This window comes from Pseudophryne corroboree, chromosome 3 (genome assembly GCF_028390025.1).
Source record: "Pseudophryne corroboree isolate aPseCor3 chromosome 3, aPseCor3.hap2, whole genome shotgun sequence".
Taxonomy (NCBI): Eukaryota; Metazoa; Chordata; class Amphibia; order Anura; family Myobatrachidae; genus Pseudophryne; species Pseudophryne corroboree.
The window spans coordinates 215,575,314-215,647,402 of NC_086446.1; positions in this window are offsets into that span (position 1 = coordinate 215,575,314).

The following is a 72,089-nucleotide window of genomic DNA, read 5'->3' on the forward strand; positions in this document are numbered from 1 at the left end:
ATTCTCAGCTACCCCCCTCACATATTGTAGCTGCCAGCGCGCTGCGGCAGGGTCACAACATACAATAGGGGTTAGGCCACACCTGTAGTTTGCAGCCAGTGAAGTTGATTGCTAGCCTTGGAAATGAACCCGAGGTTACAGTTGATGTAGCTGGTAGATCACTACCTTTGATTGTAGATACAAGGGCGGCCAGGTCAGTGTTAAATTCAACGGTAGGTATTAAAACAACGGGTAAAACAATTTCAGCAATGGGGGTAACAGGAGTAGTGCAACACTACCCTTTAAGTAGACCAGCGGAGATTACGATAGGGCCTTTGCAGACCAAGCACTCCTTTTTGCTAGCTGCATCGGCTCCGACTAATCTACTTGGGAGAGATTTATTGTGTAAAATGAGGTGTGTCATATATTGTACTCCTGAGGGTGTCTTCTTAGATATACCCGAGAATCACGTTCAGGAAGTGCAGGATATGTTAGACACCCCACAAAGGTTGATGTCACACTCTGCTGTTATAGACAGGTGTCCATCCAAGGTAGAGGAAATGATCTACCAGATACCGGAATCCCTCTGGACCAAAGATGGACAAGACACTGGATTGATGGCAAATGTAGCTCCTGTAGTAGTGCAAGTAAAAGATGGTAGGATAGCTCCAAAAATCCCACAGTATCCTCTGAAGCCAGAGGTGGAATTAGGAGTGTACCCAGTCATAGAGCACTTGCTACAACTGGGCATCCTAGTTAGGACGTCCAGCACTGCCAATAGTCCCATCTTCCCTGTGAAAAAGAGTGGGGGGAGGGGTTTCATGCTAGTGCAGGATCTAAGGCGGATAAACAAGATAGTTGAGAGCCAATTCCCCGTAGTGCCAAATCCAGCTGTCATCCTCATGCAAATTCCCCCTACTGCGAAATTTTTCACTGTCATTGACCTCTGTTTTGCTTTCTTCTCTGTCTCTCTGCACCCTGACAGCCAATATTTGTTTGCATTTACATACAGGGGAGTACAGTACACCTGGACTCGCTACCCCAAGGTTTCATTGACAGCCCAAGTATTTTCTCCCAGGCTTTGCATGACTGTTTACAATCCTTTCAACCTGAGAGCGGATCAGTATTAATACAGTATGTAGATGACTTACTGCTGTGTTCAGATTCACTCGAAGCATCCTTGAAAGACACGAAACAGCTTCTGTTTCACCTTTCTAATACGGGACACAAGGTTTCAAAGGATAAGTTACAGTTGTGCCAGACCAAGGTAAAATATTTGGGACATTGCTTGACACAAGGACTGAGACACCTCACCGCTGATAGAATACAGGCGATTCGTGACATGACTCTGCCACAAACCCAGCAGCAGATCCGCACTTTCCTTGGAATGTGTGGGTACTGCCGAAACTGGATCCCAGGGTTCCCCATACTGGCTTTACCTTTGCAGGAAATGGTCTCCTCGAACAAACCAGATCGGATCTCTCACACAGATGAGTCCGAACTGGCATTTGAGAGACTTAAACAATGCCTATCACAGGCACCTGCATTAGGCATGCCAGATTATGGGAAACCTTTTGAGTTGTACGGTACGGAAAGTGCTGGGTGTGCGGCAGGTGTCCTAACCCAGAGACATGGTGATGCCAGCAGGCCGGTAGCTTACTACAGTGCACAGTTGGACACCGTAGCACGGTCTCTCCCCACATGCTTGCAAAGAGTTGCAGCGATAGCTTTGCTATTGAGTAAAAGTGAAGATGTAGTGTTGGGACACAACACTGAACCTGACCATCCATACACCTCATGCAGTATCAGCCTTGCTGAACTCTGCCCAAACCAGACATGTCTCATCAGCACGGTTTACACGGTGGGAATTAGCACTAATGGCACCTGTAAACATCACCATAAAGAGATGCAGTGCACTAAATCCTGCAACTTATCTCCCAGGTGTGCCTGGACAGGCACAAAGGGTGGAGGATGAGAGTGATGGTGAAGGAGGATTTAGTACAGACACTGACACACATGATTGTATGGAATATCTGAACCAAACTTTCACTGCAATACCCGACATTAGTGACAACCCACTGGAAGGCGTAGATTTTACTTTTTACACTGACGGTAGTTGCCACAGACAGACGGACCCGGGAGACTTGTGTACTGGATACACAGTCGTAGATAACAAAGGTATCATAGAAGCTGAACCCCTGGGCCCACCGCACTCAGCACAAGTTGCTGAGCTGGTCGCCATAACCAGAGCGTGTGAATTGGCTAAGGGTAAGTCAGCCAATACATACACAGATTCTAGGTATGCCTTTGGAGTAGTGCATGATTTTGGGGCCCTATGGCGCCTCAGAAATTTCATGATGGCAGTTGGCACACCTGTAGCGCATGCATCCCATATAAAAAGGCTTCTAACAGCAATACAGGAACCTGACAGAGTAGCTGTTATCAAGTGCAAAGCCCACACTTACAGTCAAGACCAAGTGTCACTTGGTAACAGCCGGGCAGACGAAGCTGCTAAATCAGCAGCCAGCACCTCCATACAGACAGATATCACACAACTGATGGTATTCAATACCGTCAACACACAAAAATTAAGTGAAATGCAAAATTTGTGTTCTCCACAGGAAAAGGCAGTCTGAAGGTCAAAAGGATATGGCCAGGAGTCCTCAGGACTCTGGACAGATGGACAAGGTAAGCCAGTAGCCCCCAGAGCATATCTTCCAAGCTTAGCTGAGGCGGCACACGGTCTGACTCATCTGGGCAAAGAAGGTATGTGTAAGCTGAAGAGAGCCTACTGGTGTGCGCCAGGATTCTCTTCTCATGCGGGTAAGAGAGCAATGACATGTCTTATCTGCTTGAGGAAGAATATTGGAAAGTCAATACCAACAGAACCATCCCATATCCCGCCAACAGATGGCCCTTTTCAGGTAATACAAATTGATTTCATACAGTTGCCACCCTGCAGAAATTTAAAATATGTGTTAGTTTGTATTGACGTGTTTTCAAATTGGGTAGAAGCGTTCCCCGCTGCCACAAATACTGCTACGTTCACTGCAAAGAAAATTGTGCAGGAATTTGTGTGCAGATATGGTATCCCTAGGATAATTGAAAGCGATAGGAGTACCCATTTTACAGGTGAAGTCTTTCAGGTTATGTGCAAACTGATGGGAATTAACAGTAAGCTGCATACTCCGTACCGCCCACAGGCGAGTGCGAAAGTGGAAAGAGTAAACAGCACTATTAAGAACAAGCTGAGCAAAGTGATGGCTGAAACTGGATTGTTATGGCCAGAAGCTTTGCCACTTGTATTGTACAGCATCAGAACCACTCCCAGGTCCCCCTTAACCTATCACCCTTTGAGATTCTTTTTGGTCGACAACCCCATGTAATGATTGACCCCCAGGATGATTTGAAATGCAATAATGAGGTGACTGTAAAATATATGGTTAAGATGAGCCAGCAGCTGAGGAATCAAAACAGAAATCTAAAGCTGGTGATTCCTGACCTACCAAACAGTAATTGTCATGACATTGAACCTGGGGATTATGTAATGATTCAAAATTTTCTACACTCAGGTTGCCTTATTGACCAGTGGGAAGGGCCGTACCAAGTCTTACTAACCAGCACGACAGCATTAAAGGTTGCCGAGAGAGAGAGACTTGGGTCCACTCGTCCCACTGTAAGAAGGTCGCTGACCCAGAGAGAGCCCGTGACAAAGAGCAGAGTGTAGAGGAAATCGTATCACTGTTCCGGGAAGGTTGAGAGGCAGGACTGTTGTCACGGCACCTGAGCAAGGAGAATAACAAGACCAGAGGCGGCTGTCGTACCTAATTTCTTTTTCCTTTTTATTATTTTATCCATCTCCCATTACCCTCCTTTCCCCCCTTCCTTGCTCCTTTTTCTCTCCCCTTAACAAGATGGACTTACCCCAAGAGACTGCATTCCGGGTTTTCCTGTTGACCCTGTTGTTGACCAGAGCAGTCTATTTCGGTGAGAGTACCAGAGAGGTCGAGAAAGGATCTGGAATGGGTTCTGATGACAAGGACGGATTTGTAGAATTCCAAGAGCAACACATCCACCGAGCAAAGGCGAGTATCAGAAAACGATCTGGTAGTCAAGAAACTAGAAGGCACTGTGAAGGGTTATTGGCTGAGGAAAATTGTATTTGTAGAAACTGTGAAAACATAGTTTAGGACGGGTGCATCCAGAGATGTCAGTCCAGCCTTAATATCAACATGGATCGTCATCCATTGAGTGATTATCACTCATTAGTGGGTAAGGTTTTAAACCAAACAGAATGCTGGGTGTGCTCACAAGTACCTCAAGGTCAGAGCAAGTCAGGACTAGTACCGTATCCTTTAACAATAGATGAGGTACTTGAATTAAGGGGTGGGAGACCGGTGGACAAGAAATTTTATATTTCTAGGCCCCCTAGTTTGAAGCTCCACTAATATCATGTGGATAGATCCTTAGTATGTTTCAACATTTCCAATTCCCGAAAGCCGGGAAATTGGGAAGTGACATGGAATAACCAAACCATGGCATTTTCACACAGAGCTGACAGAATGCCCGTAGACCCTGAACTTATACGCCAAATAGCCGACGATGGAAGGTATTTTCGGTACAGGTATACTCTAGGAAGAAGGACCATGCGGGTTGGAGAAGTATCACCAGGGTACTGTGCGCATATCATACAGCCTGATACGTGTACTGAACAGATGAGAGAGTTAGGGATAGGATTTTTCACTTGGAAGGTTTGCAATATGGTAATGTCATATTCTGTCCCATATGTTCTCCCCGATGATGCATATTTCATATGCGGGAGGAAGGCGTATAAGTGGCTTGCCCCAAACTCAGAGGGATTGTGTTACATTGGAAGAGTGTTGCCAGAAGTAAAGACCATAACCCCTGATAAGATGAAATACGTTCACCGCAATGCTCAAGCTCCTTACACTCACACTCACTATGAACACATCGTTAAGAGACACCTTATAGATAGGACAGAGCACGCAGCCTCTGATTTAATTCACGAATCCACTGGGATTCAATTTCTACTCGCGTTAGATATCACCCGTACCGCCAGAGGATTATAAATTATAGGTATATTCATGCGCTAGCGAACCTGATAGATAATATCACTGAGAGGTATGATGACACCTTCAGGTCTACAGGGAGGAAGTTGCAAGCTTACAAAACGGAACTGATCCAGCACAGGATGGTTCTAAATTATATCACAGCAGTGACAGGCGGGTACTGTGTCACTTTGGCAACTCAGTATGGTGTGAAGTGTTGCACGTACATCACAAATAGCACTGATGACCCAACCGAGGTCATAGATCAAAAGATGGACGATATCTTGCAATTGAAGTGGGAGTTCCGGAGGAGACACAACCTTACCCTTACTGCTGTGAGTAATGAACTGACCGGCTGGGTCTCATGGTTGAACCCACGTAATCGGTTCTCAGGTTTAGGAGAATGGGCTCAAGATGTTATCGTGAGTGTAGGAAAGTTTCTCCTTTGTATCCTGGGAGTTGTCATAATGATTGGTTTGATATTTAGATGTGTTCGAATTTTAACGCGGCGCAAGCACGGTACCAAAGTGATGAGTTTGAGGAGCGGGGGCATTGTTACAACAACTGATTTAATTTATGACCCATCAATAGAGACAATGTTGTGATAAGACGTGATTCCACGGTCCGTTTCTTTCACCCGATTCTCCTTTGTTTTCCCTCAAACAAAAATACATCCATTCGGAAAAGACTTTGATGAACAATACATCCATTCGGAAAAGACTTTGATGAACAATACATCCATTCGGAAAAGACTTTTGATGAACAATACATCCAGAAAAGACTTTGATTAACACTTTCAGCAAAGATACACCCATTCGGACAAGACTTCAACCAAAACCCAAGAACGATTGCACAAATGTTATGTGAATGTATTTGTGATACATGTCTTATCTTCATCTCTACAACCTTCAAGTAGTGTCACACATAGTCGATAGGTAATACCCATATATTAGCATTCACATATGTTCCCCCCCTCCATGTATCATCAACTAAATGTGCACCCCATTTGTTGGAACGAGAAGCCGAAAAGAGCTCGGTAGTGTTTGTTGGCCCACTTACAGACCCTTAATACGGGATAAGAAGGATTTAATGTATACTTCGCAATACTTCGAAGCTTATCTAGAACATATATGGCACAATGATACATGCCCCTCAGACATGGATTTCATACATACATGCTTTTACTATCCCACTAGGTCATCTATTTCCCGCCTACACCTCTCCTCCTACCAGCCAACCATCTGAAGATATTGTATGGTATATTTTTCTGTTTAATGTTTAGATAGTGGCAGTTATTGTTGACTGCAAAAGGGTGGACTGTTAAAGTCGAAAAATATTGTAATGCATATGCCTTGTACTAACCCCATGCACATGCCCATTGCTCATGCACTCAGTCCTCCGTGCGTGCACATATCCGCAATTTGCGTAGGATCGCTCCGGCGATCATGCGCGTGATATGGGTATTTACGGCGGAGTTTGTGAGCACGTAGAGGGTTATTAGAACATTACATATTTAACCCAAATAGTGTACATTTTAGATATAACTCCCCCACACCACATCAGCGAGTATCAATAGTTTAAACAGTTCCTGGACTAAGAGATTCGCCTTTGCATGATAGGAAGGGTCAGATTAAGGTTGGAAGATGATGTCTAGTATCCAGCTGTAGGGTATTTTGAGGGTAACATTCCGGTGTTGGTTAGAGAAAGATCACATGTTCCTGCGTATAGTTATGTGCAAAAGTAGAATATGAACATTAACTGTATTTACTGTATTTTATGTATGCGGAGGGAATCCAGAGGATACCACCCACAAGAGCAGTTGGGGAAAGACATTGCCCACCTATTCAAATCCACCTATGACCTCTTCTGTAATGTAAAGACACATCCCTGTGTCCAATGGACAATGAGATTACAGTGACCATTGTATTGTGTATGCATGTTGTGTATAAAAAGCACATTGTTGCCTGGCCGGTCAGAAGACTCTGAACGCTTTCTATCTGACTAGCGGAGTACCGGGCGGGTTGCGCTTGCGAACATTCTCACGTATGTACATTCTCTGTAGCCATTATTCTGTTTAGATTTATCTTGTTAGCCTGTAGTGTATGATTTGTACTGTTTTACCTTTTGGAATTAATCCACTGTGGCCTTAGAACCCTGTGGTTGCAACTACAAATCAGTGTTGTGTCTTCACTTTCCTGCAAGGGTTTTAGAGTGTATTTATCTGTATAAGGTGTATAAGTATTGATAAGGTGTACGCACTGCGGGTACTTTGTACCGTCAGGGCTACTTAAGATTTAAGGTATAACATCGTTGCAGTACTTTGCTGCTAAGGGTTTAAAGAGTAATCATATCATTGCATTGTATCATTAGCAAGGTTTAAAGGTTATCAATTGTGTGTGCGCACGCTGTGTGTACTCTGTACACTCAGCGCGGCGTGTGTACGCTAAGTACATACCATGTGCGGGACTCTGTACGCAAATAGCGTACAAAGTGCGTAGCACGTGTATTCAGTCTAGCGGCCATAGCGGCTCCACGGTAAAAGTGTATTAAGAGGTATAGCTTTACGGTCTAAGATAATATCAACATTATCACTCCCTACCACCAGTATGATGACCAAGGACCCCAGGTGGGCAATCATGCCCCACACAGTAGCCCACACAATCAGATGCCAGCAGTAGGAGTCTCAGGGCAAATACAACACCGGCCAATACTAGCTGATAGTAAAATACAGATAGGTCTATTGAATGATACACATGCTGTCTTGTGAGCATCCAACGTACCAGCAAACTTGCTGGGCCATGACCTACTATGCAAACTCAAAGGCACCATTTACTGCACAGCGGATGGCATTTATTTAGATATTCCAAAATCACTAGAAAGCAATGCACAAGTGCTGTTAGACATACCTGTCACAGTTATCACCCAATAGACACACACTTCTACTTCTAAATCACATAGCCTTACCACAGAGCAAACAGTTTCTACAGTAGGTTGCAATATGGAATAAAAGAACTTATATCAATGACATCAACTACATATAGGAAACCCAACATAACCCTAGATGAACAACAGATCATATTACTTATAGACATCTTCCCTTCAGTTATTGACTGGAAGCTATATAACTCCTTAAACATATACTTTAAAACCTTATTTCATAAATATATTTGTCATAACTTTATATGCAAGTTAAATGTTTTGTTTTTTGGCGCAGTGTTTACACTAAAGTACAAAGTATTAACTCGTCGTAAGATTATTTTTTCCTATGTGTATGTATGTGTATGTATGTGTATGTGTATGCATGTGTATATACGGTATATGTGAATGTATTTATGGATAAAACATTTGTGTTTCTTGTTACTATGAATTTTAAAGAATGATATTAACATTACTATTTATTTCCACAGTGTTTAAGCGCATATAGTTTGGACGATGATGACATATTTATATTTTTTTTTCCACCCACACATTCAACCCTGGGTGTATTTTTATTACCAAATACATGTGGTGAATTTTTTAAACTTGTTCCTTTCTTTTGGCTACTGCCCGCTTAATTGAGTCACCTGTTATTTCAGACATCCCCTTCTAAATAACGCCAAGGACATACCACACAGAAGTAACGTATCTACCGACATAATTTAATTTTTTTCTCTACATCATTTCCTTCATATTGCTGTTTTTTTCTCTAAATATTATATTTTCAAACTTTAATGGTCATAACCCTTAATTTAATTTACCTGTAGTTACCCTAGGTTTATTGTTATAATCTATTTCTATGGTATAAGCTTGCCATGTTTTTTACATTCCCAGATCATCAGATTTCTGCATGTTTCTTTGTGTTCACCTTCAGCTGCAATATAATGAGGAGGTTTGTTTTTTCTGTGTGTATAGCTGAACAGGTGCATTAAGTCTCCTCATCAGAGGGCCTAGTCTCCCTGGCTGCTCTGATTGGGTATTATCTCCTGTATATGTGTTTCCCTACTCTCATTCCATGCTGGTCATATTTCCTAGTTTCTGCAGGAGCCTTACTCTGTTCCAATCTCAGGCTTTAGAATTCTCACCTGTCTCTCAGCATACATTGACAGTGTCAGCTCTAGTGTCCAGCTTTTGCTCCTACCAGCCTTCTATAAAATTACATTGCTGTATTATGTATCTTTATTTTTTTCTTTAGTATTAGTTAAGCACTAGATGCTACATATAGTTCTATGCCTCCCAGCAAGGAGGTTATCTCAGTTAAGCTCTCCTCAGTATTAACCTCTCCCCGAGAGTCCCTCATCCCCTCAATACTTTAGTTTTAGTTATTATGCAAGGCAATTGTTTGCCTTCCCTTCTCCCCACTGATCCTCACTGCCCATGTAGTTCTCTTAGGGTTCAGTTCCTACCGGCTTTGATCCAGGTCACCTAGGGGTTGAGCTCACACTACCGCCAGCGGCGTAAGTCCTGGTGGGCATCCCAGTACCGGTAGACATATAGAGTCTTATGGGAAAAGCGGCTCTTATAGTCAAGAAGTCCTGCTGAGTGTGTTCTATGAGTCTCAATCCAGGTGTACAGGGTTCACTGCTTGAAGACCAAAGCACCACTGAATTCCAAAGGCAGATCTCCATTCCGATGTAACAGTTATTTGACCATATAACAACACAAGAGTTTTATTATTGTAATGTGGAAATCAACAAAGTGGTACAAGCATTATAAAACAACACAGGTTTGGGTTTGAGACAAGGTTGTCCCAAAGGGGGGAGAGTAGAACATATTTGGTATAGACAAAGATATTGTTACTATCAATAGCTGTATGGCGCATATTTCAGTAAGTTTTATATTAGAAAAGATATAAAAGTGAAAAAAGGAAAAGTATGTAGTATAATAGATGGAGCAATATGAATATGAATGTTGCATGAAAGTTTGAAGACTAGAAGAAGGGCCCATTTTCAGAAGGACAAAAGAAAGAGACTATTGTAGTAAGCAAGATGAGATACCACCTAGTCACCCCACACATGCAATGTCAAAGGAAACTGTACATGAAATGTTAAACCTATGAAAAATTCCTTCCTTATGGAAGGGAAAATGGATGTGAACCAGATAATAACGGTATCTGTAGAGATCTGTACAGATAACAAATAACAGTTTAGTTTTCTTTTCCCATTAATGTAATGCAATGGGAGAGAATACCCCGCTCTACACAAGGACCTTTCCCAGGCGATATAGAATAACTCTATCCACCTTATAAGAAATCTGTTTTAGTATATTGTAAAGGGTTTAGTGGGCAGCCAGAATCACTGGTTGGCCACATTTTGATAGACAAATATGTACATTTGATCATAAGAGTCTAATCCACAAGCACACTGCCCTATAGACAATGAAAATGTGGGTGTGTTCCACTGCGCTTACCATATAGCTTTACAAGTGGCAACTGTTAGTGAAAAACTATATTCCAATATATACAAAATCAAGAGGAAGCATGTAAATATACAAAAATGTTTCTTAATAATAAGATAAAAGATTATAATAACCTAATACTGGTATACTATACAGGTAGGACAAAACATATAGACAAACACAAAAACACCCTTTGCTGGGATCTAAATCCGTTTCTTATGTCTGGACATAAGAAACGGATTAACATCCCAGCAAAGGGTGTTTTATAGAAACATTCAGGCACTTATACTCGTGCCTCATTCTCCAGTTAATCCATTTAGACTTTTATTATGGGGGACGAGTAAAACGCAATTCTGTGTATCTACCCCAAAAAATACCATCCTTTTTTATGTTTTGTGTTTTTGTGTTTGTCTATATGTTTTGTCCTACCTGTATAGTATACCGGTATTAGGTTGTTATAATCTTTTATCTTATTATTAATAAACATTTTTGTATTTTTACATGCTTCCTCTTGATTTTGTATATATTGGAATACAGTTTTTAACTAAAATTTGCCACTTGTAAAGCTATATGGTTAGCGCAGTGTAACACACCCACATTTTCATTGTCTATATCGGAAGGGAGTGTGGATCCCCTCCATTTGCTTGCACAGCTGCTGCCTAAATATAGCTGGTGATTAAACACAGCCCTCACCTCTACCCACACTGCCCTATAGGTCTTTGGCCTCAGAGAGTCCCACCATGGTAATAATTTTGTTGTCAACAGTCACAGGGAAAACAGTGTGGAGTTGGCGTAGTCTTGCATACACACCAGTTGATGTCTATTGCTCCACTAACCCTGTTCCCAAGAACCTGTTTCCATATTAGATTTTCATTGGCACATGCTCATATTATAGGGTAAACCCGAAAGAAGATCATGCTGAATTAGATAACAGCACCAAAATTATATCCATGCCTTAAAGAAAACAGATACACCAGAGCGCAGTCTCCTAACAGACAAACAGCAGTGCTGGGACCAGCTGGCATGATATGAAGCCTGGTGAGTTTATGAATGGTCCGCAATTCTCTTTTCAGGTCTCCTTATACAGTAGATCACTGGGGAAGGACCAGGTCAAGGACTACCTCCACCTAGGAAAGTTGCTGAGAGAAACCCACCTGGAGAAGCTAAAGGCACCAACGAGGGGGGCTGATCTCACCCTAAGTTTGGAGAAACTGTTCAAAGGACAGTAAATAGTTTAATGCCTTGTTTGGTATGGATGGTAAAATGGAAGAATGTGGGACTGATGAGAATGTCCAGCCCTGAACCTGATAAATAAAAGGAATCAGAAATCCCTATAAGGTGTATTAAGTTTAGGAATAGACCTGTCCATGATAGATTGGATGGCATATATATATATATATATATATATATATTTCATACAAGATCGAACGAGGGGGGAAAAAAGGATGTGGAGCGGAACCAGGCTCCTGGTGATGTGGCAAGTAAGGTAACAATTCACTTGTGGGTTCTATGTGACTGACAACATTTTTCCCTACATCATGGTCCATAATGGTTTAAGGAAAATAACATACCGTATGTTCCCCACACTGACCATGGCATATAAAAATATAATGAACAACGCTAGAAATATGTACTAAATGATGTAAAAATAAGATACTGATCAATATAATCACCCATCAATTGAGACACGCTTATCAAAAGTATTTATATCCCGTGTTTATAGACCTAAAATAAAAATATTTACAATTAAACTACTATAAAATCATACCCGTACTGATATGCCTTTTGGCTTGTTATATAGACTTGCGATAGACCTAGGAAGTTTAACTTTTATAGACTAGCTACAACTATCAATGCACCAAGTACAGCTATAGCTCTGATAAATGAAGAACTCAGAAAAGTAAGAGATGGTATGATACTAAATAGAGTAGCCATTGATTACCTGTTACTTAAAGCAGAAAGTGGTTGTGAACAATTCAAAGGAATGTGCTGTTTTAACATCTCAGATAATTATAATCCCATTGAACAAAAGGTTAAGTTGTTGCAGGATATACAAGAACATATGGCCCAATCGGATGATTGGGACCCCTTCGGATGGATGGGAGCCAGAATTTCAAAATAGCTTTACCACATACTACACTATGTTATGATAATAATACTTATAATTTTTATAATTTATGTAACCATCAAATACCTGCCTATTCTTGGACGATCGTGTGGGAAAGTACTCACATGGCCTGAAAGGAAGCCAAGAACAAAGCTTATGGTAATCAGAATCAGAATCAGAATCAGCTTTATTGGCCAGGTGTACTCACGTACACTAGGAATTCTTTGTGGTACAATGCATCGCCAAGCAGCAACATGAAGGGGGAATACATAGCATACGAAGGGGGAAAAACATAGCATACATTACACACATTACACGTATGAGTTGATACTGCACATTGCACCTGTACAATAGACTCAACATATTAGACATATTATATACGTAGGAATAAACACAAAGGCTGCTTGGCAGAGCGGCACCGAGGCAGCCATCCGCGGCGCCAACTAGAACTCAAACAATGCACATAATACAGAAGATTTAAGTATTACATCAAAAGATAAACCACACAGACAATAAAGACAGAAAGCATAATGCAGGGTTGGTGTAAGCATTTTGGGTAATAACCTCCAGGGGTTGTGTATTCCACCCTCACAAGGTACCAGGTGCGTCAGCCATCTTAGGCACTCTGCGTAGGATTACCCAGGGTGGAATAGTCCACCCCTAGAAGAGAACACAAAACGGAGAGATTGCAGAGTCCTTAGGTTCAGAGTAGGGTTCCAATAAAACCATCAGGTCCATGTATTTTTCATCCCATCCACAAGTTTACCAGATAAGGCAGCCATGTTGGGCGCACTACGAAGGTTACACAGTGGGAGATGAGCCATACAAGGGCCAAATGCATTCACAGGAAAACTGACACGAGTGTAGGAGTATGCTATACCCTGCATGGAAAGATCCAAATGAAGCACACCCTGCCCATGGAGGAACCATCCGAGGCAGCCATGTGAGGAGCACTGTGTAGGTTTCTGCTGGCAGGGTGTGCAACCAATGGAGGTACACATTACAGGAATAGCACACAGTGGGGGGAAAGTACCCTGTAAGAAGAAAGAAGAGAAAGACACATTTGCAGGAAAACATTAATTTGTGAAAATGATAAATGTCCTGGTCTCATGAGAGCAGTGAGGGTGGGTGTAAGAATGTGGAGTGCACACTAATGTCCAATGGAACTGACCCAGCAAAATCTGGTCCTGATGCGCACGCCCCTCAGTTCCCTGCTCAGCTTGAGTGGTAGTCTTGGGGGCAGTCAGGATGTTCTTGGACAGAGAAGTAGTAGGCATTGGTCCTGGTGTTCTCAAGGCAGAGGTGAGGAGAGGCCACATGATGGTCCTGAGTTGCAGTGTTTGGGGAAATTGTTTTATTCGAGATTTTAGCGTAGTCCAAATCCAGTTCAAACTCCGGTTCTAACTCCATTCTTAAATCACATTCTTAACAAATGCATTCTTCACAATTGCAAGCAGGCCAAGTCCTGACTGCATGCCTTGATAATATTGCTCTTAAATGCTCCAACTATATCAGCTGGCAAAGGGGGAGGTATGCAATCAGAAGTTCAGCTAATTAACAGAGGTTATTTTGCATTGAAGAAGGATCACAGACATTTGCAGACAAACTTCCTTGGGGTGTGAAAAGTGTAGCCAGAGAGAGATGAGAGACTCAGATATACAAGCATGAAGATGGTGTTTATACCTGTGAAGAGAGGAGAAATGGTTTTCAGTTCCGGTTCTAACTCCATTCTTAAATCACATTCTTAACAAATGCATTCTTCACAATTGCAAGCAGGCCAAGTCTGACTGCAGGCCTTGATAATATTACTCTTCGTTAATGACTCCCGTTACCTACACTGCACTAGCCCACACATAGTGAATCAGTAGTATTATTACACATAGTCAGATTATCAGAAGTATACCCTAATAGGTGCTTACATGCTCATGCATCATATATATACACTTAGTAAGAAGGAACCTCAACCTGTAGCCAGGTTGAAGAAGACAAGAATACATCCTGTCGCTACCCCTTTCATTTCTCTTATCTATCCAAGTTTTCTGGAGGGTTGAGACTTTTCGCATCGATACTCAATGGACTCGTGCCAGCGATTGCATCCAGAGAATGGGTTTTCCTTATACTATCTCACATCACACTCATTTGAAAAAAATAATAATTTGAATATGATTTATATTTGATTTACTATATGTTGTGTTTAGAGATTAAACAAAAGATAGGAATGATGGAGGAAAAATCAAATATACTGTACATCTGTATTGCCACAGAAATTGTGCTTTGAAACTTATAGTTAGATATCTGTAACTGGCTCTTTAATTCCAATAATTGTCAGTCTTTCTTACAGTGGAATTTTCTGTCAACCTTTGTCCCAGCTTGTGACTAAGAGCATACGTGCTTAGAAAAAGACCCTCGTATTTAGATAACCATAACTTAATGATATTTTATGGGTTTTGATAAGTAAATATCAGATGAACCTTCGGCTTTGAAAAGAGCACCATGACACATGAACAGGAATAACCTCTTTGCTGACGAAGCTTATTAAGAGACTCTATTAACATGAATGGGAGATCCAAGACTCATAGAACTAGTCTGCCATCTTCAGGAGAAGATCAGCCATTTCATCTAGCCCAGCAGACCATATTTGGAATTTTCTGTTGGTGACCATCAGCCAATCAATGATCCCCTTGTTATCTGAATACACGCCCCAATGATTAATCAATTATGAATTATTGTATAATTATGTACTATATATGTAAGCCTGAAATCCCCTGAAGGGACGGGCATCATTGATGAAGTCTGTCTTGGGTCACGTCTCTCTGCGCAGATAAATGGACGTGGCCTCTTCTTTGATAATAAATTCTATATGCTGAATATCATCACAATGGAGACTCCCCAAATCTTTTAAAATAATTAGGCTTTAACAGTTATATATCAGAGGGTATTGTTATTACACCTGGTTTTTCTTATTACATGCTAAATGATGTTTACATGTCTATGTTTTTATTAATAAATATTTTTAATTGAGACCGGTGTAGATTTAATCTAATTGGTTCTATAGCACGACCCCCCACAAATTTATTGTAATCTGTTTCCTTTTTGAAGCCAATACAGATAGGCTTCTGGGGTTAGATGAAATAGAACCTTCTATAAACTAGAAGATCTGCTTAAAGGATAGACCCACCATTGGTGGGACATGCTAACATTACAAAAATATATTGAAACTAAGAAAATACCCTGTGGTTTGAGAATTTTCAAAGCACTTTCATTCATTAATGATGTTTTATTAAAGGAAAATGAGGAGAAATTGTTAGACAAGTGCTCCTTCTCACTCATGGAATTGTTGATTTCTTATAGGAATGAAAAAATTTATGTGATTGGGAAAGAAATAGAGGACACACAACTGCTTTAGATGAATTTTCCAACCATCCATTATTTAAACAGAAGGATGTAGCGTTAAATAAAAAAAAATAGTTATGTGAAAAGGAGATTATTGAAGAGAAAAACAGGAAATTCAATAGAGATTTGGATGATTATCAACATGACAAAGTAAGAACATATCATAAAAGAAATCCGAGGAGTAGATCATGGAATAGACCAAACATGAGTGCATCAAGGAATCAAGCAGGCAGACATAGAGGGCATAGAGACACTGCAACAGGTTATAGTAACATCAATTCCCCTAGATAAAATTATACAAAGGTGAATGATAGGAGAATAAATAGAAGGGAGGAAATGAGAGAAGGGAGGAAGGAGATAAGTAAGGAAGCTGATGATATAGAACAAAGGGATGTTAGACCAAAAATTTGGCCACAACAACCAAAAGTAGCCAGACCGAGACGATGATCCCCTTTTTTTTAGAGAAGGATCAATATCAGCCACACCCTTATCAAAACCAGAGAAACAGATACGAGACCATTCGGATTCAAACCCCCAAAAGAAGAAGGGAACAAAGCATAGAGGCTGTAGAGGAGGCTATAAGATTCAGAAAAAAAATCCTCAATAAAAAAGTGAAGGGGAAAAACATATACAATCTATCCTCCAGAATTTTGAGTCAAAGTGAAATTGATTTATTGGATAAGGGATTGAAGTTTTCCCCCTCACAGCCACCGGACTTTTTCAATTTATTTGTAGAACTGAACAGATTCACCAGAAGTCTGGTTAGAAAACGTTATTTTGCCTCTAAATCTCTTAAAAAGAATAACAAGGTAGGTCAAGTCATTGTACTTGATGATTATGATCGACAAGGAATAGAAATGCTGGAATATTTGGCCATGGAAAGTACAGTAACAAAATGAACTGTCCAGTTGTACAATGTTGAAAGGTCTAATGAAAATAGACGCCTTTTTAAGAATAAATCCAATTTTTTCCCCACTGCATCTATAGTGCACCGATAGATATCTTCTTTAAAAAAACACTGGAACAATTTAGAGGCATGTGTATAAAAGAAAAGAAGAAAGCTAAATATAGAAATAATCTATCCACACAGGAGAAAAAAGCCTTGAAAATGCTGGCCAATGATCCTTTGGTGACCATTAAGCCAGCAGACAAGGGGGGAGGGATCGTCTTACAAAATACAGAGGATTATTTAAAAGAGGCATACTGCCAGTTAAGGGATGAAAAAGTTCACTGCCAACTGGTGTCTAATCCCACAGTGTCTTATACACAACAGCTAAAAACCCTTATGGAAGGGGCACTTGAGGAGAAGATTATCTCTAAAGAGGAATTTGGATATCTTTTACCAGTACATCTCATCACTCCCACATACTATCACCTCACCAAAATTCATAAATCACTCACTGCACCTCCTGGGAGACCAATTATTTTGGGTATAGGGTCCTTCACTGCCAATCTTTCTCACTTTGTTGATTTCTTTTTGCAACCCTGCGCAGTTTCTCAGTTCTCCCATATTAAGGACACTACCACATTTTTAAGTCAAAATGCTAAAATTAAGTGGAAGGAAACCTATTGGTTTGTCAACTGTGATGTCCTGGTGCTCTACTATAATATTCCCCATGATAAAGGGGTGCAAGCGGTGGAGAGAAGCCTGGGTAGCTCAGGGAGCATACCTGAGAACCTGCGTAGGTTTATTATTGATTCCATCACCTTTATTTTAACACACAATAATGTTTTATTTAATCACATTTATTATTTGCAGACACTGGGGACGGCCATGGGGATGAGGTTCACGCCCAGTTTTGCCAACATATATATGGGCGCATTCGAGGATGAGCACATATGGGGGCAGTACTTGGGCGTGGACCTCATCTACTATGGCCGATATATAGATGATTTGTTTTTTATTTTTGATGGTGTAGGGGATGTTTCTTTTCTTTCTGAGTTCACAGCACATATGAATAATAATTAATTTAATTTACACTTCACCTGTAATATGGAGAAGAAATCCATTTATTTTCTGGACATATCCCTTTTAGTGGAGGAAGATAAGATTGTCACACAGACATATAGGAAAGAGGTGTACCATTTTAATTTTCTACATTACAATAGTTCCCATTATAGACCATGGGTTAAAAATATCCCCAGAGGACAATTAAGATGCATTCGGAGAAATTGTACTCTTATAGAAACCTTTGAAAGACAGGTAGAAGAGCTAATGACAGCTTTTGAGAACAAAGGATATCCTAGTGATATACTTACCTCAGCATACATTGAAATTAAGAATTTAGAAAGAGAGGATCTTCTTATATATAAGGAGAAAAAATATATTAATATTCAGGATGACACACTTTTATTTGTGTCAAAATTGAATCAATCATCAAAACAGATTAAAAATATTTTTAAGAATTATTTTTCTATTTTACAAACTGATACGCTTCTAAATACATGTATGTCCACGAGTCCAAAGGTGGTTTTCAAGAAGTCAGAAAACCTCAAACACTGGCTTGCACCAAGTTTTTTCAATGATAGAAGACCAAAGGATGGCCCCATAAGTGGACCATCTGTAGTCGAACCTCTCTCTAATTGGTTACCATCTAAGATCAAGGAATGTTTCAAATGTGGTTCAAGATCGTGCATTACCTGTTCTTTTATAAATAATAAAACTAAATTCTTCAGCTCATCTAATACTGAAGAACAATTTGAAATTAAAACCTATATAAACTGCAACACTACTTTTGTACTTTATATTTTGCAGTGCAGTTGTGACCTTGTGTATGTTGGCAGAACCACAAGGTGTTTAAAAACACAGTTCTTGGAACACAGGAGAAACATCTTGAAAGGAAAGTGCGTTAATGGAATTTAATTTCGAAACATTTTGTGGAACAACATGAAGATAATCCAAAGAGCCTGGTTTTGACAAGGATAGAATGGGTTAAACCCACTCAATGAGTATATTGAGATAGATCTATAATCCACTTTAATCTATTATGTGTAGTATGCTTCAGTATGTTTTAATATAAATTCTTGAATATTACCCTTCAATATTCAATACCCTGACATCTGATAGACTGGCATCTTGGAGGTTTACATGCCTAGCCACTTAGTAAATATGTAGAGATAATTATATGACCATTTATAGTAATATTTTTTGTATATTATTAATGCTTCCAAAGAATAACTTGTTCTCTGTTTTGTTTGATCAGATTCTAGTATAATAGCGAAGGACAGGTCAACAATGTATTTTATCAATGTTACCAAAGAATACCCTGTTTTCTGTTCTGTTTTGTTTTATCAGATTCCAGTTTAATAGCTAAGGACAGTTCAACAATGGTTCTAATTGTATTGAGTACAAGCCACATTTTCTGTGGTTATATATAGTTGTGGAGACCATATGAAACAATAAAATTAACCTTTGTTATAATAGAACAAAAATAAAAAGAGTACCATCAATTATGTGACTACTCCTGGAATAAAATAATTAGTAAAGCTATTATACATTTTTCTGTGTGTTTTTAGATTTATTTTTATTATATTATAGATGTATTTTGCGTATAATTTTATTACAGAATATATATGGGAATATGTTTATCCTTTGTCATGTCACTGATATTGTGGATTGATTGTAAAATGTGATAGTTATACACAGCCTGCTCTCTGAATTATTTGAGTATATGATGAACATGGTGGTTAATTAGGAGTATTATCCCTGAATTAGGACAGGTGTGTAAAAATCAGCATATAAAAGAACCTTCTGTGAGTAAAGGGAGCATTGCTTATGGAAGAAGTAAAAGGAAGTTACGAAACGCATCTAGGACTCCCTATCTAATACCATTTGAAAAGAGGTGATCCCTGTTTAGCTCATTCAAAGCATCCAGCTTCTCAAATCGCTGGCCATGCAGGCAAAGTTGCTATTGTGCCAGTGCCGTGGTGGAGAGACACTCCGGCTGGTTGGAGCAGCACACTGCCTGGCTTTGTGGATGGGAGCCACAGGGGAGACAATCCAGCTATTGAAGTCGCCTGCCGCATAGACGGAAGCTTCACATTACCTGGCCGCACAGATGGTATCTGTCAGCCGCACTTAGGATACCGCTCCGGCCCTCAGGTAACGAGCAACATCTTCCTAAGCAGTATGTACCCGGGGACGTTCGGGTTACATAGAAACTCCTCATACTTGCCAACAGGTCCCCCATTTTAGCACACACGGGACAGCCATTCGTGGCCGGCCGAGATTGATAAATGCGGCTATTAGGATATCATACCAGTGACTTTTATAACTTTTAGCCAGGCAACATCAGGTTCATGGGAACCCCAGCTTTCTTATAAAATTTCTGGATCAACCTCTGTCAATTGGGATGATTCTAATTAAGTACATGTAATTACATGCAGCAAAGTGAGTTACTGAAACATATTGAAAATAGATCCATTGTTTCACTTTTTAATTCATCAACTTTGTTTCTAAATCAATTGGCTATATATCAGAGGGTGTTGTTATTACACCTGGTTTTTCTTATTACATGCTAAATGATATGTTTATATGTCTATGTTTTTATTAATAAATATTTTTAATTGATTTCATCTAATTGGTTTTATAGCGCGACCCCCCACAAATTTATTGTAATCTGTTTTCTTTTTGAAGCCAATACAGATAGGCTTCTGGGGTTAGATGAAATAGAACCTTTTATAAGATTTAGATAAAGTTCTATATATATCAACCTGCTCCATCAGGCATTTTCTCTTTGTGTATAGTCTTGCTGGACTAGACTGACTCAAATCCAAAGAGCAAAGGCTTGGTTTTCTTAAATTGAAGTATATGACTGTCTTCAGCTCACCGTCAGACAGCTTTACTACCATGTAACTGCCTCTGTGTAACTTCTGCGACAAAAGTATCTGTCCTTAGGCGACAGTTTACCTGTATAGCTGTGAACAGTGACGTCTATAAATTGCCGGTCTTTAGAGAGCCAAGTACTGTGTCACTATGCTCACTGCAATGCTGATGCTCCTTTAAGTGTAGATTAACAACTGTAGTAGTCAATTAATGGTGTCCTTTGATAATAGGAGATGCTGATTGCAATTGCATTTATAAAGTACTTATGCAGCTTTATGTCCCAAAACTATGCTTGCCTGTAGCATTCGATCTAAGATACCATGTAAGAAGTTAAACTGACTTTTGTCCCTGAGGAAGCATGTCATGTGTGGTTAGCAGTGCAGCAGTGTTACTGACCTGTGTTACAAAGGATAGATTGGCCTCAATTAACCACTGTGAGCTGACCTCTGTTTTCAGCTGCAGCAAGACACTGTCTCTACTCCTTTCAATGTCTGTTACTACAAAGCAGGGCCATCTCCAGGGCTGTCTTCAAAAGGGAGGGCAGGCTGCGTGGCCTAGTTTCCAGCCACACAGTCAGTAGAGCCCATCACTGTTCTGCTCTGTCAGATGCCTGTCAGTGAGCACCACCGGAAGCAGTGGGATCACCACAGGAGGCTGGTATTACCAATTGGCTCCTACAATGCTGATCTCCGGTCACTAGGAATAGAGGGTGGCTCTCCATAAGCTATGCAGCACTCCTGTCACACACCACCAGCTGCCTCTGCTCTAAGTTTTTGCTCTCTGTCCTTCTAAGATGGCCGCTGCCCATCCACCAACTGACCCTGAAGGCAGCTGTAACTGCCACAGCACAAGCTGTCTCTCTTTCTCTGGGATCAATACACCTGTTTCTTACTGGCCAGTGTCCCTGTGTCAGACACAGCACTCAGGGTACAGGTACCCCTATCCCTGCTGTAACTTTAATAGTGTCTATTAAGGGATACATTCGGCAGGGGAAGGGGCATCAAAGTCATACTATAGTTAATGGCAGCAGTAATGGGGTGCCACAAACCTGGTCATTTGAATTTTTCAACCGACAAAACAAGTGAAGCTGGCACCTAGAAAGAAGATAGATACCCACCAGAACCATCACAAACTAATTTGTAACTTTGAACGCATACTGTATGCAGCCTTTATGCAATAATAAACAACATCAACTGCTAGGGTAGTCATATGGCAACGCAGACAAGCCACGTCAGTAGTGATGCTGGCACCATGTTTCTCTACATACATGATTGCAGCTGGCATCAGATACAGGACCCAAAAAAAGGCGCTGACATGCCTGCATTTTTCCTGCCACTCCCCATTACCACTTCCAAATGTTCACTTCCTGTTAATCCTTCAATGAAATCCTCACTGCAAACAGCATTGCAGAGGTATCTTGGCATGTGCGCACTGTGATTGTGGTGCATGCACAGTCTGCCTATAAGCGCTAAGCTGCATTTTTATTCATGCATTGTAAAATACCATTACTTAAAATATAATTTATGTTAAAAAGAAATCACAGCTTAACTTTATTATACAGTATGATTCTAAATAATTTGATTGCAAAGACTGCAAAATGTGGCTCAATTTATGAAGATCAAATATAAAATATTATGTGAGTGGCAGTACTGTAAATGCTAGTGTCAAGTTTTAGAAGTGTTATCCACACTAATAGAAAGGTTACTATTTATCAATTAAAAGGATACTCTTTATCACTATGGAACAGTTCATTTTTTTTAAGTACAGTATCATTGGTACAGCATATATGTAAGAAAGATCTTTGGATTTTGCATTCGATTTATTTAAAAAGATTGCTCTCAGGATTGATGTTACATTAGCAATTCACAATCAGTGCTTACAAATGTCCTTCTGATTCACACAATTAATGATGAGTTAATGCTTAAAAATTTGATTTGTGACATTTATTGCACATTTTCTAAAGGAAGTCTGTTTCAGCTTGTGAACAGTGTTTATGTATTTATCAATACCTTTTATTAACATTTGCTGTTTAAACTTAAAATTTTGACTTCTTTTGTTTTTTGACTTCTCAAATTCTACTTATTGCTTACTGGACTGTGGAGTTAGTAAGCCAAATACTTTGACTAATGGGATTGTCAGAGGCTAAGCTATGGTTTGGCTTACCATTTCCACAACCCTGATGATTTACCTAGATTATATGTCACATTATATTGAGTTTATGAATTATTTTAAAATAAATTCAACTTCACCTATTGAGATAATTAGTTGAAAAAGATGCATTTATAAGTCACAAAATTGTCGGGCATAGTTGGCATAAAATATTTAAAAATAATTTGAGCAGGTACTGTGATATTTGATTAAAAATATTTTTTTTCTACTAGGCTTGACACACAGTATTTATATTGTAATTATAAGTGCATTAAAAAAACTGTTGTGATACTTGAATGAATATTAAGAGCCTATGAGACAATTTTCTTTCGCAAGCAGAAAAATAATGTTCAAACCTGGGAAATCTCAAAGACAAAATACAATAGTCACATTGACATCTATTGTTCACAGTTGAACTGGATTCTTTGAATACACAGAGTTAAAGAAAGCAGACAAGACAGTATATGCATTCAAATACGCTTGATAGAAATAACAATAATAATAATAAGCAGTTACATGGAATTATACTTAACAAAAGAGTTGATGATAAATCATGTAGATATATTTAAATGCAGCAATCACATCAGCACATACAGTCCTGGAGCCTTTCTTCTATCAGTTAGAAGCTGGACAGGTCATTGGCACCTCTGCAGTTGGTGTTGTTTCACCCAGGAAAGAATGCTGCTCACTTCCTTCTTCTAGCTTATACAGCAAGAGCTAGACAAAGCATGGATATGAGTTGCCAAATAAAGCTATAACCGAAAATGAAACCTTGATTGGTCTTTCTATATATGGTTTAGTGTAATCAGGTGCAGTAGCAGCTAAACCATCACCCCAGGATGTGGTGACATGTATTAAACATTCTGGTACTTTCCAGTAGTATATTGCGAGACAGAGATGAGAGCAGTAAATAACAGAAATGGATGACAGCTGCCATCTTGATATTTTGTTCCTCCTATTACATCTGTCCAACATAGTTGGTATTTTTTTAATGTGTGAATACCTGTCTTGCCTTGGAGATGGTTGCAGATCATCTCCACAACAAATGAAAGAGACAGAGTAACCAGTGAATTAATAGTGCATATTGCTTTATTACTTGATATCCTGATATATTTTACATACATTATAAATGTATAGGTCATTTTATTTTGTCTGATTGTGTGAAGTGTACAGTATATGGTTTCTTTAATTAGGTCCTTATCCAATATGTGTGTTATGTGCAATAGTTAGATTAGATTATGATTTGTAAAGTTGCAACTAAATATTGGTAGATAAGAAAGAATGATATATTCTACAGATGTATTCAATTGCATCTTTGGCACCGCTACAGCACACCACAGCATGCATGCCACAAGAAAGTGCACACAGATGGTGCATGCATTGCATTTACAACTACAATCACATAAGATTGCATAGTGCAAACGGTGCCACAGCATATCATATGGTGTCACCCGCTGTCACCCGCAATTCACATGCTGCAGTGCCCAGGCACGTTTATCATGCTGCCAGCAAAGATGCAAGTGGACACATCTGTATATGGCATGTGGATGGAATACAGCTATTTGAATGTTCAGATGTCATGTACGATATGAAACACTGAACGTTGTAAAGGATAAAAGATAACATTAATCAATTTTAAATACTAATGTGTTTTTGGTATCAATAATTGAATCTTGGCTTGCTGGGGAATCTGTTTTAATGTAGTTAAATGGAAAGCGGAACAGTCATTAAAACTAATAAATGGTATCATTTTTTCAGGTGGATTAGAAGAAAATATCTCTAGAAAATGGCTTAAATATTTCAAAACATAGGGTCAAGTGAGTGTGCACTCCAATCTGACCTTCTATATTTATTATAGAATTCTTTATAATAATGTGCTGTTAAATTTTCATGCAAATAATTGCTTTATTATTCAGCTATAGCCAAGCTTTTTTATGTATTTACTTAAGTTCAAAAGCCATTTTTGAATTATGTTTGCAATAAAGCTAACATTTGCATATATATTTGACTTATTATTAATAATAATAATAATAATAATAATAATTATTATTATTAATTAATTATTATTATTATTATCACCACCATTATATTACACCTGTTAATCCAATCAAAAGAATTCAGATTTCATCTTTTCATAATTAACATCTTATAAAGACATCTCAGTGGAGATGTTCTAGCTTTAAGTTTAAGCATGTGTTTTAAATACTCTTTTAGTTACACTTCCACCAATGTAATGAAACCTTTCAAGTACACAAGTTACATACAGTATTTCTCCAAATCAATGCAAGCAGTAAACTAGTCTAAACCGAGAAGTATTTTAGGGGTATATGCATTGCGGTCGAATTGCCGAAAATGTCAAAAAACGGGTCATTTTCGACACAAAAAAACCTGTCAAATTTGATTCGACTATGCAATACAGTACTTTTCGACAAAAAAACTGCCATTTCATTTTCGACTTTTGGCAATTTGACTTTTTTTCAATTCGACATGTCTGCAATGTTAAAATGCGGCTTTTCGACAAAAGTATATTCAATTGAAGAATGTCGATTCTACAACAGTGCTTTTCGACATTCATTTCGTCAATTTCATTCCGCCTCATTTTCCTGTCGTGATCTAATACATTTTTTAAAAACTTGATTTTTTTTGTGCTTTTTTTATTGCTAATAGCATATCTATTTATATTAGAAGGGACTATCTACTTGGTTTGTTCTTAGGAGCCACAAGTATTATTTAATCGATTTTTTAAAAGAATATATTTTTTTACTAACTACAATAATATAGAGATATCAGTGCATGTTTGAAGGTTGGAAGGGGTGTGAAAGTGTTAAAATTCCTGAAAAAAAATGCGTGGGGTCCCCCCTCCTAAGCATAACCAGCCTTGGGCTCTTTGAGCCAGTCCTTGTTGTAAAAATACGGGCTCTGCATCAGGTCCTGATGCAAAAAATACGGTGGACAAAAGACGTAGGGGTCCCCTGTATTTTTCACACCAGCACCGGGCTCCACTAGCCAGAGAGATAATGCCACAGCTGGGGGACACTTTTATATAGGTCCCTGCGGCCATGGCATTAAATACCCAACTAGTCACCCCTGGCCGGGGTACCCTGGAGGAGTGGGGACCCCTTAAATCAAGGGGTCCCCCCCTCCAGCCACCCAAGGGCCGGGGGTGAAGCCTGAGGCTGTCCTCCCATCCAAGGGTGGCAGATGGGGGGCTGATAGCCATGTGTAAAAAAAAAGAATATTGTTTTTTGTAGCAGAACTACAAGTCCCAGCAAGCCTCCACCGCAAGCTGGTACTTGGAGAACCACAAGTACCAGCATGCAGGGGGGGAAATGGGCCCACTGGTACCTGTAGTTCTACTACAAAAAAATACCCAAATAAAAACAGTACACACACACCATGACAGTATAACTTTATTACATACATGCACACCTACATACATACATACTTACCTATGTTGACACGAAGAGTCGGTACCCTTCTCCACGTAGAATCCATGGGGTACCTGTAAATAAAATTATACTCACAACAATCCAGTGTAGATAGGTCTTCTTCTTGTTTGTAATCCACGTACTTGGCAAATAAAAAAAAACGAAGAACCAGAACCACGCACTGAAAGTGGTCCCATGTTTACACATGGGACCCCTTTCGCCGACTGGCGGGACCCCTCGTGACTGCTGTAAAAGAGGGTCCCTTCAGCCAATCAGGGAGCGCTATGTCATGGCACTCTTCTGATTGGCTGTGCGCAACTGAGCTGTCAATCAGGTGGCGCACTCGAAATACACTGTAGCACATAGGCGCTCCATTGTATCCAATGGTGGGAATTCTGCGGTCAGCGGTAGACCATGAGGTTATGTGGGGTCACTCTTGTGGTCTACCACTGACAGGTACCAGTGGGCCCGTTTCCCCCCCGCATGCTGGTACTTGTGGTTCTCCAAGTACCAGCTTGTGGGGGAGGCTTGCTGGGACTTGTAGTTCTGCTACAAAAAAAAAACATTCTTTCATTTTACACTCTGGCTGTCAGCCCCCCATCCGCCTCCCTTGGATGGGCAGATAGCCTCGGGCTTCACCCCTGGCCCTTGGGTGGCTGGAGGGGGGACCCCTTGATTTAAGGGGTCCCAACTCCTCCAGGGTACCCCGGCCAGGGGTGACTAGTTTGGGATTTAATGCCACGGCCGCAGGGACCAATATAAAAGTGTCCCCCAGCTGTGGAATTATCTCTTTGGCTAGTGGAGCCCGGTGCTGGTGTGAAAAATACGGAGGACCCCTACGTCTTTTGTCCCCCGCATTTTTTGCCCCAGGACCGGAGCCCTGTCATTTCCCCCCCCGTATTTTTACAACCAAGACCGGCTCAAAGAGCCCGAGGCTGGTTATGCTTAGGAGGGGGGACCCCACGCAATTGTTTTCACAATTTTTTGAACACTTTTGTGCCATCCATGAAGTCGAATCGAGGCCGCCCACTATTCATCAATTGGTCCATTTTTTGACAGCGGGACTGTCAAATCCGTTATTTATTGAATATGTCGAATTCGGGTCCTGGCAGGAGGGTTTTGACTGTCGAATTGTGTCGAATTCAAAAACGGTCGAATTCCGCAATTGCATATACCCCTTAGAATAGAAAAAGTGAACTTTCTAGCAAAGCTTTATGGATTCTTCTGAGAAAGTCTGTGATTACGAAAAGGTGGAGAAAAACATTAAGCAGTTTGTTTCTCTCACATGAACTAGGTACTGACCACTACTGGTTCCTAACAGGCACAGAAAAAAATACAAACACAGCAGTCACAAGAAGAATCTGTATTCTTCCTGTGTTCTAGTGAGCCCCAGCAGCCAGGAAGTTACAGTCAATACCTGCTTGTATACTTATCCTGGAATATGAACCCTGTTGCCACAACTAAGAGTTATAAAAAAAAATAGACTGAGCATTTTAATGTACAGTATATGGATGTCCTAACATGCTTGCTACTAAATATATGCATTGAGTCAGTGGAATCTTTACCTGGATGCAAATTAATATTTACTAGTATGCAAGATATTTATTTACATGTGCCAAAATTACAAATTACCTGCCTACTAACTTACAGTATGCATGGAACATCTTGCTTTACAGTTTTGAGACTGTTATAAGCTCTCTAATATATGTTTTACTATTATTACCATGCTAAGAATTGCACTTAATTTCTTAGAAGACCATTTATTCAGAATTCCTAATATTTTAAGGAGAGAATTCAATTAGTTATAGTATGCAGCCTGCACACTGCAGTTAAATCGGGAAAAGATATCCCTGATACCTAGCATGTTAACTGGTGTTAAATAGGGTCTCAGATGAAAAAGGGACTTGAATTGAACAGCCACTTGCATTAGGCCTAAGGCTACCTCCCTTTTTCACCCTTTTTTTAAGTTAATGGGGCTAATTGAATCTGGATCTAAGCCTTTTTTTAAGTTATTGCCCGGGATGTAATTGGAGACACGTTTGAGTCGAGTTTGTAAAATTTAAAATTTTGCTCCATAAGTCAGACATTTTGCAATCTCAGCCAATGTTATAGTGTCCAAGTTAAAGAAAAGTCAGATGGTTTCTAAACAGAACAAGATCACCCGGTAAAAATTCAGATCCAGATGTTTTCCCCATATTAAACATACAACCCGGCCGATGTAATGGAGTCCAAGTTTGAAAATCTTGCACAAAACAGCTCTACAAAGTCGTACAAAAATAGAGCTGTTTTTTGGGTGAGTAATATTTGTCAATGTTGAAAATTAATGGGACATTTACAGCACAGTTACAACAAATAAACATTTAAAAATGTTTCTAACCTTAAAATCAAACAAAAATTCTTTGTTCTCTCAAAATAGTCCATGTACTGTACATGTCATTTTTGCACATTATTCCCCAGAAAATACATCTTATTCACCATGGGATGCAATAGGACGCACAAATAAATCCTGCTGATTAAAATGATATGCGGTGTGTCTATATTCTGTGTATAAATATGGCTGTGTCTGCATATGAAATGTTATGCTACAGTGTTTTCCTGCCAAACACTGTAACATATTTTGGTATGCTGATACAACCACAATCACATACAGAATATAGCCATGCCACATATTATTTTAATCAGGACTATGGTTTATATAGGGTGTAACTTTCTCGCAGACTGTGCAACTGTTATACTAAAAGACGCTTTCCAATTGGTCTGAAAAGTAAAAAAATTCAGCGAGACGTTGGATCTGATTTGCATTGTGATTGTAAAAGAAGCACACCATTACACACACACCTCAGGAGCCCAGTGAGATGCTAACAGCATCTCTTGGCTGCGATTGCCTCTGTCTGATTGACAAGCAGAGGCGGTCGTGGGGCGGGAGGGGGCGTGCCAAAGGTGTTAGAATGCCATTAGCAGGGGGCATGCAGACAACACAGGTGTGTCCGGACCATTGGGAGGGGCAGGCTGCATGATGTCACATGCAGCCGCTGCAACCCGGGATGCGGGGGGAGTTACTCACCAGGTGCAAAAGCATCACCACCGTGCGATGCTTTTACACCTGTGCAGGGGGTGGTAGTGCCTGACATGTGGGGGGAATAGCCCTGTGCTGGGCGTCCCCCCTCATATCAGAGTAAATGATCGTAGATGTGCTAAATTTAGCACATCTACGATTAGATATGAATTACCCCCTTAGCTACCCACGATACAATTTCACAGTTAAAAAATTGCTGTCATTTTCCATGGCTATAAAGGTGTAAATGAGCAGTAATGGTATAGCGGGCCTTGCAAAATAGGGTCAGTTAGTGAGAAGCCATTTCTACACTGCACTGGTACCATAACAATGGGCGGCTTTGGGCAGCATTCCCAGGCAACATCCAGCCTCCAATCAATGTCTCCAAAAAGGAGTTATAAACATAGTGTTGTTTTACTAACCATACTTTTTTACAGGGGCCCCTCATACTATTAGTACTTATATACACCCTTTTGTTTACAACCACTATTGAGCTGCTTTACATATTCTAGCAGTGCAGATATACATCATTGTGCCTTATAAGTTTACTACGGCTAACTGAATTTGTCCCCTTAATGTAACACACTTAATAGTTAAACAGAAATGTAGGTACAGTATAATATAAACATACAAACACGTACATTGTCATTGGAAATCATTGCAGTAATCATTGAGTGCTGATATTCCAGAAACTGTATATGTGGTTAAAATGTACTGTATCCGGGGCATGACTTAGCAGTTAACAGGAGCAGATGTGTTCCTGGAGGCTCCTGCTACTGCTTTAAATACACCCATTTCTGGAGTTTGCATGCTCCTGCCCGGCTTCTGGGGTTTAGGACAAGCTATGGTAACTCCCGGCCGCTCCTATGTCCCCTGATTGAGGCCTAGCCGACCATCTGATGCCGTGGCCTTTCCCAGCCATGGACATCGAGGTGCTGTGACTTTAGGTGGAGTGGGGCCCCTACCTGCTGGAGATTGCGGTCCTGCTGAAACACCAGCCACAGTGGGCTGTGGATACACTATTCTCCTTCTGAAGACTGGTGTAAGTGTAGGTGGCCATTTTGGAAGCCCTGTAGCTATGATATGGGCTGTATTGTTAATTGATTTGTGTCCTCTTTTGCTGGCTGTGACCCTTTTTTTGCTAGCCAATGACCCTGGGACACCTTGCTAACCTTGCCTGATTATCTCTACCTCAGCTGGGCTGGATCTCACCCAGCTGCTTGCTGTTGCTACTAGACTCTCCTCTCCAGAAATGCAATGTGCTGTCACTGGAGTGGAGCACTAATGGTATGAGATGACTCTCGTGCATCAGATAATCCCTACTACTTTGAGGTACTCTTATTGCACCAGTGGCTCTAGGGTGCATGTACGGACCACTTGCTTTTGACGTAGGACTAATGCTCTAGATTTTTCCTTATTTCATTGTCCATGTGATCACCTAACCCTCTTTCCAGGGATGTTCACCGGAAGGATGAATTCCTTAAAGAATGGTCATAAAAATATTTAGCAGTATTATTATTATTAGAGATTAGCTGGTCCAATTCTCTGAGAACCAGACCCATCCAAACTTAACAATTCGGTACCGCTCAGGTTTTCCCGCCTGACTTTTATCCCAAAATGAGGCAATAATCATCCTCCTGCTGTCGAATTCTCACGGATTTTGGATTCTTTAAAGGTGGAGCATGTATAGTGCAGACATGTCTATGCTGTGTTGTCATTCTTGGGGTGCTACTGTGTTGTCCATCAATTATCACCCTTATCATCAACCTTCTCATTAGTAATCATAGGTTGTCCTTACAAAACTTGTTTTGCGGGGCCCAAACAAAGCAAGCACTTCAGCCACAAAAGTATCATTCCGTCTCACTGAAGTGCTTATTTTGTTAAACTGAGCATGTCCTTTTCAATATCCAATGGTAGAAGGGAGGGCCCAAGGACAATTCTACCTTGCACCACTTTTCATTTCTGCACTGCTCTGTGGCAATTTTTCCATTGATGTGCTATTAACTTCCGTGTATTTGTGCCACTACTATGCCGGTTAGTAACCAGCCGGCTCGCTGCAGCCTTTGGCCTAAAATGGATGAAAACAATATTGTAAATTGTGAGGTGGTCAAAATTGACTGAACATGACTAGAAAAGAATGCTATTGAGGTCATTAATACTGTATGAACAAAAACAATCCCAAATTAAGTGATTTTAGCTGCTTTTATTACTTTTGACAAAAATACAGATCCAAAACCAAAACACACAAGGGCAGTTTTGGCAAAACCAAATACAGATCCAAAACATGAGTGAGATATAGATTCAACACCAAAACCAAAACACGGGGTTCAGCTCACATCTCTAATTATTATTAAGGTGGAAGAAAACGCTGAAATGACTGTGAGTTTCTGAAAACATGTTTTGCTTAATAAGTTCATCTCTAAAAATGTTCACACATTTTTAGATATTATGTGTGCGATTTAGGTATTCAAGCTAATTAGCATGTCATGCCAAAGGTTATTGTTTTTATTGGAACACCGTTAACACCTAGTACATTATTTCTTTATCACAACCTTTTATTACTTAGTAAGAAATAATTACTGCAGCATGTGTTTTTGTTACCAGCTTGTTTTTAATAAGATATATTTTAAATAGATTTTCACACATTTAGAAAATATTATTGTATTAATTAATTATTTTGTACTTGTTTATTACAGTTGCATAATATAAATGTTAATCACAGCTTCACTGAGATGGTCACACATAAAAAAAAAACAAATGACAAAAATATATTAATTATCAAGCCACACTACAATTGTACAAGAGTTATGTCAGTTATCTAGTCATGGACTTTTGATATAGCATTTTCCTTTATCATAGAGCTTAATTTCTACTGTGTACCAACTATAGTTGCTGACCAAAACTGGCGACTAAAAACCAAGGATAGAAATCCTGGTAGAATAGTACAAAGCAATACATAAATAGCAGATAAAAAAAAATCATGACAGGCACTGGGGGTCAGTGCGACCTTTGAGTCAGCCAATTGAGATGTGCTACTACGCATGTGCAGCTTATCTGCTAGGCTTCCAGTTCCATCCAAGGTGATCTAAATGACAGGGGAACAGGTGGGCTATTTGCACGTTGCAAAGGAATGCATGCTCCTAAAAAAGTGGGTTTGTTCTCACAAGGGGCATGGCCTCAAAGAAAATGCCATTGAGAAAATGCCATGAGCCACACCCTGTTTTCATCATGCTTCCTCAACCACTTCCCTTATGCCAGCCTCCTCATTCACTACCAAGCTCATGCCAACCTTTGACTCCTCAATCCTCATCCACTTCCCTCAGCAACCACAGCCAGACTTCTCTTCCCAGGATCTGGGCTCCATGTGACAGTGCTCTTTTCTTCCTCCTAGCCCTTCTTCCCACAAACAGCACTGCCCAGCTCCTCACCTCAATCTCTTACTGTTTTTTGTAAGACATTAAAACCCAGTGGATGATGCCAGTGAATTTGTGTTGGAGGGGGCAGTAGGTGACACCAGGGAGAGATAGTGGTAGACCGAGAGACAGTGGGTGACAGGAAAGGGTGATGTGGAGAGTCAGTTAGTGACAGGAAGAAGGTGATGGGGAGAGGTAGTAAGTGACAGGGAGAGTGTAATGACTTGGAGAGGCAGAGGGAGACAGGATGGAAAGGGTGATGGAAAAATAGTGATGTTGGGGAGAGGCAGAGAGAGAGGCAGTGGGTGACTGGAAAAGATAGTGGGAGAGAGGCACTCTGTCATGTGCAGTTTATTGTATAACATGATGATACTCAATACATAGTACATAGTAACATAGTAACATAGTATCTGAGGTTGAAAAAAGACAATTGTCCATCGAGTTCAACCTATTTGTGGTGTCCTCTGCATGATGATTTGACTAAATAGTAACTATAATGCATGACTATGCACCATACCCCTGGATATCCTTATCCAATAGGAATTTATCTAACCCATTCTTAAAGGTGTTGACAGATTCCGCCATTACAACTCCCTCGGGCAGGGAATTCCAAACACGTATTGTCCTTACCGTGAAAAAGCCTTTACGACGTATTGTGCGGAATCTCCTCTCCTCTAACCTGAGCGAGTGTCCACGAGTCCTCTGTGTTGATCTAACCAAAAACAGGTCCCGCGCAAGCTCTGTGTATTGTCCCCTTATATATTTGTAGATGTTGATCATATCCCCTCTTAGTCTCCGCTTTTCCAATGTAAACATGCCTAGTCTTTCAAGCCTTTCCTTGTATTCCATCGTCTCCATGCCCTTAATTAGTTTGGTCGCCCTCCTTTGTACCTTTTCAAGCTCCAGGATATCCTTTTTGTAGTACGGTGCCCAGAACTGTACACAGTATTCAAGGTGTGGCCTCACTAGTGATTTATATAATGGGAGTATAATACTCTCGTCCCTAGCATCAATACCCCGTTTTATGCATGCTAATATCTTATTAGCCTTCTTTGCTGCAGTCCTACTTTGGGTACTACTGCTTAGCTTGCTATCTATGAGGACACCTAAGTCCTTTTCCAGTACAGAATCCCCTAGTTTTACCCCATTTAGTAGGTAGGTGTAATTTTTGTTCTTGTTACCACAGTGCATTACCTTACACTTGTCTGTGTTGAAGCGCATTCTCCATTTGGCTGCCCATGCTTCTAATTTAACTAAGTCGTTCTGAAGAGACTTGGCATCCTCCTCTGTATTTATAGCCTTACACAATTTGGTATCATCTGCAAAAATTGACACCATGCTCTCTAGACCTTCTGTTAGGTCGTTAATGAAAATATTGAACAATAGCGGTCCTAATACTGAGCCTTGCGGCACACCACTTAGCACTTCAGTCCAAGTTGAAAAATATCCATTAACCACAACGCGCTGCTTCCTATTATCTAACCAGTTTTTGACCCAAGTGCATATTGTGCTTCCTAGCCCTGATTCTTGTAGCTTGTATATAAGTCTCATGTGTGGTACAGTATCAAACGCTTTGGCAAAGTCTAAAAAGATTACATCCACGTCTTTACCCTGATCTAGGTTTGTGCTTACTGTTTCATAAAAGCCAAGTAAGTTGGTTTGACAGGATCTGTCCTTCATAAACCCATGTTGATTCCTTTTAATGACCTTATTGGTTTCAAGGAACTTCTGAATACTATCTCTTAGAATACCTTCCAATACTTTCCCCACTATAGATGTAAGACTAACTGGTCTATAATTACCTGGTTCAGCTTTACTTCCCTTTTTGAATATAGGCACTACTTCCGCTATACGCCAGTCTTTGGGAACCATACCTGATATAACTGAATCCTCAAAGATCAGAGATAGCGGTTTTGCCAGTTCAGAGTGAAGCTCCATTAGAACCCTTGGATGAATACCATCGGGCCCTGGTGATTTATTAATCTTTAAATGTTTTAATCAGTGACAGACTACTTCCTCGCTTAAATAAGTACCTATCAGTGTGATATTGTCCTTATTGAGATTGTGTGTCAGTCCCTGAATTGGGTCCTCTCTAGTGAATACTGTTGAAAAAAACTCATTTAGTGTATCCGCTATGTCATTATCATTTTTGCTTAAGACTCCCAACGTGTCCTTCAAAGGGCCTATACTCTCCTTTTTTAATACCTATTAGCAAATTATGGTATACAGTGCCCTCCACCATAATACCCCTCCAGTACACACAGCACCCCCATATTACCTCTAAGTGTACAAATAATCACCCCATATTACCCATAATACACACAGCATCCCCATATTGCCCCTTAGTACACACAGTCCACCAAATTGCCTACAATGCACACAGCCTTCCCCATATTGCCCCTCAGTGCACACAGCCTTCCCATATTGCCCATCTTTACACAGGGCCTCCCCTTATTACCACTTAGTACACACACCCTCTCCCACATTGCCCAAGTCTGCAGTCCTCTTTTATTACCCCTCCATACACACAGCATCTTCTGTATTGCTCTCTGGGTACACACAGCCTCCCTCCCTTCATGGTACCTGTAAAATTAGCAGGAATCCAGAACCTGGTACAGTGTGGTTAGAGGAGGTGGCAAAGCACAGCAGTAACTGAGGAGCAGGTAGTTGAGCTACAGTTATAAATTGGGCAGGAGGAAGGGGTGGTGGTGGTGGTTGTGGAAGAAGCAAGGGGCCAACCCAAGTGGGAAATTGTTCCAATCCACCACTGTCCATAAACAAGGAACTTACTATAGAGGAGGTAGCCTGGAGCTCCCAGTGGCCATGAAGCACCCAGAAAATTCCTAGCACCAATGGCAGTAAAGCAGACTCCTAATACTCTGGGTCCTAGTGCTTCAGTTCCTCCAAGTGCCCGGCAGTAAACAGAGGTGCTCCTATAAAACAAAATTAAAAATAAAATCTCCAAGATGACAGGGGAAGATTGTGCCTTGGTGCATCCCTCAATGTGCTTATGTAAACATATACTGTAAGTGGGCCATCAACATTTATGACCAGTGGTGCTGAGAGGAAGGGTATACCTGGGCCTGTTGGAGGGGTCCAGGGGGGTCCCCTCCCTCTTCCCTATTGCAAAGCCAGGCAAGGAGAGAGCAGCCTCTCTCCCTAGCCCAGCACATGCAGTCAAATCCTCTCTCTCCCCTTTTGGGGAAGTGAGCAACCACACCCAAACCCACACCCCACCCCCAGCTAAATTTAACACTGGTTCACCCTGTGTGCTGAGCATGCCCTCTTCACTCCCGCATGGAGTACATCTTTTTTTCTTCTTAAAGGAGGGGTCTTGCCACGCCTCTTCTTTGTACTAGGTTCTACCAGACCTGTTATCTTGACTAAGGTTTTGAAAATGAAAGGCTGTATTGGAAAATGCAAAACTTATGGTCATGATTTTGTTTCTATGAATTGTCGCTTGCGGTGTCAGTTTTGCAGTATTTCATTGTTACATTGTTAACTTGATTAAAGGCTCTTGTTTCTAGCAGAACTTCAAGTCTAACTACTATTAACTGCAAGCAGATTACATTGTGACTGCCAGGAACTGACATTGGTAAAAAACAGACTTGAATTATATGTCCCTATAGCCACAAATCAGTTCTGTTCTTAAATGAAACAGATAATCAATTAAAGATAAACAAGAGCCTGATTATCAACATAGCACAAGTAGTGAAAAACAAAACAAAAGAATTACTTTCTTCTGATTTAATTTGTAATTGCAGAGTTCCAAACTCCACAGAGTATACCATTTCATATGAAAAGACAAATAGCAAATGCAGAACTTTCATTCTCAAAAACAATATAAACAAAAACAATGTCATGAATGCAATACCTTGTAATGGAGAAAAGCGAACATAAAATACAATCTACTGTAGTTTTCAATATTATAGATCCTTAGTCAGGTAGTTCATGATTTAAATAATGTTATTCCACTATATATTGCATTTGCATTTACTTCTAATCATAGACTACACAGTAGTGGGCAGCATAGATGGTCTTATGGTTAGCATTACTGCCTCACAGCACAGAGGTCATTGGGTTAATTCCCACCACGGACCTAACTGTGTGGAATTTGTATTTTGTCTGGGTACTCTGGTTTGCTCCCACAAAACAAAAATATAGGTATATTTTAGGTATAATAACTTAAGTGTGTGTATGTACTGTACATGAGCAGACTAAATGGGTTAAGTGGTTCTTATCTGCTGACAATTTCTATGTTTCTATGTTACAATACATTTATGGAGGCCAAATATTAATTACAACAATACAATTGCATGTAGAATCAATGTGATGGAAAACACAAATATGTGACTAGATTGGATAAAATTAACAATGTCGCCTGGGGACTTCTGATTCCAGCCATGATGGAGTAGGTTGAGATCAACCACATGCCAGCTTTCAGCCTGGCAGCACCGAACCACTCAGCCCTCTGTGACTCAGAGACTAGTAAGATCAGAACTCAGAATACAGTACAGCACATGGCCTAGCTGATGCTTATTATACGCCTGCTTCCCACTGACTGCCCGGCACATATCAGCAGGCTGGCATACAGCCAGCTACACAGCACAACTCATCAGAAGTAAAAGAAAGAGTTTTTGGTAGTCTACTGTATCTCTGACAATAAAGTTTTTGCTTACTTTGTCTATTGATTAAACTATAAGATATTCCTAGGCAACACTGATTTCACCTCAGAGGTAAAAGAGAACACTTGAATCATTCACATAAATTATCAACAAGTATACTGTAGTTTTATTATCATGAATACATTTCTACGACCTACACAAAATACATTATACAGCAACACCTCAGATCAGAAATACATAGGGGTTTATTTTTCTTTTAATGAATAATCAAAAGCCATTAGTACAATTGAAATGGTTGGTTACTCTTTTCAGCTATTCTAATGCAGTAGAGTGACTATTTCATGAGCTACAAATCCCCTCAATATTCATTGTGATCTAAAATTCTATTACAGACTTTTCCCCATGCTTTTATGGTATTGTTTCGGGAGTTCTGTTTTCCTCCCACATACAAAAGTATAGTATGTTAATGTAAAACTAGCAAAAAAAGATAGCTTTAGGGTGCTGTACTGAATATAGCTCTTGATTAATGTATATCAGCAGCCGATTGGGAAGAAGAGGTATGCCAGCCTCTTAAAGCAGAACCGAAAACAAATACTCCCAATTGTTGCTTAATAATACATGCATACAACTAATGATAGAATAAAAACACAATTTATTCACATGTAATAATAAAAGATAACCTCCCAGGTGTTTATAATTACAGTTGATACAATAATGAATTCAAAATAAGATAATACACAATTTGAAATAACACCAGTAAACTGTGAATTCAGTAAATCATGTAACAGGTTAACTGGTGTTAATTCATATACTCACATAAACTTGCACTCTAGTGCAACTGCATAAAAAGAATAATAGGTTAAAAATGATGTTATATTACCAGCTGGGTATTGTCCAAGCAGCAGAGACTGTCAGTACTTTGTGAAGCCTGTCTCAACGCTGATGGGGTGTCTCTGTAAGTTGATGGCAAACAAGGGACCCCACACTGATGGCCCATTGTGCTCTTGCACACTTTATATTGCCACCAAAAGCATGAAAGACCCTGTGCTCAGTGATGTACTTTCCTATATTAGGAGATGTCCAGACCACCGGGATCCGAACACGGCTGTGAAATTGTAGCCGCGGCTTACCGGTGAATGCTGAGAGCGCTCTGAAGTATGAGCAGGAACGTAGGCAGCCGTATATTCAGTGCTGCATGTGGAAGTGTCAAAACTACCGGGATCCGCACATGGCAAAGAGCTGTACCACGGCTTACCGGTGAAGATGGTGGAAACCATGATGTAGAAGGGAGCCACACGTCACAATAAGTTGGTCAAGAGCGGCTCACGGCTGTGGTTGTGGATGAACTTCCAGTGATGACAGTGATCCGATCCGTGACCTGAGAGCCGACGGCACTGGAGCCCTTACCGGTTATGTTTGTTCGATAGAGAGTTTCCATTGTTAACTCCTTAATGACAAACACAAATGCGAATTAAACATTTTCATTAAAGCACATTGTAAAATGTTTGCACTATTTAAATAAAGATAATACAGTAATAACAAAATTAAGAAAATCCTAAAATAAATATAAAGTTTTAAACAAACACAGGATTGACCAATGCCAGTTTCCAAGTTATCACTAATTAGTTGACTACACATGATTAATTGGAACTGCCACCACTTATTGGATTGTCGGAAATAAAGATGAAGACTGAAAGTTTATCTTTGATCTTACCAGTTTGTTGCTTAGACTATGACATATCAAATTAAGATAAATTGGACATGGATAACATAGCTTTGAAGATACAGGCTCTCTGATCACTCAGGTAAACAGTTTAGTCTAATGGGAAATGCACTTTGTTGTAAATAAACAAACACGATACACTATGGGGGTTATTTAATTAGGTCAGTTTTTTTTAGCCTAGGTGAAAAAACAGGACTTTTCGCTATTTTTAGGGTGTATGGTGATTCACCCTATTTCTTACTTGTGCCGGAAAAAATGCAGGCCGGTTTTTGTCAATTTTAAAGCATTTGTCACTAATGCCTTTTCTCTAAAAAAAAAAAAAAAAAAGTGAAAAGGCATTGGTGAAAATGCCTTAAAAATGGTCAAAACAGCCCCCAAGTGAATATACAAGAGGGCAAATTCAACAGCTCAAAAATTACTGGAGCTAATTAAATACCCCCATACTTTTGGCAATTACAAGCCAGAATGGTATCTCACTCACTAGTTCACCACAGTAGTGTATGATTACAGATGCCTATGGTCTCTTGCTGTTACATGTATATCATGGCCTGGGATACCAGCTCACACAGTGCCCTTCACCACAAATTTGTTTAACTGCTAGCACCGCAATACAGTGTGCCTGAACTCTAGTAGTTAAGCTACCTCTCTCTAAACCTTCTTTGCAGATATTCCCTTACCAGTCAAAAAAAAGCCACTTTTTCAAAGTCTCACATTCCCACAGGGGTAGACCTGAATTTCAGGGATGTCCAAAGGGTGATGCTCAATGGAGCTGCAGAAATATGGGTTGGAGATTGGAGGGATAAAGGCCCAGTACAGAGCAGGTAAAAACCTGATACCCTGCCATATGTCTACTTATGTCTAGAAGGGAACAATACATGCTAATGAAGGTAACCATTCTCCAAATCTCAGGTAGTGTCCAGTCACTATCAGAGTTAATTACTGACATGCCTTTGAGACATACAAGGCATTTAAGCTGCTATAACAGATACATTATTAATATACAATTTAATATTAATAACACAATCCAATACAATGTTGCCCAGCATATAACTAATAATATATTATCAGTTAGTGGAGTCCATGGGTAGGACTAGGGCTAGGAAAGTACCTGCATGTCTGTAAATATGGTGTAAAATAAGCTGCAGGCTGAGCAAAGTGAAAGTCCTACTCACGTTTTCACAATGGCAATGGTTAATGCACAGTATGTATACAAAGCAAAAAGTTAAGTTGCCAGGAAGCAAATATTATACAGGTTAAGTATTCCATATCCAAATATTCCGAAATACGGAATATTCCAAAATACTGACTTTTTTGAGTGAGAGTGAGATAGTGAAACCTTTGTTTTTTGGGGCTCAATGTACACAAACTTTGTTTAATACACAAAGTTATTAAAAATATTGTATTAAGTGACCCTCAGGCTGTGTGTATAAGGTGTAAATGAAACATAAATGAATTGTGTGAATGCAGATACACTTTGTTCAATGCACAAAGTTACAAAAAATATTGGCTAAAATTACCTTCCGGCTGTGTGTATAAGGGCCCTCATTCCGAGTTGATCGGTCGCAAGGCGATTTTAGCAGAGTTACACACGCTAAGCCGCCGCCTACTGGGAGTGAATCTTAGCTTCTTAAAATTGCGAACGATGTATTCGCAATATTGCGATTACAAACTTCTTAGCAGTTTCAGAGTAGCTTCACACTTACTCGGCATCTGCGATCAGTTCAGTGCTTGTCGTTCCTGGTTTGACGTCACAAACACTCCCAGCGTTCGCCCAGACACTCCCCCGTTTCTCCAGCCACTCCTGCGTTTTTCCCAGAAACTGTAGCGTTTTTTCCCACACGCCCTTAAAAAGGCCTGTTTCCGCCCAGTAACACCCATTTCCTGTCAATCACACTACGATCGCCGGTGCGAAGAAAAAGCCGTGAGTAAAAATACTATCTTCATTGTAAATTTACTTGGCGCAGTCGCAGTGCGAACATTACGCATGCGCACTAAGTGGAAAATCACTGCGATGCGATGAAATTTACCGAGCGAACGACTCGGAATGAGGGCCAAGGTGTATATGTAACATAAATGTATTCTGTGCTTAGACTAGAGTCCCATCGCCATGATATCTCATTATGGTATGCAATTATTCCAAAATACGGAAAAATCCGATATCCAAAATACCTCTGGTCCCAAGCATTTTGGATAAGGGATATTCAACCTGTAATATTAGCCCTAATCAACCTACAAAAAGCATAATCATAAATAGAAACATGCAAAACCTGGCAGTTTATAAACATGTTTATTGTACACCTAGCTTGGTTGCCCTTACCCCTATTGATAGCTAAAGTGGAGATAATGATGTACATGTAGATCATGTGGGCCTGAAGCAAATGACACAAGTGAAGTGAAACCTGTCAATTCCATTGCATAATATCTCCTGCTGAAAATACTACCTTTCCAAAAAAAAAGACCTTCTTAGGTATTTGCTTACCTTAGCCGCGTACCATGGCTCAGAATAGCTAACATGGATGATTTTTATAATCAAAACTTAAGTATTATTGTATTCTTAACTGTTGAACAGAGAATACAGTAGCACTAATAGGTTACGTTTATAGAAAAAAAAATATTTTCATTGTTGTCTAAATGATTTTAACTATTGGTAATTTACAATCACAAAAGCAGTCATTACATTAAAATTCTGACATTTCAGTATAGCAAGGTTTTATTGGACAATATATAAGTAGTAGGCACATGACCTGGATTTTAGGTGTAAAGCATATATACTGTATGAGAATGATGATGCGTAGATACTGCCAGGGGACTAAATGTTGCACTTATTTTGATGTTTATCTACTGCATCCATTTACAATAGAATACCGAAGAGAAATTTTATTTTTACAAATACATGAATAAAATGATGATGTAATAATAAAAATAATAATAATAATAATAATAATAATAATAATAATAAGTATTAGGTTTGTGCCCAAATTCTCAAGAATAGGCACAAGTATCTATCTATCTATCTATCTATCTATCTATCTATCTATCTATCTATCTATCTAGACAGATAGATACTGTATGTATGTATATATATATATATTAGAGAGGGAGAGATCCACAGTATGCTGGCACTCTAATTCAATAACAATTCAACATGCTCTGGTGCCTATCCATAGCATAATACAGACATCCAAGAATAATGGCACTCAGAGACAGCAAAGGTACAAAATCCATGTAATAAATTCAAATGTTTTCAGGGCCGTAGCACCATCATCAGGACAATAGGCGGTGTAATGTCCTGATGATGGGGCTACGGACCTGAAAACATTTAAATACAGTATATTACACATGATTTTGTACCTTTGCTGTCTCCAAGTTCCATAATTTCTTATATATATATATATATACACATATATATATATATATATATATATATGTGTTATATGAAAATTTATTTTAGTGTGAAGCAATAAAACATTGCATAAAATATCTAGAAAACCTAGAACAGGTTATGTCTATATTATTTATTTTTCATCACATATTAAAATGTGATATTTCTGAAAAGTAAAAATTTGTATGTTAATAGTTTCTCATAAGACAAAAAATATTTGCCCTTTTTATTACTGTTTTTTTTTTGTACACATGGTTTAGGATAGTCATGGTAAATTTTTGTACTAATGAGTCAATCATTAGCAATTTTCAGATGTGAGACAAAGTAATTTCCCGGCAATGAACATTTTAAACTGCCTTATTGAATGGTTCTTATGTTTTGTTGATAGTTATTAATACCAATTGTAATGGCCATGTTGTGCCATTCCAGAAAAATGCCCTGCTGCTACTAAATGGAAAGTATATCTTACTAATCATCTCTTTACGAACAAATAAAAATGAATGTCGATGAAAAGTATCAACTCTGCAAGAACGATAATTATTAAGGCTTAAATAACACAAAACATCTAATATGCTAAAATATATAGTAGCATTACTTTTACTTTGAGAAAAGCATTACTTTCAAATAAAGATTTTCAAAATGCTTCCAGTGGATAGCCAAGATTATTTTAAATGTCTCTAAACTTAATATCTATGCTAAATGTATACAGTGGTTACCATAAAAACCATCCTCTCTACTGCTTTGGAAAAAAAGGACAAAGAGACAGACTACTCACACCATCACAGGCTTCTATTCTCCAATCCCTTGGCATTTTAAAAAGAAAAAACAGGCGCATTCGTGGGAAGCGAGCAGGCAGGAAACTTATTTCCCCCGGTAACCATCTACGTCCTTTGCCCACCTGCTCACCCCCATACACAAAGAACAATCAAATAGAAGTAATACCCAAAAGACGGCCCTATGTTTGGAAGGACAGAACTGTCAACTCTCGCTTTGTGACCCCCATACCCAGAGCTCCTGCAATTAACATAAAGAAAACGGAAGGCCCTCTGGTATGCCCAATCAGGTCAGTCCTTTGTAATGCCAGATCTATAAGAAACAAGACTGCAACAATTGCTGACCTTATTGAATCTGCAGATCTAGCCTGTATTACAGAGACCTGGCTAGATGAAAATGCAGCACCTATATTAGAGGCTGCGGTACCAACAAACTACTCTGTCATCCACAACCCAAGACTGGACCGCAGGGGTGGCGGGGTGGCTATCTGCTTCAAAAATGAACTTAAACTTAGGGTCCACCCTATTGAAACTACTCGCTCATTTGAGTGCATTGCTGCCCAGAGTTCGACAGGATTAGGTTTCAGAGTACTTCTCATCTACCGGCCACCTGGAGATGGAAAGATATTTCTACAAGAAATTGCAGACACTGTTGCTGGCCTGGTTCTGGAACATCAAAGATGGCTCATCCTCGGGGATTTCAATGCATGGGTGGATGATGAGCTCTCACGCCTTGGCCAAGACCTCCTGTGCACAATGAATGGTCTGGGCTTCACACAGATAATTCCCTCTGCCACACATAAAAGTGGTCACACTCTTGATCTTGTCTTTCAGATTGGATTAGAAGTCACTGACCTAAAAATAAACCCAGTCATCTGGTCAGACCACTACTCCCTCTGGTTCTCAGTTGCAACCCCTCAAATAAGATCTCTGCCCGTGGAGTTGACCAGATACCGTCCAAGGAGGGGTATGACTCCCCAGGCTCTTGCAGCAAATATGGATCTCTCTGCTATACTGGGTGCCTGTGAAGATCCCTGTTCCCTAGTCCGTTATAATAATAGGGATGTTAAGGCTGCAATTGATATTATCGCCCCTGTGCGTATAAGACCTCGTAAACCACATCGTCAAGCTCCATGGTACGACAACAGTGTTAGTGAGCTCAAGAAAAGGGGGCGTAGACTGGAAAGACGATGGAGGAAGACTAACCTAGTGGATGACAAAATAAAACTAATAAAGCATAACGAAGAATATCAATCGACAATCACTCGCAAGAAATCACAGTTCCTGTCAAATGAGATCACAGCAGCAAACAATAGGCCAGCTCAACTTTTCCGCACAGTGGAGATGCTGTGCAAGCCAGCATGCCTGCAGACTGATGAGACCCTTTCCCAAGCAAGATGCAACGAGTTTGCAAACTTCTTTGCAGATAAAATATCCACCATCCGGGCTGGAATATCCACAGTGCCATCAAAGGAGAGCCAAACTACAAAGCCTGCCAATATAAGCTACCTGCCTTCATGGACCAGCTTTGACCCAGTGGATGTAAAGGACACTGCTGAAATTGCTCGGATTTTGCGTCCCACCACCTGTGGTCTGGACCCAGCCTCAACCAAGCTTCTAATAGGTTGTACGGATATAATCGGTCCTGTCTTTGCAAAAATTGTTCAATGCTCTTTGCAGACAGGCATTTTTCCTGGACCCCTAAAGGAAGCAATTGTTAGACCACTTCTTAAAAAACCTAATTTAGATCCCGACTGCATGTCCAACTACAGACCGGTATCAAACCTTCCTTTCCTAGGAAAGGTTATTGAGAAAGTGGTTGCAAATCAACTGGAAACTCGCTTGACAACCCATGATATTTATGATCCATTTCAATCAGGATTCAGGAGAAGACATAGCACTGAAACAGCCCTGGTGTGTGTGTTAAATGATCTTCTGATGGCAAAAGACAGAGGTGACTGTTCAATATTAATCCTTCTGGATCTCTCGGCAGCATTTGATACCGTGGACCACGGGCTTCTGATTGAGCGACTGATACACTTCTGTGGTCTGGATGGCACAGTCCTAAACTGGTTCAAATCATTTCTCACAGGCAGGTCACAGAGAGTATCATCTGGATTATACTCATCACCACCAGTGCCATTGCCATGTGGTGTCCCACAAGGTTCTATACTATCCCCCATGCTTTTTGCAGTATACATGCTCCCATTGGGCGAAATAATCAGGCGCCATGGCCTGGTCTACCACTGCTATGCAGATGATACACAACTGTACTTGTCCTTTGCTCCGGGCACTGATAACCCAGTAGCAACCCTGAATGGCTGTCTAGCTGAACTACAGGAGTGGATGAGCGCCAGTTGGCTGCGACTGAACCCGGATAAAACAGAGGTCCTTATAATACGACCGCAACATCAAAGGACAAGACTGCAGCATAGCCAACCAACTGGACTTACACTCGGGGATTCAGAATTACAGACCAGTGATCATGTGCGGAATCTTGGCGTTGTCCTGGATGATGGCTTGACACTTAAACATCAGATATCAGCCACAATCAAATCCTCATTCTTTCACCTGAGGAACATAGCCAGAATCAAGCACTTAATTCCCTCAGATGATATGCCAAAAGTCATACATGCATTTGTATCATCTCGATTAGACTACTGTAATGCCCTCTACCTTGGTCTACCAGCAAAAGAATTGCAACGCTTACAGCTGGTGCAAAACACAGCTGCCAGGCTGTTAACCAACCAGCCCCGTTCCAGCCACATAACACCCATCCTCTACTCCCTTCACTGGCTGCCTGTAAGATGGCGAATCCTCTTCAAGATTGCCTTACTGAGTTTCAAAGCATTACATGACCAAGGCCCAAGGTACCTGAAACAGCTTCTGATCCCATACTGCCCCACTCGATTACTGCGATCTGTAGATGAAGGACTTTTAGCAGTACCTAGAATCTACCGTAATTCATCTGGGGGTCGAGCTTTTAGTCATGCGGCTCCGACTCTATGGAACTCACTTCCCAGCACAGTGCGAGAGGCCCCAACTATAGAATCCTTCAAAAGTAGACTCAAGACTTTCCTGTTTACTCAAGCATTTCCATAGTATCTCTTTTAGTATCTTCATGCTTCTGTATTTTATGAAAAATGTACTTCATTATTTTTCTGTACTATATTATGCTGTGTATCTGTTAAGCGCCTTGAGTCCTATTGGAGAAAGAGCGCTATATAAATAAAATTATTATTATTATTATTATTACTTTTATCAGCCTCACTAAATTGGTCAGAAACCCAGTGAACCTAAATTGTGGGCATAATAGTCAGTCAAAGAAAAAATGTAGGCTTTGATAGAGACAGCAAACATAATACTAAATATAAAAAAGTATTAATTTAAATCCGTATATGAAATAACACGACATGTTCTGTTATGTTAAATAGACAAGATTAATAAATGTATTACTTAAATTTTATATATATATATATATATATATATATATATATATATTTAGTTCTGAAGCAGGTAAGTAAACACAAATCCATGGCTCAGTAACACAGTGTTATTAAAACATTTGTCAGGGTGCTTAGAGTAATACAAACAAAGAAGATTAAACACCAAGCCGGTCCCAGTGGTTCCTACCAGTCAAACGTGACAACAGCATGGATCTCACTAGACTAAAGGTCATGTGTACTGTGCCATCACTTGCAAACTATTTTACACAAACAGACATGAACAAAACAAAGAAAATCAAGTGGAAGACGTGTAATGAACTATAGAAAGCTATTTGTATGTTCAGCATATTGAACATCAAAGAAATAAATGTTGATACATAAAACACACATACAGTGATGAGCAACTGACAACCAATAAAGGTAAGTACTACAATACATTATGGATACTGAGTACCATGCTCACCGGCATAGGTGTTGGAATGGTGTGTGTGTGTGTGTTGGGGGGGGGGTGCAAAATGGTAGCTCGCCTTCCAAAACATTTCAGAGGCATCATTTAATGTACTGGGTCATGGGACAGAGTGTACCCACCATCTAGATTTACCACTAGCAGTGTCAAAACAGAGATATTCCCATTTCCAGGTGCTTCACATCTTCCATCCCCATGGCCCTCTTTCACTTGCATTCCAGGCCCTCCTTCCTTCACCAAGCTCCAACCCCAATAGTGTGTGGCTAATTACTGTGGGCTGTCCCCTCCTCTGGGACTAGCCCAGCACCCTTTTTACCTCCCATATCATATGTTCCTCCCCTCTTATCCCTCAGCAACCCATTCATCCAACCTAGAACCAAAGGCACCCAACCTTGTGGTGCAGTAGATCTGCAACATATATTAAAGTGGTCTCTAATGCAATCACTTAACTTTACTCAATTCATAGATGGGCTCCTATTGGAGTGCATGTGTGTGGATATTATACTTAATAAATATGGTTGGAATTAAATTATTATTACCTAAATAGTGGCAATAATGAATTATATTTATTGAGTATAAAACTCAATAACTAATAAATGGGCCCTTCTGTTCTACCCGTTCTTCGCACGGGAGTTTTTGATTTTCACAGTTGTAAATATAAATGAGTGTTAAAAATTTGGCAACTCTGTATAGCTATAAATTTGAGACATCTTAATGTAAGTAAATATTAATCCATGGTTCTTGGAGTTACCCGAGGTGCACCCTTAGCAGATACGGTAAAAAGCGGCAGACCATTTTTGTCATTTATTAAATTCTGGAGGTGGCACCGTAAGGGTAATCCAAATGATATCCGATTGTGCATTTGGGCATGATCGTTTATGAAATGCAATACAAGCATCAATAATGATGTAATTATTTTAACCATCTTTTCATCCCCTTAGAGGAGGTTTATTAAAATTCTAGTTATATAATTTTACTATTTCCCACCTGAAGAATACCTATGTTAAATGTCAGCTTCCCAACATATCGGGAAGTAAGAGAATTAGTGATGAGTCAGTGAGTGAGTGAGTGAGTGAGTGAGTGAGGGCTTTTGCATATATATATATATATATATATATAGTCCCACAATGGTGTGGCACTCGGCTGGATAAATGGACAATAAACCAGTCAGGTCAGACCTGACTGGTTTATTGTCCATTTATCCAGCCGAGTGCCACACCATTGCGGGACTATATCTATACATTGGTATATGTGGAGGCACCGGCGCAGTTATTGGAGTTTTTCGTGGAGTGCCGGTCTGAAATTGATATATATATATATATATATATATATATGTGTATATATATATATATATATATATATATAGAGAGAGAGAGATAGATAGATAGATAGATATCCATTATATACATATATATATATATATATATATATATATAGTCTAATACACTATTGTCTGTATTTCCTATAGTATCCTCTATGCTGTTTATAAAAAAGTGTGTACATGTGTGTGTAGCTATAGATAGAAGTAGATCTGTACCTAAATCTATATCTGTCATCAAGTAGGTGGTGTGACAGGTTAGTCCAGCTTCCCCTGATGGGGGACATTCAGAGATTTAGTGGCATTAAATTTGAACTTATATATTGCTCCCCAACCTACAAATGATGTGGCACTGGGGTACATACTGGCTATAAAATATTATACAATTCTCCACTAAGATCATTCAGGCCTGGAGCTGTAAAAGGTTTAAACTTTTAAATAGCTTTGCTTGCTTCTTCCAGAGTGATTAGGTCCATCAGAGGCAAAACCAGATGGAAGCTGGGAATAGGGCAAAGTGTCCCAGTCAATCGAGCAGGTTGCAACATCGGCCAGCACACGTTGTGAGAGGGGAAAGTGATAAACTAGGGGTAGTTGCTCCAGCAATAGGAAAAGACAGGGGAGAGTATAATGTTGTATAAAAAGAATGAATCACTTCTGATTTTTGGATACCAGAGTAGGTGAAAGAAACAACTACATTCCTTAAAAGGTGAACAACCATGGGTGGATTAATGGCTCAAAGAAGATTAGTTAAGAGGTTCCCTGTTTTATTACCAAATTTATGGATGTGATAGATCACAGAAAAGAGATAGTTTTAAGATGATCATCAAAATGAGTTTAAGCAGTGAAATATGCAGACTAAGTTTATGAGTCTGGACCAGATATGAAACACTGATATGCCTGGAGCTGTAAATGTGCCTTTTTTATGAGTGTTATAGACATGGATAATTATCTCTTCTCTTAGAACTGATTGTGTGGCTTGCCAAAACAAAAATGGATCAGAGTTGAAATGGGAGACATTCTTATGTTTATATTCTACCCATCTGTTTCCAAATGATTCCTAACTTGATGTAATAAGCAAAAGGGGAGTAAAAACTTACAGTTGAAGACAATTTAGGACAAGTACAGGGTAAATAAAAATAGCTGCAGCAGCAGATGACACTGACCTAAGTACTGTATCAGGGTGGCAGAAAACTATGGGTTTGGTGCCATCGAATATGGTTTAATTAAAAGAAGGATAAGCACATGGGGGTTGAGTGCCCTGCTTGTGGGAGCTTACATTCTAAAGGGGAGGGGCAGACAGACAGGGCTGAAATGGATGGGGTAAACAGTAGGCGTGGAACAGAGGTTTAGGTTGAGATTAGGCTGAGTTTGGTGAAGAAGTGGGTCTTGAGAGCCCATTTAAAGTTTTATAGAGAGTCTAAGGGTGAGAGGTAAAGAATTCCAGAGAAAGGGAGCAGCACATGAGAAATCTTGAAGATAGGAGTGGGAGGTAGTAACCAGTAGGCAGGAGAGACATCATACATTAGTGAAGTAAAGAAGACAGGTGGGAGTGTAAAGGGAGATGTCAGATATGTTAATGGTAGAGGAGCGGGTGAGGGCTTTGTAAGTGAGTGTAAGAAGTTTGAATTGGATTCTGAAAGGAAAGGGAAGCCAATGAAGGGCTTGCAGGAGATGGTCTTCTGTCATGACTGCCCTGCCAATTCTCCAAGATACATCAATCCACCAGTGACTGATGTGTGGTTCAACATGTGTGGTTAATAAAAACTTGGTAACTGTGACCAGCAAAGGAAGATTAAACTTCATCGATGCCAGACAGTCCTTTGCTGCTATCTGCATCCAGAATTATTAATTGCACATTAACTAAGGCTTTGTTAGTATCTTTGGTGTCACAGGCTTGTAGATTCACTAAGAGACATGAGGAATACACTAGAATTAAATATATCTTATTTTAAACAAAATAATCCAAGGTATGCTTATAACAGAAATATAAATTTACAAATATGGACAGAAATATGGGACAACAATATCAGAAGCAACAATACAAAATAACTCCATTCCCAAATCTGAGTATGTGACTACCAGGATAAGTGCAAATACAATAGACAAAATGTAGAAACTGCAAACATTAACTCAGGAAAAAAGGGGCAATATGTGCCACCCAGCTGTGGAACAATTAACTAGAACATATACGTATATAGTAGGTGTCTCTACTATCTAGAATCAGATATTGTGAGTGGTAAATGATGTTCACAGGCATACAGTACATACTGTAGAATCCACACAACAACTAAACAGACAACAGTTAAAATAATAAACAAAATGCAGAGATAGAAGTATAACTCAACATTATAATATAGCCTAAAAAACTAAAATGACAGTCAACAGAGAAGGGCCTTTTCATGGCTGTAATGAAATAAACTTAAAGTAAATCCAGAATAAAATTCAGGTGATAGGTGGAGAATAATCTGAAATATCAGTGCCGGATACTCCAGATTCTTCACAGAGTAATGCAGCAGTATCTTCTAGAGTAGTACAGTATATATGAATTTGTCAATGAGCTGTGTAAAGCAAACCAAATTTGTGGTCATCCTTGATGAGCTAAGTGAAAATATAGGAAAAGGCTTTCCTTGCCTGGGTGAGTACCACAGAGTAATCCTGAAACATATACAGTCTGTGGCCTTCCCAGGTAAAATAATTCAATTTCCTGTAATCTGTTCAAATAGCCACATTGTGGAGGTAATTAAGAAAACAAATAAGGTTACATGTGGGCATACTGTTAGGGTTACAGGAGTAGGACCAACTGTATGAACCTATTTAATAACAAAGTCTTGAGAGGCCTACTCTATGTTTAATATGCCTGGAAACATTTTAGACAAAGTAGGGCAGAGCTAAATCTTTCACTAATTCTGGCATGCCTACCAAAATTAATACTATTCCAACATGACTAATTCTCAAAGTTATCTAGTTTGATTTAGAACTGGATATTTTCAGAATAAGAAACTTTTACTGTATGTTTGAGCTCTCCTACTTCATATGTGAAAGAGTTGAGTTTCTTTTCATCATAAACACTTTCTGTGAGCTGCTGCAGATGATTTGTGATGTCTGCCACTTCCTATGAGAGCAGAGAGCCCACAGTTGTTTTGATCACCTCTACAACATATCCATTTGAAAGGGGAGCTTCAAGGGACTGATATAACTTTTGTGCAGCAGTGGGATCCAGCTCTACTGCTGCCTTATTGGAAGCCAGAGAAGCTGCATCTGACTCTGAGTCTGTTGCCATGCTGGGAAGTAGCCAGCATTTCTCCTGGCGGGGTGGCTGAGTGTAGGACGAAGGACCCCGGAGACAAATAGATATCCATTGGGAAGGGGATTAATAGCTTAATTGGAGAACACTTTAGAGACTGAAAACAGACTTGAAATGGGTTAGTAGCTAGGTGGTGAACATAGCTCTGCTGCTGTGCCATTAAACCCAGAACCATTAGTCCACTTGGGTAACTACTAAAAAAATTACTACAATATAGATAGAAAAATGCTGTATTGAAAATAATCAAAATACAAAATAAAAGCAAACTGGATTTGCAGAAAAGCATAGGTTCTCAAACTCGGTCCCCAGGACCCCAAATAGTTTACATTCTCCAGGTCACACAGCAGTTGCAAAGGTGTATTCATTACTCACTAACAGAGCTTATTATTTCACTTGTGATTCTCTGAGGAGACCTGGAAAACATGAACTGTTTAGGCTAGAGATGAACAGGTTCAATTTCCAGGAAAACAAACCAACTCAAACTTACCAATTCTGAGTGGATCCAAGTCCCAGCTCAAATCTCCCTACAATGTTTAGATCCAAAAACAAGGCAAAACATCATATGCCTGGCATTGGATCTTGGATGTTTTTGATACAAACTTCACACAGGACACCAGATGGATCTGAGCTGATGGGTGAGAAGGGAGAGCACTGTGCATCCCTGTAGTCTGAGGAGTGCACTGCAAGATCAGTCCACGAGTGTGGACTGGGAAGTGATAGGAATCACTGGGCATGGAAATCCCTGACCACAGAATGGATGGCACAGCTTGAACTGCCGCTGGGTTCTCCGTGTGATCATCCCATCTCTGCTGCTCCCACTGAGGACTTGTTTGTGTGTTCATATCCTCTCTGTTAAGCCTGCCCGTGCCTCTAAGAAATGGAAAAAATGGCCAGTGTCTATGCGGGGTCTGTCGTGGATCAGTGGGCTAGGGAGCCGGCTAACCCTGACTGCAGGTAGCACAGTGATAGCAGTGGAAAGCAATTTGCAGGTCTCTAGGTATTAAAGGCAGTTATTACTACCAGCCTGCTGCTGGCTGGAGAAAGGAGTCTAATGATGACTTCAGGAGCAGTGGATAAAAAGTGCTGGGGCTATACTGCAGAGATGGAGTCTGGGGGCAAGGTATGGGGTCACTACTAACCTTGTATCTGTACCTGCTAACCCTGTGTCTATACCTGTTACCCCTGTGGTTATTACTACTACCCCTGTGCCTATACCTCTTACTCATGTTTCTGCTACCCCTGTGCCCTACCTACTACCCATGTGCCTGCTATGCCTGTGCCTATACCTACTACCCCTGTGCCTGTACCTGATAACCCATTTCCTATATCTGCTAATTTTTTGCGTATACCTACTACTTCTGTGCCTATACATACTACCCCTGTGCCTATACATACTACCACTGTGCCTGCTGCCCTTGTGGCTACACCTACTACCTCAGTGCCTTCTACCCCACACTGTATCCAACCCACACTGCATACAACCTGCACTGTACCCAACCTGCACTGTAACCTGCACTGTATTCGACCTGATCTGTGTCCAACCCACACTGTGAATGCACTGTTAACTGCTTAATATATAACTATTTGTCCCAAAGTATTTTGTGTCACGAACCGATCACTCACCTTTGTGTGTTCTGGGGTCCATCCATTGCCTGCGTGGTTGCTCGCGGTGCTGTGCGGCCATGTGGGGACGCGGCGTGGTCAGTGGCAGAGGTGATGCAGGTTCTGGGAGCTGGGAGTGCTGGGACCAAATGGCCAAAGGCACCGCTGTGTGTCTGCAGTCTAGGAGGCGGCCATGTTGGAGACCAAATGAGCACCTGAGAGCATTGTGAAACACCTGTGGGTAAGTGTTAGCCAATCCCATACTTGTGCTGCCTTTAAGTAGGCTGGGATTATGCTACTCTGAGCCAGTGCTTTGTAGTAGTTACTCTGTACCCTAGCTCTGTGCTCTCTCTGTGGTTTTCTGTATGATTCCAGTGGTCCAGATATCGCCTCCGCTCCCAGAGGTCTGCCTGCAGCCTTCACTGCAAAAGATCCACCAGCTCCCTGCTGTGCTGTCAGTCAATCGCTCTGCCAATGGCAACAAGTTGATTTCCAGAGTTTTGTGAGAGGTTAACCTGTCTGCCTGCTTCAATCACACACCCTTGGAAGAGTCTACTAAACTCAGGTGCTCATTCAATCAGCTCTCAGTTTAACTCATTCTGCACCATTGTCATCTGCTGCAGATTTCACAGTGCTTCTAATCTTATCTTCAACTTGCAAGTATTATATTCAGTATTGTATTTGCATTATTGCTGCAGTCAAGGACAATTCTTCACAGCCTTCCAGTTTAACCTTTAAGCTTCAATACAAGTTTCTACAGTTATTCATTTATGTCTACAAAATCCAGTTAGCGCTCCTTACAGTTTGGCACCAGTCATTGCTTCATTTGGACAATTCTTCACAAGCTTGTTTAAACTCAGTTGTATGAACATTTCTTCAATGCATCTTTAAGATTGTTCCTGCTTATCATTGTACCATTCATTGCAATACGTCAGTATATATATGGTGATTAATAATTGTCATTTAACTCCTTACTGGAATTGTTGCCTTTAATAAAATATGAAACGGAACTTTATTCGTCCTCCCTGTTTACACTATTCTCCGGCACCTACACCTGTGGTTGGTCCAGGGTTAACGGATTCACAAAAACACTTGGCCCTGCCATTTTGCACTGTATCCTGCAGGCTGGAATGCTGTCTTTATGGTTGGGGAAATTTTGGGAGCTGCTCAACACAAATGCTGATTTATCAGGGCTTTACAGTGGGACAGAGTTCCAGTCATCAGTGGCCCAGGGCCCAGAGTAGGAAAGGTACAGATTAGGCACTGTGAAGAGAAATGTGCTGGGAGTATGTAAACTTGTGAAAGGGGCATCCATGCAATTAGTAGCAAACAAAAGAATTGTGGCAGTGCACGTTCCTATGATAGGTACGCATTGTGGAAACTCTATGCCATACTGCTCTTTTGAGCAAAGATGTGTAAGGATAGTAACTGTTGTGTGTTTGTTCCACTGCTCTGTTTCTTAGTTTAGCCAGCCAACCTTTGCATATGCTGGTGAACAATATTGTAAACTGTGTGGTGGTCAAAATTGAACGGAAATGACTGGAAAATAATGTTATCGAAGTTAAAAATACTGTAACAACCAAAAAAAGACCAAACAATGTAATTTTAGCTGTTTTTATCAATTAAAAATAAAATAAAAAACAAGATCCAAAGCCAAAATATGTGAGAGTGGTTTTGGTAAAACCAAAACCAAGACAGAAAGTTAATATAGATCCAAACCAAAACCAAAACACGGGGGCCGGTGCACATCTCTAGTTTAGTGTCTTGAGGACAGTTTGAGAACCTATGCATTAGGGAATGTATAGCTCAAATATGGTTAAAAGCCAATCTCAATCAAACAAAAAGGATAGCAAATACAAATAACAATTATAGAAATGAGGAGAGACTCAGTGACTCTCTGAGAGATAGCATGTCCAAATGGGAGATTAATTTACTCTCAATCTGAAAGAGCATTTTGGATCAGTCCCGTTCTTGCAACCATCTTGGTACATGGTCAATAATCTGGAATCGAAATGCGGCCAGTCCATGTCTGGTTTCCACAAAATTATGTGCAATTTATAGAATGTTGTGGCCAGAGGAGAGTGCACTGCCAGATGAATAGGTAGATGAACCACCATACTTTTGTACCATTTTCCCAATGTGTTCTGGATCATGCGATTGCCAATTAAAAGGCTGTGTGATGTAAGGAGAGTTATCAAACTTTCTAAAGAGTGCAAGTTGAGAAGTTACCCATAACAAAAAATTATCATCTACTGCATTTATCATGTATCTAGTATATTCTTTAAAATAAGTAGAATCGTATTGGTTGCTTTTGGGCAACTTCTCCACTTAAAAAAATAAAAATTATATTCCCACTGTTACATGATTTACAACTAGTTTCACAGAGAACATTTGTGAGGTGACATAAAAAGTTAGATATGTCTCAAGAATATGGGCATACCTCCATGCATTCAGCAGGACAGTCCCATTTTCCAAGGACTGTCCAGCAGTCCCATATGTGGACAGCAGTGTCCTGTGGCGGCGGGGGGCAGCTGGGGGGAAGACACACTACTGCTTACTAACTCTCTGCATAGCATGCACATATAGTTTACTCACAGTGTAGGGGGCATGCCCAGCATCTTTGCCCACCAATAGGTATGTATGGATTTTGTATGAGAAATTACCTGAAATATACTCATAGTGTGAAATGTTTGTGTAATAATATTCTGTAATCCATAATAAATGTAATCAAGTTTCAGTTTAATTTTCTCATTGCACAGGAACTATAATATTACGCAATCTTTACAAAACATTCAGGACAGACTTCTATTTTTTGTGTGATTGGTAGAAAAGGAAATAAACCTTTCACACAACATGCTTACACATGAAACTGGCTTCCCTAAAGATTTCCTATTTATTGCACAGGCAAACAGGTGAACAATTCATGACTGGATGTAAAGAAAGGTAAATTAGATCATAGGGCATGTAGTTATGTTTGTGTACTGTTAAATATTTGTCATTATACCCTGATGACTGTATTTTGAGTTGAAGCACATTACATACATTCAGGATGTTATGGGTTAATGAGCAATAACTGCTTTTATATTAGGGACAATGACAGTGACTCAAATGCCCTAATGAGGATAACATACTGTAACTGTACTTGGTACAAACACAATTAATTCTCTCCTTGCTCTGTAGATGCGACATATCATAATTAAGCATGTATAGGTCATTAACTTTTTGCCTCCTCATGACCATCTTTAAGAATTTGCTGGCTCGAATAATACTAATCACCATCCCCCTTCTAGAGAGTAATATTGTATCTAGAACAACCGTTTAAGTATTTTTTATATATATATATATATATATATATATATATATAAAATGTATTTTACATAATTTTTTATTAATTTACAAATTGTATTATTTTATTTTATGCATTGTAATTTCTCCTTACAAGATTGCTAAACTGGAAAAATGTATTTTGTGTGTGTGTGTGTGCGTGTGTGTGTGTATGTGTGTGTGTATATAATTATATATATATATATATATATATATATATATAAATAACTGCTGGCAATAAGGACGGCACTTGAAGACTTTTAAAAGTGGTGAAACCAAAATGTGCTATTTATTCAACGTTTCGGGGTCGCAGCCCCTTCGTCAGGATGCTTAACAGTGATACAAACAGTGTTTAAATACCTGTACAGAGAGGAGGTCCACACCGCCGCCTCCGTCCGCGCTGCCCGGGTCCCGGTGCTGACGTCACTCCGCCCACAGGATATGACGCGACTCCGGCCCGTCCAGCTGGCGTGATGAGGCTAGGACAGAGGTAACCAGGGAAACCATCAAACACTGCTGCGACCAACCAATCCGGTCACAGCCTATTGTAAATAGTGATGACAATCAATATTAAAGTGACCTGTGCATAACATCAACTAACCCGCAATTATTGTCCCCTAAATTACCAACATTTAATGATAAAATGTGAATTCATGCATGGATAAAATATCGATCATACCTAATTAATACCCAGTACCTGATGAATACAACCAGCCGGTGCCATACAAAATGAACCTATTGTTAGTAAAATACATGTAAATCCTATTGCTAAAACAACCACATGTCATTATCACATAAACAATTCTGCATTACTCCAATAGTTACTGACAGTGATTGTAACCTGCAATACTTTAACAAGTCGATGGTATCTACAAAAAGCATCTTAAGCTGAGGGCTTCATTTAATCCCTTAGGGAATTGTGTATTTAAAATGAAAATCCATTTTGTTTCTACCTGTAGAAGTTTCTTGGACCTATCACCCCCACGTATGGAGAATGGTACATGATCAATTATTTTATAGCGTAACGTCGCCATCCCATGCTTCACTAGCACAAAGTGACGCGCCACCAGTTGGTCACTATTACAGGTTGAGTATCCCATATCCAAATATTCCGAAATACGGAATATTCCGAAATACAGACTTTTTTGAGTGAGAGTGAGATAGTGAAACCTTTGTTTTTTGATGGCTCAATGTACACAAACTTTGTTTAATACACAAAGTTATTAAAAATATTGTATTAAATGTCCTTCAGGCTGTGTGTATAAGGTGTATATGAAACATAAATGAATTGTGTGAATGTACACACACTTTGTTTAATGCACAAAGTTATTAAAAATATTGGCTAAAATTACTTTCAGGTTGTGTGTATATGGTGTATATGACACATAAATGCATTCTGTGCTTAGATTTAGGTCCCATCTCCATGATATCTCATTATGGTATGCAATTATTCCAAAATACGGAAAAATCCCATATCCAAAATACCTCTGGTCCCAAGCATTTTGGATAAGGGAGACTCAACCTGTACCTGATTTGATGGCTTCTCGTATGGCATACCGATGTTGTGCCATCCTCGTTTTGAAGGCACACTCGGTTTTGCCCACGTACGTCAGTCCACATGGGCACGTCAGTAAATAGATGACAAATTTAGAGTCACATGATAAGGGATATCTTATAAAATATTTCTTCCCCGTATGAGGATGTTGGAAGGTGTCTCCGGCTATCAGATAGCTACAAGTAGTGCAGCCACTACACTTGTAGCACCCATTCTTACATTTAAGGAAATTCAAATTAGGTTGGCCTTTACCAAATTTAGATATATCAGTTCTGACCACGTAGTCCCGTATGCTGCGGCTTCTAGAGTAGCTTGACAGCAATTTTGACTGGTATACATCTCCTAATTCCCTATCCGAAGCTACAATGGGCCACAGCTGTCTAGTGCGTTTAGCTAGGTTTTTACTGCTAGTATTATATCGTGTCACCCAGGGGAGCCTACCCTTTAGCTGTTTTTGTTCACTAGATTTTAACAGCTGCTGGCGTGTGACTCTTAGTGCTTTGCACTTAGCTTGTTCCAGGAGAACCAGCGGGTACCCCCTTTCTCTAAATTTGATAACCATCTCCTCTAATTGTCTATCTCTGTCTGCCTCTATGTTATTAATGTGGCAGATACGTAAAAGTTGGGAATATGGCAAACCCCATACTGTGGACTGCGGGTGGAAACTATCAAATTTTAATAAATTATTCCTATCAGTTGCCTTTGTGTATAACTTTGTATTAATGACACCCTCTTTAATCGAAATGCATACATCCAGAAAATTAATCTGTTCATCACTAACCTCTATGGTAAATTTGATCGGGCTCTGTGTGGAATTATGCTGTGCTATAATGGCCAGTAATTGGGATTTGTTACCTCCCCAAAAAAACAAAACATCATCAATATAGCGCTGGTATAGGCATAATTGTGACGAGATGGCTGTATTTTGAAGGAATAATTCCCTTTCCACCTCCCACATAAACGTATTGGCGAATGCCGGAGCTACAGCAGAACCCATAGCGCAACCTGTGCGCTGGATGTAAAAATTATTATCATAGAGGAAATAATTGTGCATCAATGTGTACTCTAGCAGTGTCAAGAAGAACTTGATATCTGGGCCCAGATATCTCTGATTGTTAGTGATCAGATGTTCCACTGCTAAGATCCCCACCCCATGGGGGATACTTGTGTATAAGCTTGTCACATCAATTGACGCCAGGACCACATCGCGGGGTAATTTCCCCATAACCTCAAATAGCCGTAGTAGAGATGATGTGTCCTTAAGATGAGTAGGCGTATTTTGTATGCATGGTTGGAGGTAACTATCACAATAGATCGATAAGGCTTCACACAGGGATCCCCTGGCAGATATAATCTCTTATCGATCTATTGTGATAGTTACCTCCAACCATGCATACAAAATGGTTGATGGTTTCCCTGGTTACCTCTGTCCTAGCCTCACCACGCCAGCCGGACGGGCCGGAGTCGCGTCATATCCTGTGGGTGGAGTGACGTCAGCACCGGGACCCTGGCAGCGCGGACGGAGGCGGCGGTGTGGACCTCCTCTCTGTACAGGTATTTAAACACTGTTTGTATCACTGTTAAGCATCCTGACGAAGGGGCTGCGACCCCGAAACGTTGAATAAATAGCACATTTTGGTTTCACCACTTTTAAAAGTCTTCAAGTGCCGTCCTTATTGCCAGCAGTTGTATGTGGGACGCAGTTCCAGGAGGAAAGGCACGGGAGCAGTTTATGTACGCTGGGGAGCGTGTGGAGTGCCGGGTCATTTTGGACTGTATATATATATATATATATATATATATATATATACTGCTCAAAAAAATAAAGGGAACACTTAAACAACACAATGTAACTCCAAGTCCACTTAGGAAGCAACACTGATTGACAATCAATTTCACATGCTGTTGTGCAAATGGAATAGACAACAGGTGGAAATTATAGGCAATTAGCAAGACACCCCCAATAAAAGAGTTGTTCTGCAGGTGGCGACCACAGACCACTTCTCAGCTCCTATGCTTTCTGGCTGATGTTCTGGTCACTTTTGAAAGCTGGCAGTGCTTTCACTCAAGTGGTAGCATGAGACCCACACAAGTGGCTCAGGTAGTGCAGCTCATCCAGGATGGCACATCAATGCGAGCTGTGGCAAGAAGGTTTGCTGTGTCTGTCAGCGTAGTGTGCAGAGCATGGAGGAGCTACCAGGAGACAGACCAGTACATCAGGAGACATGGAGGAGGCCGTAGGAGGGCAACAACCCAGCAGCAGGACCGCTACCTCCACCTTTGTGCAAGGAGGAACAGGAGGAGCACTGCCAGAGCCCTGCAAAATGACCTCCAGCAAGCCACAAATGTGCATGTGTCTACTCAAACGATCAGAAACAGACTCCAAGAGGGTGGTATGAGGGCCCGATGTCCACAGGTGGTGGTTGTGCTTACAGACCAACACCGTGTAGGACGTTTGGCATTTGCCAAAGAACACCAAGATTGGCAAATTCGCCACTGGCGCCCTGTGCTCTTCACAGATGAAAGCAGGTTCTCACTGAGCACATGTGACAAATGTGACAGAGTCTGGAAATGCCAAGGAGAACGTTCTGCTGCCTGCAACATCCTCCAGCATGACCGGTTTGGCAGTGGGTCAGTAATGGTGTGGGGTGGCATTTCTTTGGGGGGCCGCACAGCCCTCCATGTGCTCGCCAGAGGTAGCCTGACTGCCATTAGGTACCGAGATGAGATCCTCCGACCCCTTGTGAGACCATATGCTGGTGCGGTTGGCCCTGGGTTCCTCCTAATGCAAGACAATGCTAGACTACATGTGGCTGGATTGTGTCAGCAGTTCCTGCAAGATGAAGGCATTGATGCTATGGACTGGCCCACCCATTACCCAGACCTGAATCCAATTGAGCACATCTGGGACATCATGTCTCGCTCCATCCACCAATGCCACGTTGCACCACAGACTGTCCAGGAGTTGGCGGATGCTTTAGTCTAGGTGTGGGAGGAGATCCCTCAGGATACCATCCGCCACCTCATCAGGAGCATGCCCAGGCATTGTAGGGAGGTCATACAGGCACGTGGAGGCCACACACACTACTGAGCCTCATTTTGACTTGTTTTAAGGACATTACATCAAAGTTGGATCAGCCTGTAGTGTGTTTTTCCACTTTCATTTTGAGTGTGACTCCAAATCCAGACCTCCATGGGTTAATAAATTTGATTTCCATTGATAATTTTTGTGTGATTTTGTTGTCACCACATTCAACTACAGTATGTAAAGAACAAAGTATTTAATAAGAATATTTAATTCATTCAGATATAGGATGTGTTATTTTAGTGTTCTCTTTATTTTTTTGAGCAGTGTATCTTACATATATGTTTTTCTTAATGTATATATGTGTATATAGCAGTGGCGGATTTAGCGGGGGGCGATTAGGGCGAACGCCCCCCCTAGATATACCGCCACCGGTATGGAGGCCGGGTCCCGCCGCGGTATTGGGAACTGGTGGAGAGCGGTGCAGCGCGGCGGGGGACGAGGAGAGAGAGCGTCCTCACACGCGTACAGCAGCTTCTGTTCTGACCACGCCCCCTCCTCCCTGTACGCGCGTTAGGACTCTCTCTCTCTCCTCGTCCCCCGCCGCGCTGCACCGCTCTCCACCAGTTCCCAATAACGCGGCGGGACCCGGCCTCCTGTGTGTGCCATCTATGAGTAGGTGTCTCGTGTGTGTGTCTGTGTGGTGGTTTGGGGGGGGGGTGTCCCCTGTGTCCCCTGTGTCCCATTTCTCCCCCCTCTTCTCCCTGCATTATGTCCCTGCATTATTTTGCCTAATTCAGTGTGCTATATTGTGAATTTTGGCTCATTCTGCTTGCTATATTGTGAATTTTGGCTCATTCAGCGTTCTATAATGTGAATTTTGGCTCATTCTGCTTGCTATATTGTGAATTTTGGCCCATTCAGCGTTCTATAATGTGAATTTTGGCTCATTCTGCTTGCTATATTGTGAATTTCGGCTCATTCAGCGTGCTATAATGTGAATTTTGGCTCATTCTGCTTGCTATATTGTGAATTTTGGCTCATTCAGCGTGCTATAATGTGAATTTAGGCTCATTCTGCGTGCTATAATGTGAATTTTGGCTCATTCAGTGTGCTATAATGTGAATTACGGCTCATTCAGTGTGCTATAATGTGAATTAAGGCTCATTCAGTGTGCTATAATGTGAATTACGGCTCATTCAGTGTGCTATAATGTGAATTTCGGCTCAATCTGTGTGCTGTTGAAACAGTATTTGTCGGCAGATAAGAACCACTTGGCCCATCTAGTCTGCCCCTTTTTTTTTTTTTACATTATTTTTATCTCTAACCTTATGTGATCCTTATTTCTTTGTAAGAATATCCTTATGTCTATCCCATGCATATTTAAATTGCCCTAGTGTCTTAGCCTCTACCACCTCTGATGGAAGGAATGGCGATTCGCCAGTCTGTATCACCAGTGCGCAGGGTTCTCTCCACTAACTGGCAACATTTTATTAGTAATGGCAACAATAGGAAATTTTAGAAGCGAACGGGAAGGGTATTACTAAGTGGGAGGGGCTATGATTAGGGGAAGGAGTTATAATTCTTAAACCGCCCCCCCTAAAAGTTAAGTCTAGATCCGCCACTGGTATATAGTACTGTATATGTGTGTGTATATGTATATATATATATATATATATATATATATATATAAATATACTTCCTTCTTCGAGTACAAAACACAAATGTAAACAGGCTTACCTAAATAGATCCCAAAACCAGTGCAGAGAGACACCCACAGCACGGCTTTCCGGGAGGTGGGTGGCATGATGACATCATCATCCTGTTCCCACCATCCTACATTGCCGACACCCCCTGGTTACCATGGAAACTGTGTAAACAGGAAATGCACAGAGATAAATGGAGAACAGTGCAAGTCAGAGGAGAACAAATGATTAAGCAAAAGCATATTGTCTTCAATACCTGCATACTATAATCAGAAGAGCACTATGTACATAGGGGTTCATTCTGACACGATTGCACGCTGCAGTTTTTTGCAGCGTAGCGTTTGGGTCAGAACCGCGCATGGCCGCCCGTCACTGTACTACGATCGCCTCTGCCTGATTGACAGGCAGAGACGGACGATGGGCAGGAGGGGGCGAAGCGGCGGCATTTGGCCGCCGTTTTGTGGGCTGGATCGTTGCGTTGGTCAGGCCATGTGGAGAGTTGCCCACAGGGACTGCGTGATGTCACACGCAGCCGCTGCAGGCCAGGGAGTGAAGAGTGGCTCCCAGCCAGCATGCTAAAGCTGCGCTGGCCAGGAGCTACTCTTGAAGTGCAAAGGCATCGCCGCTGTGCAAAGCCTTTGCACTTCTGCAGGGGCCGGCACTGACATGCAGAGCGGACTAGCCCTGTGCTGGGCGTCCCCCCACATGTCTGAGTTCAGGATCGTAGCTGTGCTAAATTTAGTACAGCTACGATCAACTCGGAATGACCCCCATAAGCATCAAGTGTGCTATGAACTAGGCACACAATTTCAGAATGATCAGGGGAGTTAATCCACCCCAGGAAAGCACATATAAACTATCTTGTTATCTGAAATAATGTAATATAAAATATAACGTAGAATATATGTCTAAAAATACATAGAAAAAGATAACTAACAAACCAATTAGTTAGCATAGCAGAACTGCAGTAGATAATAGAAAAGAGGAGAAAGACACAGGTTGAGAAAACAGTAGCTTAAGTCCCCAAAATGCAGCTGAGGGACAGGTTCTCATTTAATCCTGCAGGGAAGATGGTATTCAAATTAAAGATCCACTTTGCTGCCAATCTTAAGAGTGCTCCATCCCTGTCACCACCACGGATTCTGGCTAGCACATGGTCGATCATCTTATACTGTATAGAGGTCAGAGAATGTTTAAACTCCCGAAAGTGCCTTGACACAGGCTAGTTACATGGCTGTCCACCCAGTGCTTGTCTCACACTGCATCAATGTGCCGCCATATGCTGTTTGAATTGTTGCATTGTTTTGGCAATATACAGCAAGCCACATGGGCAACCTATGAAATAGATGACATACCTGCTATTGCATGATAAGATATGCCGTATCCGGAAAGTTCTACCTGTGTGCGGGTGAACAAATGTGCCTCCCCTTTCTAGGTAACTGTAGGTGACACAGCCTGTGCACCTGTACTTCTCCGGCTTTTTTGTTAGAAAGTGTTGGCTGCTGGATTTCTTGAAAGATATAATGTCTGCTCTCACTACATAGTCAAAAATGTTCTTGCCCCGTTAGAAGCATTGCATAATACTGCTGTTGAGCGTGCTGATGTTCGGCTCCTGGCTGAGGATCGGCCAGTGGCGTTGGGCTGTTCCTACAATATCCTATATATATATATATATATATATATATATAAAACTAGAGTACCTCTATATATAGGGGGACATTTACTAAGCAGTGATAAGAGCGGAGAAGTGAGCCAGTGGAGAAGTAGCCCATGGCAGCCAATCAGCACTGAAGTAACATCTATAATTTGCATACTATAAGATTTAACAGAGCTGCTGATTGGTTTGATGGGAAAACTTCTCCACTGGATCACTTCTCCGCTCTTATCACTGCTTAGTAAATGTCCACCTTAGTCTTATATCTAAGTCTAGAGTAGTGCCAATTTATATTATAATAATAATAATAACAACAATAATAATAATAATAATAATAATAGTTTTACAAATCAAAATAGGTGTTCATAAAACACACATCAATTAACTGCTTTAAATTTAATTACAAAACAAGATAATTGCACAAGAATTTCCTTCTTTGTTAATGTGCTTTTATTTGTAGTTAAGTTATTTGCAATACTGAATTGCTTCTCAGTTTGTAATGCACTGGCTTCCTTTGATGACAGTTCATAAACTTAGAGTACAATTTTTTTTTAGTCTTACATCAGCAGGAAGCGGTGAGGAAGCATTCATTTAATTTTCAGCATGCAGTCCCTTAGGAAAAAAGAAATACTTTGTACATAATGACAATTTCATACATGCATTGACAGTGATATCACAGCAAGCCACATACTGTGGTTTCTCATATAAGTTTTTGTCCATTATCAGAACCCATTTTTCCCACTACTGTATCTAATGTCTGTGGAATTTAGTTTTAACTGCTTATAAAGGAGGGAAGAGAAAATAATATATTGCTCTGAGTCTTTACTTATTAATGCATAGCTTCTACAGCAAGACATGACAAGTCTAAACAATACTGCACATTGGGGGTTATTCAGGTTTGTTAGCAAACCAAAAAAGTAAGAAATTAGGCAAAACCATGTTGCACTGCAAGTGGGGCAGATGTAACATGTGCAGAGAGAATTCGAATTGGGTGTGTTATTTTTTTTCTATGCATGGTAAATACTGTCTGCTTAATTTCTACACTGCAATTTAGATTTCAGTTTGAACACACCCTACCCAAAATCTTAATCTCTCTGCATATGTTACATCTGCCCCTCCTGCAGTGCAGCATGGATCTGCCAAATTGTTTACTTTGTTGGTTTGCTAACAAACCTGAAAAAAGCCCTTTGGGTCTAATTCAAGGTTGATTGCAAAACAACATTTTCCTCTAATGGGCAACACCGTGTACCCTGCAGGTGGGGCAGATATATAACATGTGCAGAGAGAGTTAGATTTGGGTTAGTTATATTGTTTCTGTGCGGGGTAAAAACTGACTGCTTTATTTTTACACTGCAATTTAGATTTTAGTTTGAACAAACCCCACCCAAATCTAAATCTCTCTGTACATGTTATATCTGCCCCACCTGCAGTGCACATGGTTTTGCCTGTTAGAAGAAAATGTTGTTTTGCAATCAACCTTGAATTAGGACCTTTATAGCTTAATATGAACATTTCACTATTTCGGTTATTTGTTCAAATATTTGTATGAATAATACTTTCCTGAATCATGATATCACTGGTCAAGACTTGGGCAACACAAGGGCATGGCCCTGACTTTAAGCAGTAAGATTTCCAACTGACACAATCATATAGATCTTTACTGGTATGGGTTTAAAAAAATAAATAAATAAATAAATACTGCTTTTAGGTTATGAAATGGTTATGAAAGCTTAAAACATATTTTTTGAGAGTTGTTATCTTCAAATTATCTCATAGCTTAAATGCAGCAGTTCAGTTTCTCAGATAAGTAAAGACTAATTGTTTCATGCAAAACACTTTCTAAATAATTTATATATAATAATAATAATAATAATAATAATAATTTACATATCAGTAATACAATAAATATGTTTTGGATAGAGATGAGCGGGTTCGGTTCTCAGAGAACCGAACCCTACCGGACTTTGCCTTCCGAGCCCGGATCCGAGTCAGGCTCGGGTTTTTCCACCTGACTCAGAAACCCGAACGAGGCAAAATGTCATCATCCCACTTTCGGATTCTCACGGATTTGGATTACATATAAGGAGCCGCGCGTCACGGCCATTTTCACTCCAGTCTCGGAGAGTGTATTGAGAGGACGTGTCCTCAGTGTTCAGTGTCTGTGTGGGGGCGGGAAAGTGGGGTGGCGAGTCTTGTACTGTGTTGTGCTGTCCAGTCCAGTGTATTGTGCTGCATCAGTCCAGCCAATCACAGTGTTGGTGTCCTCTGCTGCTATATGTCCCCAGTGCTGCTGGCTTGCATTTTTGCTGTGTTGTCCTGCATTAGACCAGGGGAAGTATCTTGTGCATCAGTCCAGTGACCAGTCACAGTGGAGGTGTCCTCTGCTGCCATATATCCAGTGTAGCTGTATAAGTCCCTTTCAGTGGTGCTGTGTTGTGCTGCATCAGACCAGTGGTACTGTCCTGTCCATCAGTCATTCCAGTGATGAGGCAGTCACAGTGGTATACGCTGCTGCTACATGTCCACTGCTACAGTATTATAATAATAATAATAATAATAATAATAATAATAATAACAACAACCAACACAACTCCCTTACAGTGTTGTTGTGTTGTGCTGCATCAGACCAGTGGTAGTGTCCTATCCATCAGTCATTCCAATGTTGAGGCAGTCACAGTGGTATATGCTGCTGCTATATGTCCACTGCTACAGTATTATTATTATATAATAATAATAATAATAATAATAATAATAACAACAACCACAAGTCACTTACAGTGTTGTTGTGTTGTGCTGCACCTGACCAGTGGAAGTGTCCTGTCCATCAGACATTCCAGTGAGGAGGCAGTCACAGTGGTATATGCTGCTGCTATATGTCCACTGCTACAGTATTATAATAACAACAACAACAACAACAACAACAACAACAATAACAAGTCCCTTACAGTGTTGTTGTGTTGTGCTGCATCAGACCAGTGGAAGTGTCCTGTCCATCAGTCATTCCAGTGATGAGGCAGTCACAGTGGTATATGCTGCTATATGTCCACTGCTACAGTATTACAATAATAATAATAACAACAACAGCCACAAGTTACTTACAGTGTTGTTGTGTTGTGCTGCATCAGACCAATGGTAGTGTCCTGTCCATCAGTCATTCCAGTGATGAGGCAGTCACAGTGGTATACGCTGCTGCAGAGCCAGCCCTAACCAAAATGATGCCCTAGGCAAGATTTTGGCTGGTGCCCCCTAGCACCACCGCTGGTTCCACCTCTGACCTTGCACCTCTTTCCTGGCACCAGCACCCCTCACCCGTAGCAGTCTGTATTTTGGTGTTTGTACCCCCTATATTTTAAATAGGAACAGTTCGCACATTTGGCGCACAGACCAAAAAGGGGTGTGTTTTTGCTGGTAAGGTGCATGGCCACACAATAGTAACCCCAATTCCAATTACCCCACACAGTACTGCAACTTTATTCACATTTGATCATGCGATAGTGTCCATAACTCATATTACATCCCACAGTAGTATCACTTTACCTTAAAAGTTACTCTTCACAGTAGAGCCCCTTATTCACATTACATCACACTGAATTGCTCCTTATTCACATTACACCACACCCTATTGCTCTTTATTCACATTTGACGACACAATAGTGCCCTTTCTATATGCAACGCCACATAGTAGAGCGCCTTATACACATAATGCCACACATTAGTAATCCATTTATTCACATAATTCCACACAGTAACGCCCCTTACACATATGAGACACATTATTAATGTCCTTATAAACATAATGCGCCTTACACATTATGACAACCTTTATTAATGCCCTTTCACAAATAATGTCCCTTACACATATGCCGCACATTATTAATGCCCTTATACACATAATGACACACATAGTGCCCCCTACACATTTGCTGCACATTATTAGCGCCCCTATACACATAATGACACACATACAGTACTACCCTGTTACACATATGCCGCACATTATTAATGCCCTTATACACATAATGACACACATAGTGCCCCTTACACATGTTGCACATTATTAATGCATTTTTACATAACACACATAATGCTCCTTACACATATTCTGAACAATACTGCACAACCAACCCACTCACATGCACACAGCACTCACACTGCCACTGCCTCTGCTTGGATACAGATGTGTCCTCATAAATCTTGCCTCAATGCTAACGTTGGGCACCTTTTTTTAATGAAAATGCATCTTATTTGCATTGCTATGTGGCTAGGATGCACAAGCAGCTTCTGCTGATTAAAATGATATGCAGCATGCCTATATACTGTGTGAGACTGTGGCTGTATCTGCATATGAAATGCTACACACAGAATATAGGCATGCCGCATATCATTTTAATCAGCAGAAGCTGCTGATGCCCCTAGGCATATCAAATGCCCTAGACAATTGCCTAGTTTGCCTATACCTATGGCCGGCTCTGCGCTGCTGCTATGTCCACTGCTACAGTATTATTATAATAATAATAATAACAACAACCACAAGTCTTTTACAGTGTTGTTGTGTTGTGCTGCATTAGACCAGTGGAAGTGTCCTGTTCATCAGTCAGCAATCATTCCTGTGCCGCATATTTTGTTATATAACTCCAGAAACATAATGGAGAACAAAAATTTGGATGATAAAATAGGGAAAGATAAAGATCCACTTCCTTCTAGTGCTGAAGCTGCTGCCACCAGCCATGACATAGATGATGAAATGCTATCAATGTCGTCTGCCAAGGCCGATGCCCAATGTGATAGTAGAGGGCATTTAAAATAAAAAAAGCCAAAGTTTAGTAAAAAGAACCAAAAAAAGAAATTTCAATTATCTGAGGAGAAACATAAACTTGCCAATATGCCATTTACAACACGGAGTGGTAAGGAACGGCTGAGGCCCTGGCCTACGTTCATGATTAGTGGTTCAGCTTCACATGATCATGGAAGCCTTCATCCTCCTGCTAGAAAAATTAAAAGAGTTAATCTGGAAAGAGCACAGAAAAGAACTGTGCGTTCTGAGATGGTATCACAAATCCCCAAGGAGCGTCCAAGTGTGTCGGTGGTTTCGATGCCTGACCTTCCCAACACTGGATGGGAAGAGGTGGCTTCTTCCACCATTTGCATGCCCCCTGCAAGTGCTGGAAGGAGCACCCATAGTCCAGTTCCTGATATTGAAATTGAAGATGTCACTGTTGAAGTACACCAGGATAAGGATATGGGTGTTGCTGGCACTGAGGAGGAAGTTGACGATGAGGATTCTGTGGTGATGTGGTTTGTTTAAGTCAGGCACCGGGGGAGACACCTGTTGTCCTGATGCCTTGGCAAACTACCAAAAAAGCCACCTCTTTGATGTAGAATTATTTCTCCACAAATCCAGACAACAGGTGTCAAGCCATCTGTTGCCTCTGTCAATCTGTAATAAGTAGGGCTAAGGATGTTAACCACCTAGGAACATCCTCCCTTATATGTCACCTGCAGCGCATTCATCATAAGTCAGTGTCAAGTTGTGAAACTTTGGGTAAGAGCATAAGCAGTCCACTGACACCTAAATCCCTTCTTCCTCCTGTACCAAAGCTCCTGCAAGCCACACCACCAACTCCATCAACGTCAACTTCCTCCTCAGTTAGGAACATCAGTAGTCCTGCACGCCATGTCACTGTCAAGACTGAGGAGACCTCTCCTAACCGGGATTCCTCCAGAGGATACTTGGGTGGTACGCCTGCTGTTGCTGTCGCCGCTGCTGTTGTTGCTGCTGGGAGTCGAGCGTCATCCCAGAGGGGAAGTCGGAAGACCACTTGTACTACTACCAGTAAGCAATTGACTGTCCAGCAGTCCTTTGTGAGGAAGATTAAATATGACAGCAGTCATTCTTTTGCAAAGTGGATAACTGAGCCCTTGACAGCTATGTTGGTGTTAGATGTGCGTCCAGTATCCGCCATAAGTTTAGTGGGACTTAGAGAATTGTTTGCGGTACTGTGTCCCCGGTATCAAATCCCATCTAGGTTCCACTTCTCTAGGCAGGCGATACCAAGAATGTACACAGACGTCAGAAAAAGAATCACCAGTGTCCAATAAAATGCGGATGTATCCAGTGTCCACTTAACTACGGACATGTGGACAAGTGGAACAGGGCAGACTAAGGACTATATGACTGTGACAGCCCACTGGGTAAATTTATTGCCTCCCGCAGCAACAACAACAACAGCGGCACCAGTAGCAGCATCTCGCAAATGCCAACTCGTTCCTAGGCAGGCTACGCTATTTATTACCGCTTTCCGTAAGAGGCACACAGTGGACAACCTCTTACAGAAACTGAGGAACATCATTGCAGAATGGATTACCCCAATTGGACTCAACACTCTATATACTTCAGAGGATGGAGGAGTAGCAAAAGGCCATTCAAGTCTATACACCCACCTACGATATAGGCAAAGGAGAGGTAATGCATCTGACTCAAGGTAAGTGGAGAATGATTTCTGTCTTGTGCAAGGTTCTCCAACCCTTCAAACTTGCCACACGTTAAGTCAGTTCAGACACTGCCAGCTTGAGTTAGGTCATTCCCCTCATCAGGCTTTTGCAGAAGCAGCTGGAGAAATTGAAGGAGGGGCTAAGACGAAGTGATTCCGCAAAGTATGTGGGACTTGTGGATGGAGCCCTTCATTCGCTTTGCCAGGATTCAAGGGTGGTCAATCTGTTGAAATCAGAGCACTACATCTTGGCCACCGTGCTCGATCCTAGGTTTAAAGCCTACGTTGTATCTCTCTTTCCAGCAGATACAAGTGTGCAGAGGTGCAAAGAGCTGCTGGTTTGTATATTGTCAACTCAAGCAGAACCTGACCTGTCAACAGCTCATTCTTCAAATTCTCCTGCCACTGGGGCTGCAAGGAAAAGGACAAGATTTCTGAGCCCACCCACTGGCGGTGATGCAGGGCAGTTAGGAGCAAAAGCTGACATCTGGTCCCGACTGAAGGACCTGCCAACGATTACTATCACGTCTACTGTCATTGCATATGATTCTGTCACCATTGAAAAATGGTGGAGGATTATATGAGTGACAGCATCCAAGTAGGCATGTCAGACAGTCCGTATGTATACTGGCAGGAAAAAGATGCAATTTTGATGCCCTTGCACAAACTGGCTTTATTTTACCTAAGTTGCTTCCCCTCCAGTGTGTACTCCGAAAGAGTGTTTAGTGCAGCCGGTAACCTTGTCAGCGATTGACGTGGAGAAGTGGAGAAGATGATGTTCATCAAAATGAATTATAAATTCCTACGGGAAGACCTTCACCAGCAATTGCCTCCAGAAAGTACACAGGGACCTGTGATGGTGGATTCCAGTGGGGATGAATTAATACTCTGTGAGGAGGAGGATG